Source organism: Chenopodium quinoa, unplaced genomic scaffold (genome assembly GCF_001683475.1).
Source record: "Chenopodium quinoa cultivar QQ74 unplaced genomic scaffold, ASM168347v1, whole genome shotgun sequence".
Taxonomy (NCBI): Eukaryota; Viridiplantae; Streptophyta; class Magnoliopsida; order Caryophyllales; family Amaranthaceae; genus Chenopodium; species Chenopodium quinoa.
In genome coordinates, this window is record NW_018744092.1 from 2,842,438 (window position 1) to 2,914,526 (window position 72,089).

General features: G+C 35.7%; 4 protein-coding genes across 4 annotated transcripts; 3 read left to right on the plus strand and 1 right to left on the minus strand.

Moving 5' to 3' along the window:
• The first annotated feature begins 27,932 nt into the window (after positions 1 to 27,932).
• Positions 27,933 to 29,198, plus strand: LOC110692015. Its single transcript, XM_021869008.1, has one exon. It carries the CDS (start codon positions 27,933 to 27,935, stop codon positions 29,196 to 29,198), a length of 1,266 nt encoding a protein of 421 aa, XP_021724700.1.
• Positions 29,199 to 29,222: 24 nt separating this feature from the next.
• On the plus strand, positions 29,223 to 29,738 carry LOC110692016. Its single transcript, XM_021869009.1, has one exon. It carries the CDS (start codon positions 29,223 to 29,225, stop codon positions 29,736 to 29,738), a length of 516 nt encoding a protein of 171 aa, XP_021724701.1.
• A 15,494-nt stretch (positions 29,739 to 45,232) lies between these two features.
• Positions 45,233 to 52,860, minus strand: LOC110692017 (putative B3 domain-containing protein Os03g0621600). Its single transcript, XM_021869010.1, has 4 exons — positions 52,798 to 52,860; positions 52,288 to 52,639; positions 51,578 to 51,711; positions 45,233 to 45,505 (listed from the first exon to the last, which is right to left on the minus strand). Exons 1-4 carry the CDS (start codon positions 52,858 to 52,860, stop codon positions 45,233 to 45,235), a joined length of 822 nt encoding a protein of 273 aa, XP_021724702.1.
• Positions 52,861 to 61,104: 8,244 nt separating this feature from the next.
• Positions 61,105 to 65,160, plus strand: LOC110692018 (B3 domain-containing transcription factor VRN1-like). The gene is made up of 5 exons (XM_021869011.1): positions 61,105 to 61,272; positions 62,239 to 62,289; positions 62,427 to 62,790; positions 63,820 to 64,121; positions 64,293 to 65,160. The coding sequence occupies exons 1-5, from the start codon at positions 61,105 to 61,107 to the stop codon at positions 64,557 to 64,559; spliced, it is 1,152 nt and encodes a 383-aa protein (XP_021724703.1). The 3' UTR covers positions 64,560 to 65,160.
• The last annotated feature ends 6,929 nt before the right edge of the window (positions 65,161 to 72,089 follow it).

Below are 72,089 nucleotides of genomic sequence, written 5' to 3' on the forward strand. Positions count from 1 at the left end.
TGACTTTGGTTTGACTTTAATTTCGTTGCATTGGGTTGACTTTTTGAGTTGACTTGTTTTGAATGGTTTTTAAAGTAAGTCTTCCGCTGTGTGTCTTTGATAATTGCCTTAGCCATTTTCACAGTGGCGTTAATGTCTTAGGATTTTTTATTTCGTATTTTAAAAAGAGCAAAACAGGTATTTTAAAGGAAATGAATTTCTAGGGTGTTACAGATTCATTGGATGAGATGGGAAAAAATGTGTACCCCCAAATGTTTGGGTGGTATGGGATTTAGGGACCTTGCGGTCTTTAATGAGGCTCTACTATGACGCCAAGCTTGGCGTCTCACTCGTGTCCCAGGGTCGCTTTTGGGTAAGTTTATGAAGGCAAAGTATTACCCTAGGTGTTCATTTCTTGATGCTTCTTTAGGACCTAATTGTAGCTTTTCTTGGAGAGGCATTTGAGGATCCAAATCCTTGCTTAAAGAGGGGATGCTATGGAGGGTGGGGAATGGTACAAAAATCAACATATAGCGTGATCCGTGGATTGTGGGAGATGCTGGTCGGTTCATTACTAGTAACGAAGTTGAAGGGATTTTAATGGTTCATTAATTAATTTCGAGAGCAAAGAATGAGATGTTGAAGCTATTAAGGCTATCTTTAATGAGAATGACAAGAAGAGTATTCTTGCTATTCCTCTTTGTGTTCATGAGCAAAGTGATGAACCCACGTGGGCTTTCTCAAATGATAACATGTACTCAGTGAAAACCGCGTATATATGCTAGGCAAAGGATGTGACTTAGATGGGTTTCATCATATTTTGTTGAGATTTGGGGTCTTGATGTCACTCCAAAGGTACGACACTTCTTGTGGTGCTTGTGTACCAATACACTTCCGGTGCGTGAACTTCTCCAGCGGAGACATATCTCGGACTTTGCCGAGTGTCCTTGGGGCCTTGTTGAGGCTGAATCTGCTAGACACGCACTTTTTGAGTGCTCCCGAGTACAAGACCTCTAGATTGAGTGTGGTTGTGAGATGATGACAGGGTGGAAGAACTTCGACTCAATGAGTGAGCTGGTGGATAGCTAGAGCAAGCTTGATTCAATGGTTAAACAGAAGGGTGCTTTTCTTGCATGGAGCATATGGGGGTGAGCGTAACCGAAAGGTTTTTAAGGACAAGAGCACTCCTAATTCAATTTTGGTAGCTAGAGTCTTGAATATGGTTGAAGAGCAGGGGAAATACACGTCAAAGATTTATAAAAGGCCTGCGGTTTTGCCAAGATCAAGCTCGAATACATGGCATGCTCCTCCTGCTGGATTCATTAAGCTGAACGCAGACGCTTCACTTTCTGATGAAGGTTGGCTAGGCCTTGGAGTTGTTGCCAGGGATAATGAGGGTCTTGTGGTGTTCGCAGCTACGAGGAGAACAAGAGCTTATTGACCCCCTGTGGTTGCCGAAGCCAAAGCCATTGCCATGGCTGCCAGACTGGGTCGCAAATTCCTGATGCAAGATGTTGTGCTTGAGTCCGATTGCCAGACACTTATGAATCGTCTATCCAATGGTGCAATCTTCCTCTCTGACTTAGATACTATTCTTAATGATATTATGTCATTTTGTACTTCTTTTAGATCTATCTCTTGGTCTCATGTGAAAAGAGATGGCAATTTTGTTGCGCACCATTTAGCTAAGCTAGTTTCTTTCGGGGTTGAGCAAGTGTGGGAAAACTTTTGTCCACAAGAAGTAGCTCTGTATGTACTTTTGGATAGCTTATCTAATTAATACTAGCTTGCTTGTTTGGTTTCAAAAAAATTAAAAAAAAGTTACAACTTTAATTCATCTCAACAAAAAATACACTTTTATTTTTGAACTACTTTGTAAATAATAATAATAACAATAATAATAATAATAATAATAAATAAATAAATAAATAAATAAATAAACTAATAAATAAATTAATAAATAAATAAATAATTATATAATTTGAGAAAAACGATAAAGGAAATTGTTTAAACTACTTTGTAACGTAGGAAGTTTCCCGTGAAATGTTTTACTAAATAAAGGTATTGCCCCGTAACTTCAATATAGTTAATCAATATACATATGACTAGGGTTGTTCAGAGTGCGGTGATAAGTCGTGTATTGTGCGTGTTTTTTAGAGTCCATTTAGGTAGTTTTCGAGTTTAAATTAGTTATTCATAGCTTATTTTAGCTTGGTTTGGTTTGGTTGTGATCATATTATGCTTTTATGGGTAGTTTCGTTGTTTTTGATGTATTTCAGGATGAACGATCGAGACTAATTTGGATGGTCACGAGAGTTTATTACGATGAAGGAGTGGTTTCCCATATTCGCCCCGGCAGGACAACATTGCTCTGGCAGCTAGAGCGAAGGAAGGTGAAAAGATTATCAAAGTATTACTATGAAGTATCCTACTCCCATCGCCCTAGCAGGGCAGCCAGGGCGAAGAGGACTTGTGTTGTTATAAGCTTCGAGGGCCAGCAATCGTGGAGTATGTCTAGCGCGCCCGACTGGCAGCATTACCCTGGCAGACCGGGCAGACAAAGTACGATGATTAAAGACTTTAGAAGAGGCGCGAGATATGAGAATGCTATGCGCGCCCGACTAGGCAACATTGCCCTGGCTGCCTGGGCAATGAGTCGCCGACCTATATTTCCTACTTTTTTTGGGATTTATTATTTCAAGGGATATAAATACCTCTTGTAAACCCCAATTAAGGGAGTTAGATATTATTTTCCAGCTTTGAAACCTTCATTAGAACCCTAATATTCTCTCTAGATCTAGATTAATATGCATTTTGAAGTTTTGATCTTTGTTCATCAACAATTGGTACTTTTCCTTATTAGCATTTAGTATTCATCTTTTCTTCCTCTTTTACTTTTATTTGCTTATTAATCATGTTTTCTTCATTGAATATTGTTTTTGCTTCCGTTAATATGTGTGAGTAGTCTCTTACTCCGGAATCTTGCGGAACACGAATATGATTGATGCATGAATTAAATCTTTAAATTCTCCAATAATAATCCCAATTGACATGCTTAATTGATTGTGATTATGCCAATACTAGATTAGAGATAATTAGTATTGTTAATATTCCCTTGTTTTAATCGCAACGAGAGTTGGGTTTTAACGGAATTGAATAAATTAATTAAGGGTTTGAAGTTCATAATGAGAATAGTTGAATGAATGATTAGGAATTTAGAGTAATGTTCTTAATGTCTCTAATTTGCATGAGAGTAGGCTTGATTGTGATTAGGGAAGCCATTGATAACTTGAGAAAGATCTTTGGTACTTTCTAAGGATTGCTTTTCGTCTTGTTAATTGATTTATATATTAGAGGTAGAATTATTATTGCATTGATTGTATTCGCGGTAATGCTTGATCTTGGATGTCTTTAGTATTTGACTTACCATATTATTTAGTTTAATCGTCTTACTTTGATATTTAGTCATTAATTCTCATTTATTGGATTTGGTTACTTGCTTAGTAGTACTTGAGTCTATTTAATTAGTTGAACCATAGTCTTTGGGATCCGACCTTTACTTGCCCGTCTACATAGTAGTGGTCTAATTAGGTTTATTTTTGTTAGGTACGCGACACGCCTATCATGCGGTTTAGACCGCATTAAACCGCAAATCAAACATTGCGGTTTGGTGCGGTTTAAAAATTGCGGTGTGGTTTTTGAATATGACCAAATCGCGGTTTGCGGTTTGGTGCGGTTTCTAAAAAAATTTAGACCAAACCGCACTTTAATGTATTTTGCGGATTTTATACTATATTTTTATTAAAAAAAAATATAAAAGAAGGAAAATATATGAGCTAATCTTTGACTGTTAGCTAATTAAAGGTTAAAATAAGAGTTTAAAATTAAAATTATAAATTAATAATCTTAAAATAAAATAAAAGTTTTGTTTTACAAAAAAATAATTATAAATTTTAAAAAATACGGTTAAACCGCAAACCGCACCGCACCAAACTGCATTTTGCGGTGCGGTTTGGTTAGAAGTGCGGCTTGAAAAAAATATAAACCGCAATTTTGCGATTTGTTGCGGTTTAGGATCCAAACCGCACCACGAACACCCCTACATATGACCTCATTACAAAAGAAATTAGAGAATAGAACTCAATATTTTAAAGAAAAAAAAATTATTTGGCGTGGTCTCGAGCTATGACACTCTCTTTGAAGTCTCGCTGCAAATTTGTGTTTATCGATGGCACAATTACCAAACCAATTGAGAAGAAGAAGCTTCTTGATTGGGAAACCGTTGAATCGATGCTTGTATCATGGATGTTGCGTAGCATGGAGCGCAAACTTGCTGCCTCTATTCCCTTCCATGACAATGCTAAGAAATTGTGGGATTATTTAGAGAAAAATACTGCATTGCTAATGGTCCTCGCTTGCAGCAACTTCGTGATGAGGCCTATCTTGCGTTCGTTCAGGAGGAACGCTCCAAGGGTATCGCTCGTGGTAAAGCTGATGACGTAAAATTTAGAAATAGGATTCTTAAATTTTTATATTCGTATCTTTTTTCTATTGAGTTCCACGCACTTGCATAGTCTTTCAAGCTCTAAATAAAAATAACCGTATGTCTCCTAATTGCTTCCCCTAATTTTTTGTCGTTTGACTCTAATCGCAAGTCCCAAGCCCGAATCCACCACAACCAATGGTGATGACAGACGGCAATGGTAACCGGCAACAACAGCCGGCAGTGGTCAACGACTCAACGTGGATGGTATGTAAATGACTAACTTGGTAGGTTTGTGGGCTACTTAATCAATTATAGAAGTATGCTTTTATGATGAAAACTCACTTCACTTATATGTGAGTCATTTTAGTTCCTATAGTGGGCCATGACCTGAGACCCAGCAATCAATATTACAAGTAGGCTAAAATTAGATTGCCTAAATTGATCTAACGTTGTAGAGTGTAAGTCACTACTCACAAGTGTAGCAACTAGCAAGTGAGGAATTCATAGACGTAGCAAGTGATCAGGCCGAATCAAGGGAGTGGTGATTGCGCATTTGGAGATTGCGATCTTGTGTGATCATACATGTTAAGGAGTGTATGGAAATTTAACGAAGCCATTAACCCTAGAGAGATTTGGGATAGCAAATACAATCTCGGGTCTCATTGTGGCTTAGCTTGCTTGTGCTTGAACACAATCCAACTCACGGGTGTACTAGAGTGGTGTGCTTGATGGCATGGGTGTAAGCCTTTAGAGGTGACATTGTATGGTACGATGTTCTTGAAATATGAGTGGACCATACTTCATGTACACAAATATGTAGTAGAAAAGTTGAACATGCCTATAGTACGAAAGGAACATGTTGGTTACTTGGTGTGGCTCAACCGCACTATGCACTACGTATATGAAAGGGTCGGGGAGATTGTTGAGAGAGTTTTTCATGTCAATGTGAATAACAATTGTGTCCCATTAAAGGAGTGGTAAATGCATGTTAGACAACAATTATCAAGCTAAGGATATTATTTCAATATTGTATATATTGATATTTTATAATTAAAATCTCCCCCTGCTTCCAATATGTCATTTAAGGTTTGCCGTTATATTTTAGACGACGATAAACACATGTTTTTTCTTTTTTTTTGGTTCTAATATTCTCGATCTTTTCCTTGATGGATGAAAACATAATTATGAACTCTGTTTAGGAAGCACATTCTGACAATTAATTACTCCGATCCCCCTGTCCAAAATTGTTTGTCTCAAACTAAAAATTATAGTTTATTAACTTTTGGCTTAGTGGAATTGATGAGACATAAAAATAGTGAAACCAAAATTAATTTTTGACAGAATAATTAAAGAGGTGATTTCTATGTATATTTGTGTGGAGCAAACAAAAAGGGACGACAAAACTCTTACGTAGTATAACAACTTGTTCTCTTGACCTGTAATAAGGTGATTTGATTTTATTTTAATAAGGTTTAATTTAGTTTGGTTTGATCAGAATTTTCCTAGTCTAATATAGTCTGATTTAATGTATTAATTTGACTTAATTTTATTGCATGTTTACACTAATCTCTACGAAGGAAAATTAATTATCCAATTTGTTAAACTCATCACATTGTGTACGTTTAAAAATATGTATTTTTCATATTTTTTTATACGTAATTAAAAATATATAGTAATAAGTAAACAAGAATTATAAGTTATGGTTAGGGATGACAATTCAATCCAAGTTAAATTCAAATCAGATCCGATCCAAAGGAAAAAAAATCTGATCTGAATCCGTTTAAATTAGTTTGAATCCAAATCCGATAAAATAGATCTGAAACCGAATAGGAGGCAAATCAGACTTGGACGTTCCGCAGAGTCCGACCAAGTCCAGATATGATGTAAAAAATGAATTTATTAGAGACAATACAACAATTATAAGTATATCACACGTCAATATAAAAAGTACTCGCATCAATCGGATGTCCGAATAAACGGACCAGATTTGGATGCTAACTCAGACTTGGACCCAAATCATTCGGATTCAGATTTAGCCCCATCCGACCTGAATTCAACCCATTGTTATTCCAAGTTATGGTTTGGTCTAATATGAATATTTCTGGTCTGATCTGATTTTGACAAGAATAAGTAACAAGTATCTGAAAATAAGTTGAAGATCTAGAGATCATGAGCAAGTCCTTTGTCAAGAAGTAACTATTAAAAGATCACTTTTGAAAATAACTACTCCCTCCGTATTCATTACTTGCTCCGTTTCTCCATCTGCGGAGTTTTAGGAGAATAGTAGAAAGTAATAAAATATATGAAAGAAATGGGGTTGGTGGAAGAATAAAGTATGATAGTTGGGAAGAGAAAGTGATGCGTATTAAGTCGGGTTATTCGTAGTTGTTAATTTTAGAAGTTTGCCTACAAGTTTTTACTTCTCACTTGGGAAGGTTTTTCTTGTTTTAGGCTTACAATATTTTATTTGTGTGATTTTATTTTGGTAATTATTTTTAGGATATATTTTTGTTAGTTGTCATGAGTTTTATCTTTTATGTTGTTATCTTAAGATAGAGTTCTTTATAAGAGTTTTTACTAGGATAGAATTATACTTAAGCTAGAGTATCTTTTTATATTTTATTAGCTTATTTATAGTCTATGTTAGTATCCAGTTTATTCATTGGAGATTAATAAAATTTGATTTATTGAGAATTGTTGTTAGTCAAGAAAACGAGCAATCAAGCTGAGAAAGCAATCCTAGTTGAGTATTAATCCGAGAACGATTAATAGTCTTCATATCTTCTTTCACTTATAAAATAAACACACAACCACCAAAATTACAAGAAGGCCAAATAAACAAAACTCACGCAAGAAAATACTACTCCATCACTTTCCCTTCTTTAAAGAATTCTCGTTTCTTGTTTTAAGAAACACACCATATGGATATATTAAAGTATGATAAATTGGAACCACTAAGAGAGAAAAATTTAGTTAATTATTGGGAAAGGTTTCTAAAAAAAGGAAATGAAGCAAGTATTAAAATACGACCACAAAAGAAAAGTGGCGCAAATAATAAAATATGGAGAAAGTACCTTTTAAAACCTTTTTTTTAACATAAAAAAGCCCAAAGAGTTTGGGTAACACTACTCACTAACAGTTTTTGTCAGAAAATTATGTTTGTAACCTCAATTTATTGATTTCCATCCAATTGCTTTGTTTCATCCTCATTTTAATAATTATTAATCCCTATTCTTGGTAATCCAAAGACAAATAAATCTATAAGCTATAAGACCATCTCCAATGGTGAGACTTGAGAAAGTTTTTTAGGAGAGAGAGAGAGTATTTTTTACAAAGTATACCAAAAAGTTGGTATCTAATCTTAGCTAGCAACTCCAAAAGAAAGTTGCTAAGTTTAGATACCCAACTTTGAGTCTCATTTGACAGAAAGCGTGGGCCCTTATCAATATTATAATATATTTTGTAATTTATTTAAGTTTTGATTTTATTTTATTTTGTTTTATTTATTTTTTTTTTGAAAAACTTACAATTATACTTTAGAGAGTCTCACCATTGGGAAATTATATTTCACATGAGTTGCTAAATTGAGAAGTGGGTTGGGTATCACCATTGGAGGTAAAAAACAACTCATTTTGTATTTCAATACTCAAAGTTGAGTCTCACCAATGGAGATGGTCTAAATACAATAGATTAAAATTGAAAATCTCAAATTTATTAATTAATGAAACTGGGTCTTTATATTGTTTGGGGTTCAGGGTTCTTGAATCAAACTAGGCGTTTAGGTTTCATTACTTAATTTAGGGGCTTAGGTTTACAAATTTAAGGAACTAGGGTCTAGTAATTAGCGAAATTAGGGTTAATGAATTTGAGGATTAGGGGAGTGAATTACAATTTATCAGTATAGGATAAATAGAGTTCATAAAGTTTGGGTGATTTGGTTTGTAGATTTGGGGACTAGGGTTTATAAATTTGTGAAATAATTAATGGTTTAATTATTCAAATTAGGGTATTACACTGCATTTTTAACATATTATATATATGTAATTTTTATATTTTATTTTATAAATCGAAATGATGCATTTTATATTTTCTGAAATTAATTATTAATTTATTTCAAATTAGGGTATGTACTCAGCTTTTCTTAAGTTGTAATTTGTTGTTTGTGTTTGGCTTTTCTTTGGATTGGTCATACAATTACCTATTTTAATGGCAAGTAGTGAGGTTGAAATAAAGCGAAAGCGACAGGTACTTGAAGTATGAAAGCATGATGGGACAAATTGAGAGTTACTTGTTATGTTTTCATAGATTTATTTATTTTTTAGTTTATTATGATTTATTATTATCGGACTAACGTTGTTTGATTACTTACGAATATTATTTTCAAGTGTTTTATTTTGGTTTTAAGACTTCCAATGTGTGACTTTGAAAAGCCTTAGCCGTTATCACGACGGTTAATATTTTGGTTATTTTCTAAGTGTATGTTAATAAGGGTAAAAAGGGTATTTTAAAAGGTGAAAATTTTCAGGGTATTACAAGGTATAACTCACCTTTTGTAGGTAGAAATCGGATGGAAAACGAAAAAATAGAGACCACAAACGAAATTTTTGGATAGAAACGGTTAGTGGGTAGTGCTATTCAAATTTATCGGGTTTTTAGGTAGTTTATTGTTAAAAATTAAAAAAAAAAGTTATATCATATAATTTAGTTATTTCCAAAAGTGACATTTTAAAATCTAATTTTTGACAAAATTTCCTAAAGCAGATGTTGAAAATTTAACAAATAAAACAACTTGTGTCCATTGGGTGCACTCTATTTGTGCTAAGTCTTAGTACATACCTATTCTGTACCAAGAAACAAATACCATGACAATTTTTGTATATAATATGAACTTTTTATGATATAATAAAAATACCATAATTAAGTGAATGAATAATACCATTAGATGTTTTCAAAAAAAATAAAAAATAAAAAATAAAAAAATAATACCATTACACTATGTAATAAAAAAAAATAATACAGATACTATGTAATAAAAAATAAAAAAATAATACCATTACACTATGTAATAAAAATAATACCATTAAAATAATACCTATTCTGCTAATATTTTAATGTTATGGAGTGTTTTAAAAAAAAAAAACATTAATCCTTATAAAAGGTTTGTGTTTTTGAATCGAATCAGACGAAAGGTTTGTGTTTTTGAATCGAATCAGTATATGACAGTTTGTAAGTAAAAGAACAAATTAACCCCTATACACTAAGTAACTCTTGTAATATTGACTTGTAATCCTTATAACATTGATCGAAGTAATCTTTGTAACACTGATCGAGGAACTCCTATAATATTGATGAAGTAACCCCTATGCTGAATAGCCACATAGTGTAGTAAGCCACATATAAAAGTTGGTGTGAAACATCACACTACATATACATATTTCTATAAGTCGACTTATTATTTTTTTTTTTATGGTTTATACTTGATTTTAGGAAAAATCATAGTTGATAGAATTAAGGAAAAATTGATAGGAAAAATCCCACTTTTAAGGGATCTTCTCAAAATAGTCTAACCTTTTGATTAACTCAATATAATCCAACTTTTAATTATAGTCTACTAAAAATGGTCCCGTTAACTTGTTATCTGCATTATAGGTAATAATTTTTAATTTAATTTTTTTTAGATAATTAAGTTATTTTTAATTTGTTGTTTTTCTCCAAACTGCTTAGCAGATTTACAACCCATGATTTTGTTATGCTCACGAGGTCCTAGTCCACAGTGCAAGATTTTCACTGTAAAGCATTCAGGTCATATTTTTCAAAATCCACTTTTTCAAATTCAGACAGTGGTTTAGGGATTACCTTATTTTTCTCATTGGTTTTTGTTACCTCGAAGTCGCCTAATTCAATGACCCTCCATACCTGGAAATTTTCAGCCTTGATGAATATTTCCATCCTGTTCTTCCAGTATAAATAAAACTTGCCATTGAACATCAGTGGTCTTTGGGTCGAGTACCCTTCTTCAAGTTTCTCGTGTGTATTCATCTCTCTAGGAACTTACTCTACAAGGTTGCTTGTATTTGGTGAGAACCTGCTCTAGCTGATACCAATTGTCAGTTTAGATAAACTACTTCGAGAGGGGGGTGAATTGTAGTAGATTCCAGTTAGGTCAATCTTTTGCGGAATATAAAAGCAAAACTTAAAAGGAACTTAAAGCACACAACAATTTTTTACGAGGAAACCTTCCAGGGTCCAATTGGAAATAAAACCTTGACCCATCTTGGGATTTGCACGCCAAAACTTCACTATTATAGGGCAACTCCTAGTTACAACCTATTACACATAGACCTTTCTCACAAGTTCCTCCACGGCAACTTGCTACACTCACAAGTTTCTCCCCGGACACTTGCTACCTGATAGGAATCTATCCTACCCAACCTAACTCCCACACTTAGGTTCACTGCACTCTAGTTCACACTAGAAGCTTCGCACTGTGCACTCACAGCTACACACGAATTAGAGAGAATTCACACTCACCCCAAAACCAATTACAACACAAAGTATCACTCTAATATATAAATGGAAAGCTACACATGAAACCCGAAATCCAAATGATAAAGCTTAAACCTTTGGCAAACTTACTCTTAAGCACGTAGTGGTTTTCACGCTTAAACTCTCACTTTACTTCGAATAAATTCCTCCTTATTTATAGAAGATGTCAACTTAGTAAAGTAGGGTTTTGATAAAATAATAAGTTAAAGATCAAACCGAATTTCAACCTTATCACATTAAAACAGAAATCAAGTAAACTTAATTCCGTTTTTAAAGAAAACCTTTCCTTAGATAAATCCGTTTTATAAAAGATAGAGTTTTACATGAAAAAGATAAACCAAGTAAACCAGATTTTAAGAGATAAAATCAATTAAATTCTTTTTCATAAAATTAAGATAATCTTTTACGAATTAGTTCGTTTGCCAAGCTTTATCTGATTTCTAATAAGTTCCATGCATATCAACCAATCATATATTTACATTAACCCTAAAGAACAAACTTATCTTTAATACAACCTAAGATATGAAGTTCATCTTTCTGGTTGATATCTCGAGCTCGGCATTGGTTATTGATTCTTGAAGTCTCGTTCCAGCATTACACAGGAACTCGCAGATCAAGTCATTACAACCTGCTGTCATTCATCTCCAACATTACACTGGAACTTGCTTCTGCTAGGAATCCCTTGGTATGTTCCTGTTAGGGAACACCTTGTAGTTCCATCCAGCTTAATTGATGACTAAAATCTTTATTATATGTTTCTTCTATCACATTTGGTTTAGAATTAGCTAGACAAGTACTTTATTTAGAAGCAATCCAATCAAAGACAAAATTACATGTGTACATGCTTAAAATCATTCGAGTACGTATTTCATATCAATTAATCAAATATATATAGTTGTAATTTAGTCGTCTCTTGCTTATGCTTTGCATGAAATTGTGTCTTTTAATTAAATATATAGTTGTAATTAACTATCATTATTAGACATGCATGTGATTTAAAGTGAGAATACATACATACTAATCAATATCTTTAAATTTTTTTTTCCTTGTATAAAGAGGATGATGATGTTGCAGTACACGAGCCCATGGATCCAACAGATGTTAAAAGTAGGCTCGATGCTTACAAAACTAAAAAGCCTCATTTCAAAGTTATTATGCGACCTAGTTATGTCTCTAATGGATTTCGATATGTAAGCTCATACTTCTTCGATTAATTACTTGCTCTTTATTTCATTATTGTTAAAAAAAAAACATACTTTTTAATGTATAATTTATTGAAGATGATAAAAAAAAAATGATAATATTAGGGATCTCTAATTAATTTTCATATGGTGTAGTCATTACCAATTCGTCACGTGAGAATACATTTGAAGCTTTTGGAAGTTCAACAAATTCACTTGAAGGCAACAGATCATGAGAAGAGCTACCCCGTACGGTTAAATTTGTGCAATAAGAATAGTCAGGCGGCCCTCGGCTTTGGATGGAAAAAATTTGTACTTAACAATGATTTGCAAGCAGGCGACGGTTGTGTATTTAAGTTGGTCTGCCCTCAAAGCAATTCCTACCAGGTTACCATCTTTCGTGTAACCCGATCCTATATTAACTAGCTACATCGGTTAATAAGTGGTTTCTAAGTTTAGATGAATGTTAATTAGTTTATTTGGATGGATCGAACTTAGAGTATGAGGTATGACCAATGACGTGAAACCTTTGTACTTGGCTGCTTACTCTGTATTTTATTAAGAGAAGGTATTGTGTGAGGCTTGACTCACCAAAAGCCTCACCAATAGTTTGGTGAGTCAGGCCTTAAAACAACAATCCCGGTTTGTAAAAACATATTTCGATATGTAAGATCATATTTCTTGGATTGTTTAATTACTCTTTATTTCATTCTTGTTACGTAAAAACATACTTTATAATATACTTGTATAATTTAGTGATAATGATAAAAAAAATAAAATAAATGATGATATTAGGGATCTCTTATTAATTTTCATATGGTGTAGTCATTTCCAATTCGTCACGTAAGAAGCCATTTGAAGCTTTTGGAATATCAACAAATTCAGTCGAAGGCAACAGATCATGAGAAGAGCTACCCCGTAAGGTTGAATTTGTACAACAAGAATAGTCAAGCGGCCGTCGGGTTAGGATGGAAAAACTTTGTGCTTAATAATGATTTGCACGCAGGTGACGGTTGTGTTTTTGAGCTGGTCTGCCCTCAGACCCATGCGTACAAGGTTACCATCTTTCGTGTTGCGGCAACTGCATGATCGAAGTAACATACCTATCTGATTCTATCTTAATTCACTAGCTACTTTCATTATTAAGTTTATGTGAAAGTTAGTTTAATACTCCGTAGTTTATTTGGATTGGATGAACTTAGAGTATGATTTTGCGACACCTTAATTTCGCTTGTATTTATTACTATTGACATGATCAGTATATGTAAGATTGTGAGAAAAAATGGTGAATTAATTCCTTTAATCTCGTATTGTTAATTATTGGCTTGTCCTTTCTTACTCTTCCCTAAAATATTAAACTGTAGGAATTTTAATTTGTATTGAAAGTATAAGAAAATCTGGACTTGTAATAATGGTTATGTATTTTACGAGTAATTGACATTCGCATTTAATTAATTAGGAGTATTTTATTCGGTGTTAAGTTTGCAAATAATAGGGGTGATAATGGCCCAACAATCTTAACTTCAAGCTCAAGATACAACATATGATTTAGCTTAGGACACTGGTGTTAATTATATTTATCTTCTATGATCTACCTGGTCATTTGTCATTGATACAGTAATGGTATATTGGAGAATTTTATAAGACAATTAAGTGTACAATAAATATTGTACATTAGGTATTTAAGTTCCCCTTAAATAAATAAAACCTATGTATTTTTATTGATAAAGTTGTTTTCGATCTAAAAATTTACCTCATAAACTAAATAACACTCCTAATGTGTAGAGGAATCATTTTACCTTTAATAAACCAAATTCATTAAATAAAAATCACCCCCCCCCCCTTTTTTTTAGTTAAAGGGTAGAATAATTAGAAAACATAGAGTTCAAGGTTACATCACAAAGTTCAGGTTCCTTTTGATCTAGGGACGTAGGAAAAGCAGTAGGAAAACTTAGTTTTTCATAATCGATCATAGCATACAACATAAAATGTTAATCCAAATAAGGTTCGAATTGTAATTTTTTCCAAATTTAGCTAAAAGTTAATATAAATTGGATGGCCTGTAGTAAAATTACAAAAAAAATAATTAAAATAAATAAATAAATAAATAAAATAAAAAACCAGTACACCCATAGAGAATTTGTAGAAAATTCCATCACAAATAATTACATACTTTCTTTGTTTCATAAAAATATGATATGCTACGTAGACACGTAGTACTAAATATTGCTTAGGACATGCTTGGATTGAGGGTAATATATTAAGGGGGTAATAAAAGTCAAACTTGAAAAAACAAAAGTAATTAGAGGTGGTGTTGTAGGAGGTATGATGTTTACAAATGAAAAAAGGTATTTGTTCCATGAGGAAAAGAAAGAGATGGAGGAATTATTACTCTCATAATGAGGGTAGTAGTTACACACCCTCCCCCTAGTGTAACTATTACCCCCAAAATGAGACTCTTTCTTCACCTCATACCTCACCATCAATACGTAATTTTTCTTACAAGCACACCATCACTATCTCCTCATTCTTTATTTACTTTCACTTTACTTAGTTTGACTGTTACTACCCTAGTAATACATTTCATGCAATCCAAGCATGCCCTTAAGCCGAAATGTAAGCTTTGTTGTGGGTCGTGACAATAATTAAACTGTAGTATATATACATACAATTGTAAGTAATATGCTTGACTATCAATTATCAAATCTAGCTAGTTTAGCATTAATTATGATGAACTACTAGCTAATATTACTAGTACTAGTATTAATTTTTCCCACTGACTTATCTTTAAATGAGTAGTACGTACTATTACATACAATATTACTATATTTATCTCTTTGCAGTTATACTTAGCTTCTCAAGAAATAATTGAGTAGCCATATATGGCTAGTAAAATGAAGGTACGTGAAGCAAGTAAGTTACAAACATTTAAATCATGTTTCTGCAAAATCATGGTGGCTCCTTCTACTAAAAACCACAAGCTAGTAACTTTAGTTTGTTTTGTCCTTACGCATACGTATGTAATTTAATACTTTGTTCGGAATTAGTTGATAAGTTAATAATGTAATTTTTTTTGACAAACGTTAGTTAATAATGCAACTTGAACTAATCATTTTACAGAGAATTCCCGAAACATACGTGAAGAACTACGAAGAGCAATTAGTAAATGATTATGTGAAGCTTAGAGTTTGCTGATGGTAGAGTTTGGAGAGAGGAGTTATTTAAAGAAAGTGGAGAAGTGTGGCTTACCAAAGGCTGGGAAAAAGTTGTGAAGTGTTATTCTCTGAAATATGGTAACTTACTCTTATTAAAGTATGATGAAAGTGATTCAAAGCACAATGTTACTATTTTTGGCATGAATAGTTGTGAAATTGAGTATGATCAAGTGTACCATAATTACATCAAAGCTCAAGAAATCATTGAAATTTCGTCTCATGATGACGAGATGATTGGTCATCAAGATGATAATGACACTGCTATTTCACCAGGTATTCATAATTATATTATGGTACCTTTTATTTAATAGAATTTCGCCTATTATAAACTTAATTATCCGATCTTGTACGAGATCGAATATTTAAATTTTTTGGACTTATCTGATATTATAATATCTTATTGTAGTTGTAAAATTGAACTTTGTTGGTCATATTTGAATTGGGTCATGTTAGATTTATTGAAGTGTTATTATAGAAAACCTTAATAAACATATAGGAATAGATTGAAAAGTGTTATAAATAAGCTATTAATACATTTCCTTGCTTTTTTTTTAATCATTATATGAAGAGGAATTCGTTCCGGGTGGTGATAAGACAAGTGCTATGGAAAGGCTTGAAGCCTTCAAATCTCAAAACCCTCGTTTTAAAGTTATCATGCGTCCTAGCTATGTCTCCAACTTATATCGAATGGTAAGAAAATCATACCTATATTTTAACTTTATGATCCCTTTTTATAAGCCATGAGATTGATTGGTTGATTATATATATATATATATATATATATATATATATATATATATATATATATATATATATATATATATATATATATTATTTGTTCAAGGATCTCTATAATCAAGTAATAATAATATTACCGAAATCTAATTTTTGTTGATCTCATCCAACATGTACATACGTCTAGTCAATATTAATGAGCTACCTCAGAAAACATTTAAAGGGTATGAATGAGGAGTTATTCCTCCTAGGACCAGATGAGAAGAGCTACAACGTAAGATTACATGCATATAAGAAAAAGAGTCCAAAGAAAATACAATGGATGCAAAACTCCGGTTTGGATGGCAAAGTTTCGTGCACGGCAATAAGTTGAATCTAGGAGATGCTTGTGTTTTCGAGCTGGTGGACCGTCTTAGCAATATGTACAAGGTGACCGTCTTTCGAGCTGATTAGTAAGTAGCTAAGCTAGCTAGCTTAGCTCAGCTTAACTAAATCCATTATCAAAAGAAATAGGTATTTGTATAATGTATGGTATGAACGTGAAAATTTTACAACTGTCGTTTGAAATATGACTATCATAATATTCGTATTTTAAAGATTATGTAGTTCATAATTGACATAATATCGAATGGAGAGATGATGTTTTCTAACCTTTAAAGTTTTTTGGTGCAATGGTGTACTCAATACTCATTCCCATTAACTACGGAGTACTTGTTTTTTTAAATTAAAATTCTCTATCATATTGATCTGTATGATTTAATTAATTAACCTCTTTCTATGAAGCATTTTGAATGTAAATTTCTTCTCCTCAATGATCATCATCTCCAATCCTTAATTTATCAACTTAGGTGTCATTTGTTGTTCTTAGAGACCTTCTTTAATTTACGTACCTTAAATCTATAAGCAACATAAAATGAAGTTGGGTCAACTTACTCTTAATGGGTCAAAGAAAATTGGAATAATTGACTTCAGAGAATTGGAGAATAAGCTAATTATATTGCTAATTTGTGTGGCATTTTCATGGCCCATATATAAAATACGAGTCAAATAAAAAACGACTTGCTTGATGTAGGAAACAAATTTCTAAGAGAAAATCCAAATTTCTATATGAATAAACATGTAAATATATCAAACGTAATTAATTAAACAAAAAAGAACGTACTATAATAGTCATATTTCAAACGACATCATCTCTCCGTTCGATATTATGTCAATTAATTTCCAATACGAGTCCGTGACTTAATTATTCCAATATAACAATATGACATGAATAATTTCTAGTACGAGTATGTGACTGAAGCAAGTTTTTTTTATTACTTTTAAAAAAAAAAAAAAAAAAAAAATTCTTGGAGTAGTAACTATCTGCTCAATTCAATTAGCATTTACTAGCATCATTTATCAATAACTTTATTTAATTTTTCATCAACTACCCTACAATTTAATTCAATTTCCAACCTTATAACTGTGATATTGTTTGGAGTTTGGACTTTTGAGTACTGTAGTATATTTATTTGCTAGCTTGATTAGTAATTTCTCTGTTAATATTAATAGAGGTGAGAAAAGTGAATCAATTATATTTCCATTAACAACCCCTATCATTTTGTTTACTATGGGTACACATTTCTACAAAATTATGGTCTCCCCCTCAACTCAATCTCACACTCTTGTAAGTTTCTATTTTCATTTTATGTACTCATACTAATTCTACTCGTGCTCATTTAAATCATACTAGATTTTACTCGTGCTAATGTGAATCGTTAATGTGCTATCCTAAATTTTTCGAGTTGTTTGTACAATTCTTTTACTAGTCTAAAGAATTTCCTCACGTACTTATTGTTGATCTGTGACTTAATTATGTATCTACAAATTTTGCTACTCCGTATTGTATGTTTTACGAAAATTCCTAATAACGAACTCGTCTTCATATAATTTATGTACTGTTTATACTATTAATTGATCAATTTTTATAATTCGTTTTTATTTTTATTGGGTGGCAGCGAATACCAGAAAAATATGTGAACAAATATAAAAAGGTGAAATTAGCAAAAGATATGTGAATGTCAGAGTAGACGATGGTAGAATTTGGAGAGTAGAGCTATTAAAACAATGTGACAAAGTATGGTTTAAGAAAGGTTGGGAAGTGTTTGTGAAGAGTTATTCTCTTAAATTTGGTGATTTTCTCCTATTTAGATATGATGAAGCCAATTTTGAGTTTTGTGTCACCATATTTGATATGTCTGGTTATGAAATTGACTATGATCAAGTGTTCCAAAATCGTATTGACCTAGCTCAACAAGTCCTAGAAAATTCGACTTGTGATGATGATGACGACGACATTACACATGGTATGATATTTCTAACCTGATTAATTACACCGAATTATGTCTATACATTATTTTATAACATAAATGAATTTTAATTAATTTCCTAAACTATGTTGTCTTATACTCTTATGAAATCATTTGATTTTTTTTTTTCTATGAAGAGGCCAAGGAAATTCATACTATTGATGAGACGACAAGTGTTATGCATAGCATTGAAGCCTTCAAATCTCAAAAGCCTCATTTCAAACTTGTCATGCATTGTAATAATGTCTCTAACCAATATCGACTGGTAAGTGTAGCCTCATTTTTAAAGAGTACGTAGATTGGCTAGCTAGATAGAGAACTGGTTCACTAGTGAACTAAGAGATTGAATTAGGGGCACACACGTACTCTTTCTTCTCTTTGTCTTACTAGTGAAATAGTTCACTATTTAGTCTTTCAACATTTAATTTAAAATGCTCATAATTTTTTTTTCCCTAGTTAATAAACATAAATGAAATTAAGTGAAATCATGAGAAAACTAAAATTTAATTATTTTACACAAATACATGGTGTATGTAGTCATTTCCAATCAACCACGTTAGAGAGCATTTGACGATTGTGAGCAAGAAGTTGAAGCTAATCTTGAAGAGATCAGTAGACGAGAAGTGCTACAATTTTAGGTTAAATGTGTATGCCAAAAATAATCTCGCACAAGTCGGCTTTGCTGGATGGCGGAATTTTGTACAGGACAATGAGTTGCTCGTAGGAGATGCTTGCATATTTGAGCTGGTCGACCCTGGGACCGTTATATTCAAGGTTACAACCATTCGTAAGTGATGTACGTGTTACATAGTATAATTAAGCGGATCATCAACTAGCTAGAGACCACCATGGCTCATAAATAATCGATCCACAATAATTTAAGTAGGCCTTGACATGGTTAAATGTACGGTCCAATTTACTGGCTTGGGACGGGTTAGAGCTTTTGACGGCCAGGCTCGCTTTGCTTAGTAATGGCTCTAGTACTTTATCTATTGAAGTTCTCGTACATTATAGTTGCTTGTTACAAGTATATAATTATATTGGTTAATGATGTTTCAATGTTTTTTACAACTTGTGTTGGTTTTTATGTATGGATTAATTAACTATGGAGTATTCTTTAAGTTTTGTATGTACTTTTGGATGAATATATTTATTGATAGAGTATAAAATATAATTTGGGCCTCAACCATTAACTTAACCTTTTGGTTGAGATGCTAATTTAACATGGTATCGGAGTCAGCATGACACAAAAGTCACAGATTCAAATCTCATCCACCCTCCACATGAGGAGGGCCCATGCCGCATCCACACTTCAAGCCCAACATGCTCTCGTGTTAGGGGGTGTGATAGAGTATAAAATATTAATTTGGAGCTTAATTAACCATCAGTTTAAACTTTTGGTTGAGATGATCTTTTAACATTTATGTCCCTATAAAAATATGATAATAATTGGATCCTTATATCGTTATACACCAGCCCCGTCCTAAATGGTGTAATCCTCCTATTATTCAATGTTGCTAAATACAACTGTGTGAATATTATGAGTTTCACATTGAAAGATAATGTAAAAAAAAATATCACTAAATAAGCCAACTAGCCAAGTAGCTAGATTACTCTTCTATAGCTTTTAGCTTATAGCTATCTTCAAGGCGTGTCTAGCTCCCATGGCTTTTGCAATATCAATATCATAGGACCCATGAAGGAAGTCACAAGTTGCTGCCATAACATCTCCCACCAAGTCTCGCACCACTCTACCTAGACTGACACCACCCCCTTTAAAAATCTTATAAACACAAGCAGAGGGGGGGCTCCACCGCTCTGGCGAAGTGCTAACAGCCTGCCTATTCCCTCTCTTTGCAGAAACGCTTTCATATTCCTTCGCCCAACCCAAAGCCTTGTCAACAACCTCCATAACACCCATCTGTTTTTTTCTCAAATAACCATAAGTTTCGACGTTTCCAGATCATCCAGCGCAAACACCAGAAGGTGTTCCACCAAAACTCAGCTTTCGTACTTCCAGCAAATGTGTTGATCCAGTCAGCCAAATTGACATGCTTCACTAGCCTGGTATCAATTCGCAGTGGCAAGTAATACTGTTAAGCCTTATGTTTGTGTATAGCTAATTGGCCAATGCTATAAGCCCTAATCTCTTTTTAGGTTGTATACTTGTATATATATTCTTGCTCATACAGTAATACAATTAAGGAAAATCAATTCCTGACATGATATCGGAGCCTTTAAATTTTTTATTTTTTTTTATTCTTCTAAACCCTAATTTTCTACATTTTTTTTTCCTATCATTCTACTAATCAACAATGGTGAACGACAACAATATTGTTTCTTCTTCTACTCTATTTAATCAATAGGATAATTTTCTATCTAATCGACATCGTAAGTCGAATCTATATTGTACTCATTGTAGTTGTACGGGGCATGATTATGCCGATTGTTTTCTTGTTCATGGGTTACCTAAATGGTGGCTCGATACATATGGACATAAGGAGCGCCCTTCTTCTCCGGCTACTACTATTCCGATCGCTGCTACCTCTTCAACTCCAACTACTAATGCCACGGACCCCTCTACTCTGCCTCCTATTTCCGCCCCTACTCCTATTTTGGGTGGTGTGTTCGACCTTCCTACTAATCGTATTAATGGTGATTATTTATCATTGTCGTGGATTATTGACACTAGTGCATCCCATCATGTTACTGGCAATGAGTACTCTCTACAAGATGTTCACTCAATTATTTCTTGTCATGTTGGTCTTCCTGATAAGGCCATGACTACTAAGGAGCTGAGGGTCGTGTTGTCTTGGCGGATGGCATTATTCTTGAACATGTTCTATTCGTTCTGCAATTGAATTGTAATTTTATATCAGTGTCTAAGTTGGATTGATGATTCTAATTGTTTTGTCTGATTCACTAATTCTCTTTTTAGGCTGTATACTTGTATATATATTCTTGCTCATACAATAATACAATCAATGAAAATCAATACAATCAAGGAAAATCAATTCTGACAAATACCAAATAGTTGTGTTTTCTTCACAATGTAGAAGCATATGCTCTAAACTCTCCCCATCCTCCCCACATAACGGACATAAATCATCCACCTGCATACCCTTCTTGATCTAATTCTTTTTGACAGGAAGACCATTGTGTACAACCCTCCAACCAAACAATTTCACCTTAGGTGGAACACAAGATTTCCAGACCTTTCCCCACACCTTTTCCATATGATTAGCTGAACATGAAGCCTTAGTTAACTTACTATCATGCAATTCAAGATAGTACGCGGACTTTACAGAGAAAAAAACCATGTTTTGAATGATGCCAAGTCCAAATATCCTCACTGCAGTGAAAAGGGAAAGGGATGTTAAGCACGGCTTTAGCCTCCCACACCGAGAGAAGAGCTTTCACAACATCCCCATTCCACTCCCCATTCTCAATTAATTCATGTAGTGACTGTGGGCAATCTTCCATATTCACATCTTCTCTAGGACTTACTCGAAAGTTAGGAATTCCCGACACCCAAGTGTCGGGAATTTTTCAAACTCAACCTTTTGAGCCCCAATGTGATCATGCTTTTAGGCATGGTGGCGTCCAAAGGGAAGGAAGCTAGAGATTAAAGAGTCGCCAACAAGTTTTAGGAACTTGTAAACCGTTCACGGGTGTGAAGGTTACGCCCCATTCATGATCACGGAGATCGCTAACTCCATAATGGTTCGGAACCATAACTGGATATTTGGGGATGATGGTACGAATCCAACCTAAAAGAGATCGAACCCACCCTAAATCGGCCTCTACTTAATTCTTATGATATTCATGTGCGCTTTCCGATCAACATACATCCATCAAATTAATCCTAAACATATATAATCTACGTTAGATGATTACTAATGCACAAATAAACCTATTATTGGTGATCACTTGAATTAAAATCATATTAGCCTACAACAAATTTTTAATTATCTTATTAGGCGTGATTTCTATTACAAATTCCCTTTAAACCTGCAAAAGGGGCGATCAAGTAATAACAATAAATCACGGATAATCAAGCAACATAATAGTTAACACAACAATCATCATCATAATAAAAATCATCAAAACATCAACAAAATATTATTAGAACATGATTAGTAAGATCCTAGGCATGATACTAAATGGATTAATAATAAACCCTAACATGTCACTAATAAAAACCATAATCAAAGCATCTTAAACATGATACTAGAAACCAACATGATATTAGGATTATTAATTAACACCCTAAACATGATACTAGGAATCAAAATCAACATCCTAACATGATTTCTAGGAATCAAAATCAACATCCTATGGTACTAGGAATTAAAAGAATAATTAAGTAATCGAATAACTTACTTTGATGCCTCGTATTTCTTTCTATCAAAACAATACACGCGTTAGTAACTTCAAAAAAGATTAAATCAAATACATCAAATAAGAATTGAAATATATATTTGGGACCAAACCCTCAGAACTATCAACATTTCACGTCGAGGTCAAAGGCAACTTCGAGATTGGTTAGGAATATTCAAAGCTCGTGAAAGAGGTATGGTGTTTGATTAGGGAGAAGTATCAAGGATGTTTATTAGGACGTGTTTAGGCTAAGGCTAGAAATCAAGAAAGGGGAGAGAGAGAAAAGCTTTAGCTTAGAGAGAGGATTAGATGATGATTGTTGGTGATCAAGCCTGTTGATGATTGAAAATGGGGTGATACGACCTCTATTTATAAGGAAAAAAGAGGGTCGAAGGATCAGAAAAGAGTCATAAATTAAATCAAAGTAAAATAGGTTCCATCGCAGCGCGACATCTTTGTCGCGGCGCGATAGTCTTGCAATTTTGCGGTTTTTTTTTTATCTTAACTTTTTATCCAAAAATTGGAATAAGATAAATAATATATCATTGGAAAGATATGAAAGTCCACTTTCCAACCCAATTAGAATCAAATTTATATCTTTTGTAGAATAAAAGATATGATCGAAATAGTGGAACAATGTTAGATTTGGATAGAGTTTGGTATTTCGTTCATATCTTTTCCGTTTCTAATTGGAATAAGGATTATGATATATCATTGGAAAGATAATTTCAAGATCTATCTAACCATCCAATATTTGGATAAAATCATGAGATACGAAATTCAGTTTTGACCGGGATTAGGATTATCAAAGAAGAGATGTTTTATTCAATATCAAATTCAATAATCTTTATCTTTCAGGAACATGATAAATTAGAACCTTCTAGAGGATTCTAAAAGACCCTAATGAATACTAATGGGCTTGGGATTAAGGTATTGGACTCTCCTCATGATCTTTGGGTCGTAGGTAAGGTGGACCTAAGTCCGGTTTGGGCTTGATTTAGTATTTTGGCCATAACTTCTTCGTTATAAGTCGGATTTAGGCTTATAATATATCGTTGGAAAGCTCTTTTCAATCTCCATCCAACTACGCAATAATTGGACCAGAATTATGGACCAAAATAGACTGGTTTGGACTTTTTATAAAGAGGACATGAAATGAATGGTTTTCAAAGACACGAAATGAATGATTTTGGTTTAAAACATTTAAGGAATGGCTAGAGACGGTCAAGGCTAAAGGGAATTTCCACGAGACTCTTCAAATATTCACCAAACTCGATAATCAAAGACGTGAAAGATACTCATCAATGGGTTTGGTTTTTGGGGAGACACAATCAGGTGTCTACACCGTTGTAGTGGTGGAAGCTCCTGACTCCCCTGAGGTGCTAAATGAAGCTTTCCCTGAGTCCCATAAGGCTGTCGCCACCACTGGGCCCTCCATTAGGAAGAAACGCGTCAGATTTGTATCTAATGATGACTTTAGCGACTGGGATCCTACTTACCTTGCCTACCTAAGGGACAAATACCCTGATGACTTCCCTCCCACAAACTGATCTTGTAGCGTAACTAATGCTAAAACCTACTTGTTTACTTTGAATTAATGTTGAGTTGGTTACTTTGAATAATTTCTGCTGGTTGTCCTAGTACTATGTGATTTTTGTTTATGATTGTTGTAAAGCATGTCCAATGTGTTTATGTGAGTCCCTCCATGTGTTCGATGCTTGATTATGCTGCTGGATTGTGGTGGATGGTTGTTATGCTGCTGGATTGTGGTGGATGGTCGTTAATGAAGCCTACTGGATTGTGTTTATGTATGATTGTGTTTATGCTGTTGGATTGTGGTGGATGGTTGTTTATGTAGCCTACTGGACTGTGCTGGATTATGTTTATGCCTTTAGTTTTCTGACTATTTTTAAATTCTATTGGTTAATTTTTTTTAATACTTGGTCAAACCTCTTTTTTATTCTTTTCTATTTTTAATTCTTTATCTTTTTTCCAAAAAAAAAATTCTGATTTTTTGAAAATCTTTTTTTAATTTTCATAAGTATTTTATTAAAATCATTTTTAAATAAAGTAGAAGAAAAGATTAAATTAAGAAAATTAAAATCAAAAATCTAAATATCAACGAACAACGACCTATGAATTATTCATTTAATCTGGCACTAGCGTGATATTTGAGAATTTTAAAAATAATACTATAATATTTTTTTTTTCCAAAAATTAGCTAACCAACAATTATATATACAGGTAACTTAACAATTGAAGTCTAAATGCCTTTTAAATATATAACATAAGATACAATCTTACAATACGCCAATTTAAAAAATCACACCTGAATAAATCTAGTTATAAAAGTTAATTACTAATCATCATAAATTGTATTCCATATATTGATAATATCCTAATAAAGTGGTAGAATGGAATGTTTAGTGATCCTAAATTAGGTTCATATAAAAGGGATATCAATTATTATGTTTCTAAAAATAAAATAAAAAATCTTAAACTTAAAGCAACTATTTAAAATTAAAATTTAGATTAATAATGGCAGGTGTTCAATTTAAGATCAATATATACAAAATTCTCTTTATGAGGATAATTCAATAAGTGGTGATTGCTTATTTTTTTTGGTAAAATGAAAGTATTTGTTACTATAAGATATGTAAAGTGATCATCTCATATAATTTTGTTATTTCAACCATATCTATTATAATATTCCACTATAAAATCTACTGCCTTGTTTAGAAGATAAATCTTCTAAATTGGTTTAAGCATACAGAAGTATATGCGGGACAACTATCTGTCATAAGATTTTTTTTTTTTTTAATTAAAACATTTAATCAAACTTTATTCTGACAACTCATAACAAATAAACCACCCTAAAACATTGATAAATTCCAAAGTAAAATAATACAACAATATTCAATGACTTTAATATTAAGGAGAAATTATATAATGGTAATTTGATAATTATTCCACCTGTTATTTTATAAATACAATATATACATACCTTAGACAATAATGCTTTTAGACTTAATCAAGGTTGTTGAGTTTGTTTTTTTAGCTTTAGCTTAATTATAACATTCTGTTTTAATTTTTTTTTGTAAATAGTTTTTTTTTTTTTTTTTTTTTGGAAACATATTAATTGATATCCCATTTATATGAACCTAATTTAGGATGACTAAGTATTCTATTCTACTCATTTATTAGGATAGTATCAATATATATGGAATACAATTTATGATGATAAGTAATTAATTATTATAACTCGATTTATTTAAGGCGTGTTTGACATATTGTAAGATTTGTATGTAGCATAAGTTAGGCCTAACAATCTTTTGTCAAGTATTAAAAGACATTTAGACCTCAATTGTTAAGTTACCTGATAAGTCGTGTTTTGTGTATATTATTTGGTTGGTTTTTAGTTAGTTTTGTTAGTTTAGTTGAGTATTTGAGTCCATTTTGGCGTATTTTGCTCTACTTTGGATAATCCGATGCTTTTATGGGTAGTTTTGTTGTTTTTGATGATTTTCAGGAATAATGGAGCTAATTTGGATGAATTATAGATCCACGAAGTAAGTCAAAGCCCATGGAGTTTGGAGATTAAAGAAAAGTCAAGAAAATGGCAATTTAGAGGTAGGCACGGCCGTGCCTCCCCATTAGGCACGTCCGTGCCTCTATGCCAGAAGCTGCGCCAAAGGAAGACCCTAGGCACGTCCGTGCCTAGCAGAAGAGGCACGTCCGTGCCTAGGTAAAGAAGCAGGCACGTCCGTGCCCAGCACCAGGCACGTCCATGCTTGGAAGACAGACTCAGCAGCGTTTTTGTTTTTAGAGAGGCACGTCCGTGCCTCCTGGGATTCTTGTGCGCCAAGGCTTAGCCGTTTTTATTATCTTTTTAGGCTCATATAAATACTTTTTAGCCTTGTTTTTTTTCTTGATTATTCATTAAGCCTTATATTATTTTTATTCTCTCATTAAGAACTAGTTCTCCATCTATTTTTCTAAGTTTTGTAATTCAAGATTCAAGATTCAAGCTTTCTACTTTCAACTTTATTCAAGATTTGGTATTTATTTTTCATCCTTTGTTATTTAATTATGTTTTCATTATTTATTATTGTTTTTGTTTCTTTAATCATGTGTGAGTAGATTCTTTAATTCAAGATCTAGTGTAGCCCTATTATTATTGATGCATGAATTAAATCTTTAAATTCTTTGACAACTTTAACAATTGAATTGCTAAAATTATTGTGATTATGCCAATGCTAGGTTAGATGTAACTATAGTATTGCGATTATTCCATTGTTTTTATCACAGCGAAAGTTGGGTATAAACGGATTTGAGTAAATCAATTTAGGGTTTGATTCTCAACACGAGAGTAGTTGGGTTTGATAATTGGGAAGTGAGAGTAATGTGTTTAATGTCTCTAATATGCATGATACCATGAGAATAGGATTGATTGTATGTTAGGGAAGCCATTGATACTCGAGAGAGATCCTTGGTATTTATTAGGGTTTACTTTTCCCCGTTCAATTGAAATCGTATGTTAAGGGTAGAATTACAATTGCATCGATAATAGTTGTGGTGAAGCTAGATCTTGGATGTTTTTAATTGCTTGATTTAATCATCTTAATTAGTTTATTTTCGAATTTTTCCTAAATTTTAGATCTTTAGTTATTGATTATAATTGATTCTTGCTTAGTAGAAATTCGAGTCTATTTAATTATTTTTGAACCTTAGTCTCTTGGGATCCGACCCTTACTTGCCAGTCTACATTAGTATTGGTCTGTTAGGTTATTTTTGATAGGTACGTGACACGCCTACCAAATTTTGGCGCCGTTTCCGGGGACTAACGGTTTCATTAGATTAATTGTGATTCATTTTTGCTAGGCTTATTTCGTTGCTTCGGCTATTTTCTCTTGTGTTTTTGATACTTTTTCTCTAGTTTTCTTGTTGCATGCCCACACAAAGCTCAGGTTCAGAAGGTCTAGCACCTTTTGATTCTAAAATCGAAGCAACCGCAAGAAGACGGGCAGGTAGAAGAAGAAGGAGAAATCAAGCCAATTGAAACATGGTAGACCAACCAACGAAATCCCTTTTGGAGTACGGTATTCCTGATACGACTACCGGAGTCCTTTCAAGCATCATAAGACCACCAGTCACGGCTCAGCATTTCGAGCTCAAGCCACAATTCATACAGTTCATCTCCAATGATTCATTTGCAGGGCTACCACACGATTGCCCCGTAAGCCATATAGATAGTTTTTTGGAGAAATGTGACACTATGAAGTTGAATGGTGTTACAGATGATGCAATCAGACTACGCCTTTTCCCCTCCTCACTTCGAGACAGGGCAAAGGAGTGGTTAAGAGATGAAGGTACTGGCTCGTTCGATACATGGGACAAGTTAGTGAAAGCCTTCCTAATGAAGTTTTTAGGGAATGAGAAGACTGCAAGATTGAGGAATGAGCTACAAACTTTTAAGCAGTCAGATGATGAGTCTCTCTATGAGGCTTGGAGGAGATTTAAAAGATTGCAGAGACAATGCCCTCACCATGGCATTCCAGATTGGATTTTGATGCAAACCTTTTACAATGGCATGACTCATGAATTCCGTATTTACATAGATGCTGCGTCAGGAGGTTCTCTCTTGACAAAGAACCCCACCGAAGCTAGGGAGCTCATAGAGAAGATGGCGGCTAATGATAACTATCATCCTGGAGGCCGAAACACTGTGAAAAAGGGAGGTAAACTTGATGTTGATGCTTTAACTATGTTAACTAGTTCTGTTCAAGCACTAATAAGCAGGTTTGATAAGTTCCAAGCAGGAACTTCTAACACCCCACAGGAGTTGTGTCAGTTATGTCATGTGCAGGGTCATGTTGCTCCAGATTGCCCACAGATTTTGCAGAATACAGAAGAGATGTCAATCGAGCAAGCCAATGCTTTCTACTCCTCTAACCCAAAGAGACCTTATGACCATTATTCCAACACCTACAATGAAGGATGGAAACACCATCCTAACTTCTCATACAAAAATTCCCAAGCACAACAAAACCCTCCACCACCACCTCCATCCAACACCTACAACCAACCACCTCCTGGTTTCCAACAGAAAACAACCAATGCCCAACAACCAATGCAACAACAACCTCAGAAATCAAGCCTAGAGGTGACATTAGAGAGCTTTATAACCGCAACAAACAGTGCCATCCAACATCAAAATAGCTCTATCCAACAGTTGCAGGCTCAAGGTAAACTTATGGAGAATCAGATAAGCCAATTGGCCAACCAATTTAGCCAAGCCCTAAAGACTCCAGGAACCTTCCCGGGCTAGACTGAACAATCTCAAAAAGGCCAAATGAATGTTGTTACCCTGAGGAGTGGAAAGCAATTGGAAGATCCTCCTACCATGGAGCCATCAAGGGAGGTTGTTGACGAAGCAGGTGCAAGAGAGAAGGAAGTTGACAACTCTAGGGTCGAAGATGATTCAAAGGGAGCACCACCAAAGCCACTTGCTCCGTATGTGCCTAAGGTTCCTTTTCCTCAAAGGTTAGCACAAGCTAAACTTGAGAAAAATTTCAGTAAGTTCCTCGATGTACTTAAAAAGCTTCATATTAATATTCCATTTCTAGATGCCATATCTGAAATGCCTTCCTATGCAAAATTTTTGAAAGATATGCTATCTAATAAGAGGAAATTAGCAGAGAATACTACAGTTGCTTTGAATACAGAGTGCAGTGCTATTTTGCAGAACACTCTCCCTAAGAAATTAGGAGATCCAGGTAGCTACTCAATTCCAGTGAAGCTTGGAGATATTGAGATCAACAGGGCGCTATGTGACCTAGGTGCAAGTGTGAGCCTCATGCCACTGTGAATATGCAATAAGTTGCAGATGGGTGAACTCAAACCCACACGCATATCTCTGCAACTTGCAGACAGGTTAGTGAAGTTTCCTTTGGGTGTACTTGAGGATGTACCCCTCCGAGTAGGTAAGTTTTTCATTCCCTGTGATTTTGTTGTAATGGAGATGGATGAAGATGTGAATGTTCCAATTATACTTGGTAGACCTTTCTTAGCTACTGCAGGTGCAATTATTGATATGAAGAAAGGTAAGATTACTTTTGAAGTAGGTGATGAGAAATTGGAATACTCACTTTTGAATGTTATGGGTGCCCCTTCTATGGGAGACACTGTTTGTCAGGTTGATGTGCTCGATGAGCTGCAGAACGAGCAACTTCCCTTGAATCGGAATGATGATGCCCTCGAACAAGTGCTTTTAGGGAAGGAAGATGATAATGGATATTGGCAGTCTAAGGAGTATACCAGGTTACTTAATGAAGCAAAGGCCAATCCAAATCGGAACCCGATCAGAGAGACATTGGAAGCAATGAGTATTGGGGAGAGTTCTAAGCCTCCCGAGGTAGAGTTGAAACCCCTCCCCTCTAACTTAAAATATGCATATCTTGGTCCAAATAATTCATATCCCGTTATTGTCAATGCTGAACTCAAGGACACAGAATTGGAGCAATTGCTCAACGTTTTGAAAACATATAAATGTGTCATTGGGTACACCATTGATGATATCAAGGGCATTAATCCTTCTTTTTGTATGCATAAGATCATTCTTGAGAACGATCATGCCTCTTTTGTAGAACCTCAACGAAGACTTAATCCTAACATGATGGAGGTAGTTAAAAAAGAGGTTCTGAAATTGCTTGCTGCAAGTATAATCTACCCTATCTCTGATAGTAAGTGGGTTAGCCCTGTACAAGTAGTACCAAAGAAGGGAGGTATGACCGTTGTTAAGAATGACAAGGGTGAGCCAGTCTCCACTAGAACTGTCACAGGATTGCGAATGTGTATAGATTATAGGAAGTTGAATAAGGCCACCTTGAAGGATCACTTCCCCTTACCCTTTATCGACCAGATGCTTGAAAGGTTGGCAAAACATTCCTTTTTCTGTTACTTGGATGGATATTCAGGTTTCTTTCAAATTCCCATCCGTCCTTGTGACCAGGAAAAGACTACTTTCACATGTCCATATGGCACCTTTGCATATCGCAGGATGCCATTTGGATTATGTAATGCTCCTGCCACTTTTCAGCGATGTATGATGGCAATTTTCTTAGGACTCATAGAAAACTCTATGGAAGTATTTATGGACGATTTCTCTGTCTATGGAACAACCTTTGATGTATGTCTTGAAAATCTAAAAAAGGTACTCCAAAGATGTAAAGAAGTTCATCTAATCTTAAACTGGGAGAAATGCCATTTTATGGTTCAACAGGGAATTGTTTTAGGTCATGTTGTGTCTAATAAAGGGATTGAGGTTGATAAGGCCAAAATAGAGGTTATAGAGCGCTTACCACCCCCTAACTCTGTAAAAGGAGTTCGAAGCTTCCTTGGTCACGCGGGTTTTTATCGGCGTTTTATTAAGGATTTTTCGAAAATTGCTAGACTTTTAACTGAGCTATTGGCTAAGGATGTCCCTTTTGTCTTTTCTGATTCTTGTCTTGAAGCTTTTAACAGGTTGAAGGAAGCTTTAATCACTGCTCCAGTCATGCAACCCCCAGATTGGAGTCTGCCGTTTGAGATCATGTGCGATGCTAGTGATTATGCGGTGGGAGCCGTATTGGGGCAAAGTAAGGAGAAGAAGCTTTATTCCATATACTATGATAGCAAGACTTTAAGCTCTGCTCAAATGAATTATGCCACAACTGAAAAAGAGATGTTAGCAGTTATATATGCTATTGACAAGTTTCATTCTTATTTGGTAGGTTCCAAGGTCATCATTCATACAGATCATGCAGCATTGTAGTACTTGATGACCAAGACACATGCCAAACCAAGGTTGATTCGATGGATTCTCCAGCTACAGGATTACAACATCGAAATCAGGGATACCAAAGGAACATAGAATGTCGTTGCAGACCATCTTTCCCATCTTCTCCTTGACCCTGAAGATGGAGATGATATCCCTTTTGATGATTCTTTTCCTGCTGAACATTTATTAGCTTTATTACAGACTAAATCCCCTTGGTTTGCTGACTTAGCTAATTTTCTCTCCACAGGTACAATGCCTCATGGCTATTCTTCTCAACAAAAGAAGAAATTCTTTTCTGAAGCAAGGATATACCACTGGGACGACCCCTTCCTCTACAAGGAATGCGCAGATACCATGATCCGTAGATGCGTTCCAGAAACCGAGATTAGTAATATTATTTCACATTTCCATGACCTACCTTGTGGTGGACATGCAGGCCCCTCGAGAACAGTTGCTAAGGTTTTGCATTGTGGATTTTACTGGCCTACGATGTTCAAAGATATTTATGCTTATGTCAAGGCATGTGATAGATGCCAACGGACAGGCACGATTTCCAAGAAGAACGAGATGCCACTTAATAACATACTCGAGGTCGAGTTGTTTGATGTGTGGGGGATAGATTTCATGGGTCCGTTTCCCTCCTCCCATGGCAACCGTTACATATTGCTAGCTGTCGATTACGTTTCAAAGTGGGTGGAAGCAATAGCTACTCCAACCAATGATGCTCGTGTGGTAAGCAAGTTTTTCAAGAAAGTTATTTTCCCTCGTTTTGGTTTACCACGTGTTTTGATCAGTGACAGGGGAACACACTTTTTGGAGCATCGATTTGAGGCGATGTTGAAAAAATATGGAGTGCACCACAAGCTTGGAATTGGTTATCACCCACAGACAAGTGGCCAGGTAGAAGTGTCTAACCGAGAGATCAAGTCCATCATAGAGAAAACTGTTGCGCGAACAAGAAAGGACTGGTCTGTGAAGCTAGACGATGCACTATGGGCGTACCGAACGGCCTTCAAAACACCAATTGGTATGACCCCATACAGGCTTGTCTATGGTAAAGCATGTCATCTCCCCGTTGAGCTAGAACACAGGGCATTCTGGGCCATAAAAAGCTTGAACTTTGATGCCAAAGCAGCGGGAGAGAATAGGTTGTTGCAACTCAACGAATTGGATGAGCTTCGCCTTGATGCTTACGAGAGTTCGAAGCTGTATAAAGAGAAGACAAAAAGGTGGCATGACAAGAATCTTGTGAGAAGGGAGTTCAAAGAAGGGGATCAAGTCCTTCTTTTCAACTCTAGGTTGAAATTATTCCCTGGAAAGCTTCGGTCTAGATGGTCGGAACCATTCAAGATTAGAAAAGTTTTCCCCTATGGCACGATTGAGTTAGAAAACACAAGAGGGGAACCCTTCAAAGTCAATGGACAACGAGTGAAGCACTACCGAGTCGGTGATCCCATCGATGAGGGGGTGGATATCACACTCTCGTCCCCATCACCAAGCCCATGAGAAGCCATACGGTCGAGCTAAATACCTCATAAACAAGCGCTAAATGGGAGGCAACCCATTCTCTAGTTTTCACTTTTAGTTCGTTATTTTTCTTTTTTTTATTTTTATTTTCTTTGTTTTGTTTTGATTTCTTTGGTTTGATCCTTGTGTTTTAGTTTTTGAGTTGTTTGTGGTTTTTATTTAGCTGAAAAGTGAGCAAAAAGAAGAAGAAACAAGGAGGAAAAGCGTCAAAAGGAAGGAAAAAGAGAAAAACAAATTTCTGCAGAGGCACGTCCGTGCCCCTGAAGAGGCACGTCCGTGCCTCTGAGGCAGAAAGTTTTGGGGGATGAAGGTTTAGAGAGGCACGTCCGTGCCTCAGTTTTCCGTACTTATTTTTTTTTATTATTTTAAAAATAAAAAAAAATGCATAAGAGGCACGTCCGTGCCTGCTCAGAGGCACGTCCGTGCCCCTGAGGCAGATTGTTTTTGAAACTCGATTTCTGAAGAGGCACGTCCATGCCTCTCAGAAGGCACGTCCGTGCCCCCCCCCCCCCCCGAAACATAGGCACGGGCCCCATTCTTCATCCACAATTCCCCCACTTTCAAACTCAAGAGCTTCTCTCTCCTCTCCTTTCACTCAAGACTTTCGGCCTTCCCCTCTTCAATCCATCACCCAAACTCACAAATTTTTACATAATCTTCAACTTTCTCATCTTTATACTTAATTCTCACACTCCATTATCAACAAAAATCATCCCAAACACAATTTTGCCCAATTTTTCAAGAACCCTAGATTCAAAAAAATCAATTTGGGGCTTTTTGATTTAAAGTTCTTTGGAGCAATTGGAAGGCAAGGAAGGGATTCAAGGGTTCTATATACGTCAATTTTGGATCATTCGTGGGCATCCAACACCCACCATACCTTGGGTAACCCTTTTTCTCACACTCTCTCTCTAGGTTTTCATGAATAAATTGTTATAAATTGTTCATAAAAAATTGTTAGAGATTGTTAATCGTGTTTGGTTGGTTCTTTTTGTTTGGATATTTGTGATTATATTTTGGTGTAGTGTGACTGAAAAACCACTATTAATCTTGAAGCATTGTTGGAGTATTGTTGAATTATTGTGAACCTTTGTGAAATTGTGGTTGATTGATTGCTTGTTTGTGTGCTTGAGTTGTTATACATTGATTGTTAACTGAACTCATGGCATCCTCGTCTCACCGAAGAAGAAATAGGCCTAGGAACACCTCTACCAAAGGCCTTAGAACCCCAACCGTTCCACAACCTTCTCCTACACCACTTGCCCATATCCCACCCATCGAGACTTTTGGGATTGATTTTAAGGGTAATGAAGAACACTTAAACAATTTTCTTCGCATTAGATCACGACCCTTAGTGCCTACGCGGTTTTTTGACCAAGAGGCCATGGAAAGCTTGGGTATGGGAGGTGAGGTTCAACGCATTCTTAACCGACTAGGTTGGGACGGTTTCTTAGCCAAACATGCCAACACCTACTCCAATATCACCTATGAGTTCCTTTCTACCTTAGAGGTCCGCCGTAGACCGGACGGCCACACTCCTAGGGACGTTTCTTTCAACTTGTTTGGTGAACGTCACACCCTTACGGTGAGGGAGGTTAATGTCTTGTTAGGCTTCTCCACCTTCGGCCAAATAGGTAGGCCAAACTACAGTAGGTTGACTGGCTACAGTGACCTTAACATGTGGCGGGATTTGACTGGGCTAGATGACTACGACCCTAGCCATTCTAAGACCTCATGTATAATCCACCCGGCCATGAGACTTATTTGCCGACTCTTTTCCTGGACCCTTTTTGCTAGATGTAACACAGGAGGAGTTTGCTCGGCCAAGGGACTCTATTTTCTATGGCATTTGCTTTGCCACCCCGACCCCACTGAGGCAGAAGACATGATTAACCCTGGGGCATGGTTTTTAGACCACCTATATAATGTAGCCATGGGATCTGGGGAGATTGCTTTAGGTGGTATGCTTTCTTTGTTGGTTGTTGGCTATGTGCAGGATTGGGCAGGTATCGACCAGTACAGGGTTGGAGGCCCCACCACGATGAGCTTTCAGAGCTTCCAGCAGATGTGCTGGGTGAAGAGGCGCCGAAACGCCCAAGGTTTTGTGTGGTTGGTCGGCCTCCCCACTCTGCCCCGACCGGTCCCTTATGCTTACCTCCCGAAGTTCGGGATCCCTCAGGTGACCGAGAGGGATACATGGATTATCCCTCCTGATTTCATGTGGCCACCACAGACTGGGTAGGGAGTCCCGATGCCTATGGGGGAAGGAGTCCAGTTGCCTTGTGGTGAGGGGAATGCTTATGGAGGACAAGGGCGTGCATATGGTGGTGAGGGACATGCACACATGGAGCAAGATGCTCCACATCAGGAGACCCACGCCCCACCTACTTTGGAGGAGCAAATAGCCTCCATGAGGGCCGATCTCAACCATGTCGTGCTAGGCATGGGTGACTTGAGAAGGGACTTCAATGAGACCCAGAGAGCGGTCACAAATTTGTCGATGTCCCATGATAGCATGGCGACCACCTTCGGCGACCTGCGAGATCAACTTGCCGCCTTCCAGTCTGAGTTCTATGATATAGGGGGCATGATGAGACAGCACTTCCAGGGCGGTCCTAGTACCGACCCGAGGTATGGTTTCCCCCCCCCCCCCCACCCCTCCTGATCAGTAGTTTGTCTTTCCCTTCCCCTTGTTTATTTGCCTTGATTTATGCATACATTGAGGACAATGTATAGTTTAGCTTGGGGGAGGATTTGCTTTTCACCATGTATATATTAGTTTTATTTCAGTTTTTGGGTAGTTTATTTCTTCCTAGTGTCGAATAATATGCCATTGCATGACTATGCTTCTATGATTATAATCACATATGTGTGCTTTTTGAAAAAAAAAAGAGTTTTCGAAAACCTATTCATTGATGTGCTTGGAATTGAGCTAGGTAGTGGCCAGGATGGTCTCCCCGCTCTACTTATGTGAATAGTTTGTGTACCCGGTGAGAGTCTTGAGCCTTATTTGACTGATTTCACTCTACCTCAGTCATGTTTCTTCTTGTGTGATTAGATTATCCTTCATATAATCGAATTCTTGGTCTTGCTTTTTGACTATTTGAGACTTTATGATGCATGTCGCGAAAAGATGATTGAAATTCCCTTGTAGAATTTAGAGCCTCCACATTCTAGGCCTTCATGTTTTTTCTTTTTGTTTTTATTTATTTTTTTTTTATTTTACATTCACCCGTAGGTTGAACCAATTTGAGCCAATTAACCCCTTCTTGATACCCTACATTTAAAGCTTTAGAGCTATTTTTCTAGGTTTATTTTGAAGGTGTTTTACATTTGTTAAGCCCTATGAGTAGGGGTGAAAGTAGTTTGGATAAAAACCGAAAACCGAACCAAACCGAACCGAATAAGCAATTCGGTTCGGTTTTGTTCGGTTTTCGGTTTGGATCGGTTTGAGAAAATGAAAACCGAATTATATCGGTTTGGATTCGGTTTTGGGATTTTAAAAACCGAAAACCGAACACCGAACCGAAATAAGCCCCATTTCTCAGCCCATTTTCCTACGTATATATACTCAAACCCTAAATTTATAAGCCCATTTCTCAGAATCTCAGCCGTTTCCCTCACTAAAAGTAAAACCCTAGATTTTCCCTCATCTCTCCCTCTCACCACCTCACTCAGTCACTCCGTTCGTCCACCACCACCAATCCACCACCTCACTACTTCCTGCTTTCCTACTTACCACCTGTGGCTGTGTTCCGTTCGAGTGTTCCAACGCCGGCCGCCGCTGACCACCTGTTCGAGTGTTCCGGTATGGCGGTATGCTTTAATTTCAATATTTCATATTTCACTTCTCTTTCGTTTCTGATCTCTTTCCCTCACTAAAACCCTAGATTTTCCCTCATCTCTCCCTCTCACCACCTGTGTTCCGTTCGAGTGTTCCAACGCCGGCCGCCGCTGACCACCTGTTCGAGTGTTCCGGTATGCTTTAATTTCAATATTTCATATTTCACTTCTCTTTTCCTGCTCGAATTGCATGTTTTCTTTGTTATTTTGAATTTCAGATTTCACTTGCACTTCTCTTTTCCTGCTCGAATTGCATGTTTGTTATTTTTGAATTTCAGATTTCACTTGCACTTCTCTTTTCCTGCTCGAATTGCATGTTTTCTTTGTTATTTTCGAACTGGTGATAGATTGTTTTCTTTGAATAGTTATTATGCTCGAATTGTATTATGCTCGAATTGATGATATTCCTTCAGAGTTCAGAATATATGTTGTTCTATTATAGTATTATGCTCGAATTGCATGTTTTCTTTGTCATTTTCGAACTGGTGATAGATTGTTTTCTTTGAATAGTTATTATGCTCGAATTGTATTATGCTCGAATTGATGATATTCCTTCAGAGTTCAGAATATATGTTGTTCTATTATAGTATTATGCTCGAATTGCATGTTTTCTTTGTTATTTTCGAACTGGTGATAGATTGTTTTCTTTGAATAGTTATTATGCTCGAATTGTATTATGCTCGAAATTGTATTATGCTCGAATTGTATTATGCTCGAACTGGTGATAGATTGATTGTTTTTCATAGATTTGCATAAAAATTGTTGGTTATTGAGTGAGTTCTTTTTTCTGTTTTAAATCAGATTATCAGAATGTCCACAAATATGGATAATGTTGAAGGGAATGTCCCTATTGAGGAGCATGAATCTGACAATGAAAAATCCAAACCCAAGAGGAAGAGAATGAAGGATCGTTCCGAGGTTTGGGAGCACTTTATCAAGGAAGAAACACACACTGGAATGGAAGCACGTTGCAAGTACTGTGGTATGAGATACAAGTGTGGTACAAAGAGAAATGGCACTAGTCCATTGTGGGCTCATATAAATAGATGTCGTAAGTACCCCTATAATACTCCTAAAGAATCAAAACAAAGTTTGTTGTCTTTCAAAAGCAATAAAATTGAAAGTGGTTGTACTAGTGGATTGTCTTATGTGAAATATGATCCAACTGTAATTAGAAAAGCTTTATCTGAGATGGTTATAGTTGATGAATTGCCTTTTAAGTTTGTTGAGGGAGTAGGCTTTAAAAAATTTTGTAATGTAATGGAGCCTAGATTTCATGTCCCTTCCAGAATTACTGTGGCTAAAGATTGTTATGAAACTTTTTTAACTCAAAAAAGAAAGCTGAAATTGGTATTAAAAAATTGTAACTCAAGGGTTTCATTAACAACCGATACATGGACATCTATTCAGCAAATTAATTACATGTGCTTGACTGTTCACTTTGTTGATAATGACTGGAATTTGCAAAAACGTATTCTGAATTTTTGTCCTATATCAAGTCATAAGGGGGAGGAAATTGGGAAAGAAATTGAGAAATGTTTGCTTGATTGGGAACTTGAGAAAGTATTTTGCATAACTGTTGATAATGCTAGCTCAAATGATACCGCAATAGGATATATGAGAAGGAAAATAAATGGTTGGAAAGCTGGGGTTCTTAAGGGTCGGTTCCTTCATATGCGTTGTGTTGCTCATATTGTGAATTTGGTTGTGTCTGATGGCTTGAAAATTGTTAATGAGTCTATTACTCGTGTGAGACAAGCTGTAAGATTCATCAAACAATCCCCTTCTAGGTTGGTAAGGTTTAAAAAATGTGTTGTGGAAGAAAAAATCAACTCTAAAAAGTTGTTGTGCCTTGATGTGCCTACTAGGTGGAATTCCACCTTTTTAATGTTGGATGCTGCTTTGGTGTTTGAGTATGCTTTTGAGAGGTACTCTGAGGAGGACCCTCATTATGTGATTGAGTTAAATGAGAGGGAGGGGAAGGGCTGCCCTACTTCTGAGGATTGGGAAACAGTCAGAAGGTTTTCTGAATTTTTACAAGTCTTTTATGATCTTACGTTGCGTGTCTCTGGGTCTTTGCATGTGACTTCCAATTTATTTTTCCATGAATTGGTGAGTGTTGCTGTCCTTTTGAAAGATTTGATGACAAATGATGATGTGGAGATGTGTCTTATGGCTACTAAAATGAAGGAGAAATATGACAAATATTGGGGTGATCCGGAGAAAATAAACATGCTGATTTTTATTGCTGTTGTGCTTGATCCTCGTTATAAGTTAGATTATGTTGAGTGGATGTTAATTGAAATTTATGATTCTAAGCATGCATTTGTTTTGGTGAATAATTTGAAAGAGTCTTTGAATGCATTGTATGAGGAGTATCGTGGTTCTTCTGGTGATGTGATTAGGGAGGAAGTGTCCTCAAGTATGGACAGTTCCCAATTTTCTCCCAAACAAAAGAAGCTTCAGGTATTGAAAAGTAAGTATAAGAAACATAAGTGTGAGAAAGATGGAGAAGCAAAAATTGAGTTAGACAAATATTTAGAAGAGGAAACGGAGGAGGAATGTGAAAATTTTGATATTTTGGGGTGGTGGAAGTTTAATAGTGCTAGGTTTCCAACAATTGGAAGAATGGCCCGTGATATACTTGCTGTCTCTATCTCAACAGTAGCCTCTGAGAGTGCATTCAGCACTGGTGGTAGGGTTCTAGACCCATTTAGGAGCTCCTTAACTCCAAGGGTCGTTGAAGGACTTGTTTGTGCTCAAAATTGGCTACGTTCTTCTCCCTTTCCTAATATAGAAGAGTGTTTACAAGAAGTTGAAGATCTTGAAGAAGGTAACATAAAACAACAATTATCATGTTATTTTTTTTCATTATTTCATATATATTATGTAACTTGTTTATTTTTTTTTAATGTTATTAGACTTGAGGAATATGACAATTGGTGGTCAAAACCCGGACTTGGTTGAGCTTGATTGAGAGTTAGCTGCCAAGAATGAAGCTGCCCTATTGATTGAAGACTTGAAGTTTCTGCCAAGAGCCTAAGAATGAAGCTGCCCTGTTGGTTGAACTAGTTCATTTGTGGACTGTTTGTCTGTTTTATTATCAATTCATCATGTGGACTGTTTTGATAGTTTTAAGACTTGTTAAGTTCTTATGTCTCAATGTGGACAATGTGTAAGTGTATTTAATTACTATGGTCTATGGCAGTATGGCTGGACAATTTAGTTACTATGGCAGTATGGCATATGGTTGTGACTTGTGAAAGTTGTATGTTAAAATTTATGCTTTAATTTTGTTCAGGAACAGGTACAAAATTTAGGCCTTAAAAGGCCCAAAATTATATGCCCAATAAAAAGCCCAGATTTTAAGGCCTAATACAGCAGCCCATAAAAATTCGGTTTGGATTGGATTTAATTCTCAAAACCGAATTATTTCGGTTTGGATTGGATTTAATTCTCAAAACCGAATTATTTCGGTTTGGATTGGATTGGATTGAATCCAAATTCGGTTTGGATTCGGTTTCAAAAATCCGAAACCGAAATAATTCGGTTTGGATTCGGTTTGGGGTGTAATCCAAACCGAATACCGAACTTTCACCCCTACCTATGAGTGTGAATGATGTTGAAAAAAAAAGAAGCGAAATGAAAAAAAAAAAGAAAGAAAACAAGAGAAAGAGGGGATATTAGAAAAGGGAAGAAAGGAAAGAAAAGAAAAGTGGTCTTAAAGGCTTTTGAAAAATTGAGAGTTCTTCCATTTGTTTTTATTTATTAATTCCCTCCTCTTTGTAAAAAAAAAAAAAAGAAAAAAAAAAGGAAAGAAAGAATAAAAGGGCTATGTTTATATTGTATGAAGTTGGAGGAAATAAGGTTGGCTTGAACCCGACATTTGAATGTGTAGTGGGATTAGGATTTGTTTTATTTTGAGCACCACATTCCCAAATTACGTCGTCCAACCCTTATCTACCGAGCTTACTTAATATGGATTTCATGATTTCCGTGTTTGCATCAATCACTAAAAGTGGAGAAAGTTGCATTGCAAGCCTAAAGAGGCCGGTTGTGTGAAGTTGATATGCATGCTATGCTTAGGTTGAGTGGCTTCATATTTCACCCCGAAAACACATGAGCGTTATTGTTTTTTATTTTTCACAACTAAAGTGAGAACTATTCATGTTTGTGTGAGTAGGTATGGGGAGATGTGTGGTAAGATTGGTTGTCAAGTCTAAGTATATGAGATGAATGGCGGTTTTTGTACATGTTGATTCTTGATTTCGTTTTTATCGTGGTTTTGAACTTGATGACACATTGTGATTGTTTGAGGAGTTATCATTCTCTTCCCTTGTGATTCATGGTTAAATGCTTGAGGACAAGCATTAGTTTAGCTTGGGGGAGTTTGATAAGTCGTGTTTTGTGTATATTATTTGGTTGGTTTTTAGTTAGTTTTGTTAGTTTAGTTGAGTATTTGAGTCCGTTTTGGCGTATTTTGCTCTACTTTGGATAATCCGATGCTTTTATGGGTAGTTTTGTTGTTTTTGATGATTTTCAGGAATAATGGAGCTAATTTGGATGAATTATAGATCCACAAAGTAAGTCAAAGCCCATGGAGTTTGGAGATTAAAGAAAAGTCAAGAAAATGGCAATTTAGAGGTAGGCACGGCCGTGCCTCCCCATTAGGCACGTCCGTGCCTCTATGCCAGAAGCTGCGCCAAAGGAAGACCCTAGGCACGTCCGTGCCTAGAAGAAGAGGCACGTCCGTGCCTTGGTAAAGAAGCAGGCACGTTCGTGCCCAGCACCAGGCACGTTCGTGCCTGGAAGACAGACTCAGCAGCGTTTTTGTTTTTAGAGAGGCACGTCCGTGCCTCACACTAGGCACGTCCGTGCCTCCTGGGATTCTTGTGCGCCAAGGCTTAGCCGTTTTTCTTATCTTTTTAGGCTCATATAAATACTTTTTAGCCTTGTTTTTTTTTCTTGATTATTCATTAAGCCTTATATTATTTTTATTCTCTCATTAAGAACTAGTTCTCCATCTATTTTTCTAAGTTTTGTAATTCAAGATTCAAGATTCAAGCTTTCTACTTTCAATTTTATTCAAGATTTGGTATTTATTTTTCATCCTTTGTTATTTAATTATGTTTTCATTATTTATTATTGTTTTTGTTTCTTTAATCATGTGTGAGTAGATTCTTTAATTCAAGATCTAGTGTAGCCCTATTATTATTGATGCATGAATTAAATCTTTAAATTCTTTGACAACTTTAACAATTGAATTGCTAAATTGATTGTGATTATGCCAATGCTAGGTTATACGTAACTATAGTATTGCGATTATTCCATTGTTTTTATCACAGCGAGAGTTGGGTATAAACGGATTTGAGTAAATCAATTTAGGGTTTGATTCTCAACACGAGAGTAGTTGGGTTTGATAATTGGGAATTGAGAGTAATGTGTTTAATGTCTCTAATATGCATGATACCATGAGAATAGGATTGATTGTATGTTAGGGAAGCCATTGATACTCGAGAGAGATCCTTGGTATTTATTAGGGTTTACTTTTCCCCGTTCAATTGAAATCGTATGTTAAGGGTAGAATTACAATTGCATCGATAATAGTTGTGGTGAAGCTAGATCTTGGATGTTTTTAATTGCTTGATTTAATCATCTTAATTAGTTTATTTTCGAATTTTTCCTAAATTTTAGATCTTTAGTTATTGATTATAATTGATTCTTGCTTAGTAGAAATTCGAGTCTATTTAATTATTTTTGAACCTTAGTCTCTTGGGATCCGACCCTTACTTGCCAGTCTACATTAGTATTGGTCTGTTAGGTTATTTTTGATAGGTACGCGACACGCCTACCATTACCCATATATATTATTGTTGATTAGTTATCTTTTTGGAAAATAATATTATAGTATTTTTTTTAATTCTCAAAAACCACACTAGTGCCAGATTATATAAATAATTCATAGGTCATTGTTCGGTGGTATTTAATTAGTTGAATTACAAATCTAAATAAATACTTTATGACTTAAGCTTGGCATATATCGTTTCATAATGTAATGACATGTAATGTATATGCACTAACCTTCTGTTGATAATAAATGTGTTAAAGTCTTCATTGTAATTTAGATTAATTATTAATAGTTAAATTGAATTTGCATTGATAATCTAATAAAAATTGTTTGATGATAACATAAATATAATCACAAAAGTCATGATCATAGCATTCAATATTATTACAAAACTTTTTATGGTCTTAGACGAATAAACAATAAAATTGTTTGTAATAGGTAATGTCCTATTAGCATATTCGTGAATACCTATTACGAAAATAAGATTTAAAATTTCGTCTTCGTTTTTTTGGATCAAACAAGGTTTTGAAGAAAATATTTTACGTTTGCTTCCGAGATTTGCTCCACGAACCCAGATCATCGAAAAAGTGAAAATTTAAGATTTACGAATACATATAATCACATATTTCGCATTCCTTGATTAAGATTGTCCATTTAAATTTATTATGTAGGATTAAGAAACAACCCAAATTCGTGCGAACCCCGATTTTCGAAAACAATTTTTTTTTTGCAAATAGTGTGTAGATCGGTGCATGTGTTTATTCTCCGTCAACGCGTGAGTGAATTTAAGGGACAAAGATCATGAATTAGTGGTTAATTTCATCCATGGATGAAGAACCTTGAAGAAGATTGGATAACCTTGAAGAACAATGATGTACAATTTTTTGATTTTAATTTTTTTGATTTAATCTTATTTTTGGACTTTATTTAATAGTGATTTTAAATAAAATAATTATGAAAAAAAAAGATTTATGAAAAATCAGAAATTAATTTCCAAAAAAAAATGAATTAAAAAAGAGGTTTGACCAAGTATTTAGTGTTTTTTTGGTTTAACATGGAAAATAAATTCCCATGTAAAATCATATACCATGGAAAATAATTGCATAAAAATTCTATAAAAGTGTTTGGTTGACATCATGGGAATTAATATTTCCTAGAAAATAACTTCCTATGCATTTTAGGAATTCACTCACCTAGGGGGGCTTGGTGAGTTATTTCCTATGCTATGTGGGAATTTACTTTTCCATTGAAAATTTTATTTCCTAGGAAATTTCTAATCAAACACAGCATATATTAGCTATTGCCTAGGAATTTCCATTTCCAAGGGAAATATCTTCCAACCAAACAAGCACTTAAAATAAAGGAAAATTCAACCAATAGAATTTAAGAATAGTAATGGTCATTTTAAGCATGACCATAATAAAATTCCCAAGAATGTACTCTAAGTTCAACCAAATCCAAGTAAACTAATTAATTTCACATAAACTTAATAATGAAAATAGCTAGTTAATTAAGCTACAATCAGAGTATGTACTTCGATCATGCAGTTGCCGCAACACGAAAGTTGGTAACCTTGTAGGCGTTGCTCTGAGGGCAAACCAGCTCAAAAACACAACCGTCACCTGCTTGCAAATCAATACTAAGCACAAATTTTTTCCATCCAAAGCCCGCGGAAGCCTGACTGTTGTGATTGTACAAATTTAACCTGACGGGGTAGCTCTTCTCATGATCTGCTGCCTTCAAGTAAATTTGTTGAAATTCCAAAGGCGCCAAATATCTTCTCACGTGACGAATTGGAAATGACTACACCATATGAAAATTAATTAGTGATCCCTAATATTATAATATTTTTTATCATCAATCTTCACTAAATTATAGTACGTATATAATAATTAAAGTACGTTTTTTTCTTAACAATAAATGAAATAAAGAGTAATTAAATAATCGAAGAAGTGTGATCTTACTTATCGAAATCCATTAGAGGCAAAGCTAGGTTGCATAATAACTTTGAAATGAGGGTTTTTTGTTTTGTAAGCCTCGAGTCTACTTTCAACATCTGTCTGCTCCATGGGCTCGTCGACTGCAACATCATCATCCTCTTTATACAATGAAAAAAATTATAAATAAAGATTAGTATTTAATCTCACTTTAAATCACATGCATGTAGTGAATTATTAGTGATAATGACATTGACTAAACCCATATTGACCTTAACCGAATTCAAGTTGACCTTTATCCAAATATAATACGTACTACGTATTTCCTTATAAAGATATAAAGTATTAAATTTACTAAATAATGTGATAAATTAATGACTCCATATTGATTAGGATTTAACAGCTTCATTATCATAATCACGGTTATCGAATATAAGGACATGGAAATGTGATTGTAAACCCCCGTCAAATCTGAATGCTAAGAAATGCCCATATTCTAAGGCATAGAACTCCATGAAAACTTGCCAACCTTTCCCTAAGGACATAACATTGTTTTCTTTATGTAATTCCACTTTCCATGGTTGTTCAGAATTTGGTACGTTTAGGTATATTTCATCAGATAATTCTTCTCCATATTTCTTCACAAACTTCGCCGGAATCCTCTGCCAGAAGGGTGAAACAATGACCATATATGTTCAGAAAAAATCAAACTTGTATAATTAAAAAAAAGTCGATCTACAAACTACAATAATTATTTTTAATTTTATATGTATATATACACATATTTATTCGATTTAAAGGTCCACTATATATACAGAAAAATAAAACTCCAAGGCAAAATAATGTAGTAAACTGGTAACCCATATAGATCAATTTCAGTACATCATATAATAATTCAACCAAATGGCAAAAGAAACCATATAATATCCGCATATTATAACAGCACTTTATGCTTTAATCTTGATTACACAGCAATAATCTATCTTTTTAACCCCGAAAGAAAATATCACTTTATACATTCAATTTATCAATTGTACAAGTACTAACAAAAATTAATACTGTATGTAATAATAAGAATATGACTCCGTACAAGAAATGGATATAAATAATACTTACAAGATTAGATTTTTGAGCAAGGGAAGAAACAATGATCTTGTAGAAATAATAGTGGTTTGGTTTCTCTGAATTACACCCAGCGTTACTTTCTTCTATCACTCACCTTTTCTTAATCATCATTATTAGACTACTATTTGGTGCGTGGGAAGAATGGAGTTTGATGGTTGTTATGTGTTGCGTGGGCAGTGGGCTGGTGCGAGGGAGAGTTGGTGTTGTGGTGTGAAGGAAGCAGGGAAGGTGTGGTGTAGGATATCGGAAGGTGTGGTGTAGGATAAACGGGCAGCAATAGGTGATATTTTTAAGAGATTTCCTTACAATTTTTTTTGGGAATCTGATTGAAAATTTTATACAGGGAGATACAACATACATATCAACATATGCATTTTGTTAGCCCACTTCACTCACTCTCATCTGACCTTGTATGATAGATCATAAATTATTTATCCGATGCGATTCATTGGACTTTACGAGTATTATTTTTACCAAAATCATGTACTACGATCCATTTTGGCAGAGTTCGTTGCCTTAATTCAGTACAAGTTGTAGATAATGTAGTAGTTAGGTTATTAATGCATGCATACGTACATTCCTATTTTGAGTACCTCTATATGTCCTAGAACATCTATCTAGCTTGTACTCTTTGCATGTATAGCATTGTTGCACTGTTAATGCAGAAGATCTGATGACGTATATATGCTGCCCAAATATTATTCACATGCATCACATAGTAAGATAAAATGCAACCCAATTATGCTTCGGATAAGGTAATGTCCCGGGTCGTTAAATGCATTTTGATATTGTTTTTTTTATTTCTACAAAAAAAAATCATGTCATCATGTAGTTTGAGAATAAAAATTAGTAGACTTAATTTTTTGAGTAGTTACTTGATTTTTAAAACATTATTTTTGTATTTTAGCTTTTAAGAAATGTATGAAAATTACAAATGTATATCAAGTTTTAATGCTAACATCCATTAGCAGTTACAAGTGGAAAAAAAAAAAAAAAAAAAAAAAAAAATCATAATGTCTATATCATATTGTCCTAAATCATACGAGAGTGTTTCACATGTGAAACATTACAAGCACTAAAGTGCAAACTATCCTTTCTAATATCATCCAAAACCAAATGAATAGGGGTTAAACCATCAACACCCTTACTGACAGCTTGAACCACGCTAGCCGAGTCTGATTCTACCCAAATATGGAATATATTACTCCGTACCATTGCTTGTGAAATTAATCCTCAAACTTAATAAGTAAAAACTTTTATAAATACCATTAGCAAAGGGATTACTTCATCATATATAGTGGAGAAAAATTTTAGGCTTTTAGCTTTCATCATTCATCATAATAAATAAGCCAAATTAGAAAATAACACCTGCAAAAACACCCAATTTTGATTATAACACCAAAACATTTCGAAATTTTATTATAACACCACTTAAAAAACAAAAAATTTGGTTTCACCACCTAAATGGTGACGCCGTTAGAGGAACCGTTAGTGGGCCCCAATTATACAAGTGTCAAATATTTATTGAATAAAAAACACGTGTCACTACACTATTGGTTTTAAAAAAAAAAATAATAAACAAAAAAAAAAGAAAAAAAATCCTAAACAACCTAACCCAGCCCACCCCACCACCGGCACCACCTGTCCCCCACCGCCAACTGCCTAACCCAAGCCGCCAGAACTCATGTCCCACCAAAACCGGCAAAACCCTCCCTTCCCCCTCCCCGAAAACCACCCTAACCCAGCCTTATCACCCCAAATCACAACCACAACATAAGAATCACTCGGCGGTTTGGGGTGGTTTTAGGGGTTGGGTCTAGGTGGTTCGGCGACGGTTTTCGGTCGGGAAAACAGCGACGGGGGTTGGGTTGGGGTGACGGCCGTGGTAGGGCGTATTTTAGGGTGGGCGAAATGGAGAGGCGGGGCTTTGGGGGTGGTTTGTGGTTGTAATGAGGTAGGTGAGGTGGGTTATTTTAGGTGGCTGTGGGGTGGGTTTCGGGGGCTCTAGGGTGGATTTTGAGGGCCCCTTGGTGGTTTCAAGGGCTGCAGGCTGAGTTTCGGTGGAATTGGGGGCGGGGCGGGGAGGGGGGCTGGTGGTTTTTGGTTGGGGGGGGGGGGGAGGTCGTCCGGTGGGCGGTGGGCTGGGCATGGTTTTTTTTTAATAAGTTTTTTTTTTTATTTTATGGTTTTTGTTTTTTAATCTAATAGTTGATTGACACGTGTATATTGTGGGGCCCAATTAATGGTTTCTCTAACGGCGTCACCATTTAGGTTGTGAAACCAAAATTTTTGTTTTTTAAGAGGTGTTATAATAAAATTTCGAAATGTTTTGGTGTTATAATCAAAATTGGGTGTTTTTACAGGTGTTATTTTCTAATTTGGCCTAATAAATATAACGCTAAATTAAAGTGATAATTTAACTAGAAAGGAAAAGGAAAAGGGAAAAAAAAAACAAAAAAAAAAAAACCCACAACATACAGGATTAAAGAGATCAATTCACCATTTCTTTAATTCCTTGCATATACGTACATGTACTAATTAATAATGTCGATACTAAATTACTAATTAATAAAACACAAAGTATTGAGTGAGGCAAGTCTCACCCAAACATTGGTCAGTCCACCTTAACCCTTCCGCAAACACTCTCTCATCTTCTTCCTCATTTTCTCTCTCCTCTTTCTATTTTCAGCACACTTGATAATCAAACCTTAACAATGGTGAGATTGGTATCGTCAACGGCGAAAAACTTATCGGGATCAAAGATGTCATCCATGGAGGAAGAGAGAGAAAGTTTAAGAGAATTGAAGATAATGGAGAGGAGAGAGAAAATAAAGATTGTTGAATATTTGTCCATGATTTATGCATGAATTGGCTTGATAATTGCTTGAGATTCTCGGATTTTTCGAAAAATGCCCAAAAAAAAATCAATTTGGGCTTTCTTGTGTTGTGTATAATTGTTAAGATTAATTATCCTATGTGATTGTATGTTGAATTGTGAGCGTTTTGATAACAAATGCATGTATTTTGGTTGAGAAATGAGCATGTTATATTATACCCATGAGTTTAGTATGGGACCTTCAATAGTGGTTCCTCCATTGTTGACCTTTTAATTATTTTTATAAAATAAATTATATTGTCTAGATTATATCATCTATAATAAGTTGGATGATATCATCTATTGCCTAGATGATATCCTCTATAAGTTGGATGATATCATCCATTGCCTAGATTATATCCCGTATTAGTTCCATGATATCCTCTATTAGTTCAATGATATCCTCTATTATATAGGTTTCATGATATTATCTAATGGTTCTATGATATCATCTATAAGCTGGATGATATCATCCACTGCCTAAATGATATCATCCATTGCTTAGATGCTATCATTTACAGGCTAGATGATATTATTTATAGGCTAGATGATATATATCCTCTAATGGTTATATGATATTATTTGTAGACTGGATGATATCCTCTATTAGTTTGTTGGATGCATGGTATCCTTTATTAGTTATATGAGAATTAAGTATAAGATTGGGGCCTATGTTTTTAGGTTTTTCACCTTTTTGGGACCTCACTTATTTTTTTTCACCGTTTGAAACCTCATGTGTACTTTCTGGCCAACTTATAATTGGGTTGAGTTAAAAAGATAGTCCCTTAGGGTTAAAAAAAACTTAATCCCCTAAAGAGTAGCAAAAAAAAATAGTCCTCTACTAATTCAATCCCAAACCTAGGTTAGTTATAATCTTTTTATGCAATCAACTATTCTTTTTTTTCAAATAATAATACATTTATACACCATGAATATATATATTTGTATTATTCTTTCAAAAAAAAATTGTATTAATCCTATTCATTTTGGATTACCCACTAATTAATGTTTGGTGATTATAATTAGAGCTGACAGAAGCAGACAACAAGAGACAAACTGGACACGAAAAAAATCAAGTTAGTGTTAAGAGTTTTAAACATGTTTAATTAACGAGTCAACATGGTACGACACATTTAATTAAACTTAACCCATTTAATAAAAACAAGTCGGGTTAGTGTTGAGATTCCGAACACGAAATTAACACGACTTAATCCATCTAAGAAAAAATCCCAATGCTTTATGGAATTATTGATTAATATATTGCATGTGACTAATAATTTTTCATATAACACGACGTGAGCTGAACACGAAAAATACAAGTTAATGTCAAAGATTTCTAACAAGGTTAATTAAACGGGTCAACACGACACATATATTAAATGGGTTGGGTTAGTGTTGAGGTTCCCCAACTTATTTAGTTTCCGACACAAATATGAAGAAAAACACAACATGATTGTTAGTTCTAATTAAAATAGAACAATCAATTTGATCATAAAACAATTATTTTTAGAGTAGAAGTATTACAAATATTAGTCTATTTTTAAAAAATATGGCTAGTTTTTGGATATGTATCAGTTTAAAAAAATTGTGGTTAATTTCCTTCAGTAATTTTGGATGAGATTAGATATAAGGACCTATGTTTTTTAGAATTGACAGAATTAAAGGAAGGGACTAAGTTTTTTTTTTTTTTTGCCAAAAATTAATTGAAGGAACTAAGTTTTTTTTTTTTTTTTTTTCAGGTGAGTTAAAGGTGGGTTAACTAACCAGATTGTTAACTACATGTCCCAGAAGGTGAAAAAAAACATTAAGGTCCTAAAAGGTGAAAAATGTAAAAACATAGACCCCAATCTTGTATTTAACTCAGTTATATGATATAATCTATTATATCTATGATAATCCTCTATTGATTCGATGATATCCTCTATTGGTTCCATGATATCATCCTAGATAATATCATCTACTGTGTACATATATGATATCATCTCACCTATAGATGATATCATCTGTTTGTTCAATGATATCCTCTATTGGTTCCATGATATCATGTATAGGCTTGATGATATCCTCTCTTGGTTATATGATATCATCTATAAACCGAGATTATTGTTTTAAGGCTTGACCCACCAAACTATTGGTGAGGCTTTTGGTGAGTCAAGCCTCACGCAATACCTTCTCTTAATAAAATACAGAGTAAACAGTCAAGTACAAAGGTTTCACGTCATTGGTCATACCTCATATTCTAAATTCGATCTATCCAAATAAACTAATTAATATTCATCTAAACTTAAAAACCACTTATTAACGAATGTAGCTAGTTAATATAGGATCGGGTTACACGAAAGATGGTAACCTGGTAGGAATTGCTTTGAGGGCAGACCAACTTAAATACACAACCGTCGCCTGCTTGCAAATCATTGTTAAGTACAAATTTTTTCCATCCAAAGCCGAGGGCCGCCTGACTATTCTTATTGCACAAATTTAACCGTACGGGGTAGCTCTTCTCATGATCTGTTGCCTTCAAGTGAATTTGTTGAACTTCCAAAAGCTTCAAATGTATTCTCACGTGACGAATTGGTAATGACTACACCATATGAAAATTAATTAAAGATCCCTAATATTATCAATTTTTTTTTTTTTTTATCATCTTCAATAAATTATACATTATAAAGTATGTGTTTTTTTTAACAATAATGAAATAAAGAGCAAGTAATTAATCGAAGAAGTATGAGCTTACATATCGAAATCCATTAGAGACATAACTAGGTCGCATAATAACTTTGAAATGAGGCTTTTTAGTTTTGTAAGCATCGAGCCTACTTTTAACATCTGTCGGATCCATGGGCTCGTGTACTGCAACATCATCATCCTCTTTATACAAGGAAAAAAATAAATTAAAGTTAGTGATTAGTATGTATATAATCTCACTTTAAATCACATGCATGTCTAATAATGTTAGTTAATTACAAGTTTAATTACAACTATATATTTAATTAAAGGACACAATTTCATGCAAAGCATAAGCAAGAGACGACTATATATATATATATATATATATATATATATATATATATTTGATTAATTAATATGAAATACGTACTCGAATGATTTTAAGCATGTACACATGTAATTTTGTCTTTGATTGGATTGCTTCTAAATAAAGTACTTGTCTAGCTAATTCTAAACCAAATGTGATAGCAGAAACATATAATAAAGATTTTAGTCATCAATTAAGCTATCTACTTTAATTCAAAGATACCAATCAATAAGCTTACACATTTTATTTTATTATTTTTGTATTTTAACTTCCTAGTTTAATTTATTTTTCTCTCTCATTAATAAAATCTCTAATCATTTACCAAAATATAAGCAAAAACTCAAGTAGTACGTAGCCAAATAAACAACAAAGTAACTCCATCATATGTTTAATTAGCTAGATAGATATACCTGAAAAAGAAAGGTCGTCGTCATCATCATCATCTAGATCCATCTCTTCCTCTTCGGATGCCGACGAAATTTGTTCCACTTGTTGATGATCATACTCGATTTCAAAACCGGTCGTGTCAAAAATTTTGAGTTGAAACATAGAATCGCGTTCATCATACTTGAACAAGAGAAAATCGCCGCGTTTGATTGAGTAGTTCATCACTACCCTTTCCCAACCTTGTGTTAGCCAAATTTGATCATTTTCCTTATAAACCTCCACTCTCCAAACCCTACCATCTTTGCCAACTCTTAGCCTCACATGATCAAACGCAAATTGTTGTCCATTTTTATTCACATATTCTTCGGGTATTCTCTGCCCATCAAACAAGAATATAAGTAAATTAATTAAACTACACGATCAATATAAATTAAAAAAAAAAAATTATGACGAGATTACAATATCTTTTCTTATAAAAAGAATACGGTGCAATTATGTATACATGACTAAGAAAAATGCATGAAAGAACTTACTAGTTTGTTTGTTTGACTTGAAGGAGAAATCATAATTTTGTAGAAGTACGTTTTATTTTCCATTGTTGATGAATTTGCACCGTTAGCAATCGACGACGAGTATACCGTGGTTGTATATATGGTGTAAGTATTCGTTCGACCGCTGTCAAGTCATGGTTTGATGTATTTATATATACAACTTGTGAATATGATACCACTTTTCATTGATTAGCATGTTTTACTACACCTGTACTCTCCAAAAAAAAAAAACAACGAAGAAGGGGGCTAGCATTGCATGCGCATACGTGAATATATACGTCATAAGATCTTTAGTCTTAAAGAGTTCAATAATATTGCAATAATGCTTCATATACATGCAAAGAGTTATCTTGCATGCTTAAAAGATGTACAATGAAATCAATGGTATGATCGACTAAAAATAGCAATGTATCAGAGACTAACAAATTAAGGTGACGGTACATCTATAACTCCATGCAATGTTGGGTGATCAAGGGATGTGATCGAAACAAATAAATATTTTAAGTACGTGAAACTATAAATGTCGGATGGATCGAATAAGTTTGTTCTACAAGATTAGATGAGATGGAAAAAATGGATTATCATATTTCCAAATACAAGAAAATTACAAAATCTTATACTCGGGTGCATATAAATTATAAAATTTATAAATGAACAAATTTAAATTTATATATATAATGAATTGGACAAAAAAAAACGGGTGCACCTAAGTATGGTTCGAATTTTTAATTTTTTTTGGCACAAATATTTGCATGGTTCTTCTAGACATAGAAAGGTTTAGTTGTTAAGTTAATTCGATTTAGGTATAGTACAAATTTATTACCTAAAGTGGTATTAATTTGGTATAGTATAAATTTATAACAAAATCTTGCTAACGAACACCCCCGAGGCATTGGATAAGCATTTAAAATATTACCTAAAGTGGTATTAATATGGGAAAGCATGACAAAATCACGCGTCAATTGGTGTAATTAATGTTTATTTTAATTTAATCTTTCTACTTTTAACCAGCTTATCCAACGCCCCCAGAATGATCGTTAGCTTTTGCCTTTTATTAATAAAAAAGAAATATAATACAAGTAATAATAAATGGTTTGTTATAAAAATTCTACTATGATCATTCTTAAAATGACCATTACTATTCTTAAATTCTTAAAAAGAAAAAGAATTAAAAACAGAAAAAATTAAAAAAGAGGTTTAACCAAGTATTTTAAAAACAAAAAATAAAAACAACCAATAGAATTAAGAATAGTCATGGTCATTTTAAGGATGACCATAGTAGAAACAACATTCTTGTGACACCTTAATTTCTCTTGTATTTATTACTATTGACCTGATAAGTATATGTAAGATTGTGAGAAAAAATGGTGAATTAATTTCTTTAATTTAATCCCGTATGTGTTAATTATTGGCTTGTCCTTTCTTACTATTCCCTAAATATATTAAACTGTAGGATTTTTGTATTGAAAGTATAAGAGAATCTGGACTGGTACTAATGGTTATATATATTACGAGTAATTAACATTCGCAAGTATTTAATTTTATCACTTCGGCTAATTGGCTTTTAACTCCTTCAGGTTGTTCATAACCACACTCTAGCTGTGGAAATGAACGAGGAGCTGAAGTTCAAGCTAGACAAGGCCGAATGCCGAGCTAATCTTGCTTGGCTCCGTGCCACAGCTGATGAAGAAGAGACTGCCGCAGCCAGGAATGCCTCAAAGACTGTCTTTAAGAATCCGGAGAATCATATATTCCCCGTCTTGGAGGAGGGATCCAAGTTGCTGAAGAAGTACGGGGTTGAGGATATTCTTGGCCTCGAGTCTCAGATCCAAGAGATGCAGCTGCAGCAGGAGGACATTCAGCGGATGATGGCTGAAGAATTCAGACAGAGGTATGTTGCTACTTAGGGGGAGTCGCCTAGAAGGCAAACTGATCTTCAAAATGAAGTTCAACAACTCCAAAACGAGCTGAATGCCAAACAGGTGGAGTCCTCCCGGTTTCAGAGCTCAAGGAGGCTCGGGATCTGCTAAAGGCTCAAAAGGAAGAGGCTGCCAAGACTCAAACTGAGCTCGAGGAGGCTCAGAAGCTCCTGCAGGTCCGGATCTATACCCAAGCCTAGTATGACGAGGGTTTCAAGAATGGATTCAATGTAGCTCGGTGTTTGGCATTCCACGCCGATCCTAACATTGACTGGGATCAGGTGGAAGTCTGGGCTTCTAATGGGCAGGACGTTCTTTTGGCCACTGCTAGCCAGACTGAGATTGATTTTTTGACTCGCCAGGGTGAGGTTGAGGCTCGAGAAGAGGAAGAATCTACGAAGAAAAAGAAAGATGCAGCTCAGAAAAAAGAGTCTGAGAAGGCCCTTGCTCAACCTACCTCGTCCTCAGCTGGAGCTGAAACTTTAGCTGGTCAAGATGCAGCTGCCTCATCCTACGAATGCTGAAGCATATGAACTCGGTTGGGGCAGTCGTCTACGAAGTCTTGCGGATCAACTTGCTCTTAATTTCAGAATATGTCAAATTTGTTTTTGCCTCTAGTCCCTTTTTGCTTCAGCTTGCTTTTATGTACAAACTCTTTACTTGCTTTTGAATTTCAAGTAGTTGTACTTAATTCAGCAGCTGCTTTTATCCGTCTTGTGGACAACTGCAAATTAGTATTTGGTTTCTTTGAGTTTACTGAACTAGATTTTATGTAGCTCGGTGACCCGAGCATAATCTGTTTGCTTGAAATGCATTGTTTTCTTTTCCAATTGCCTTGCTCTTTTGCTTAATTCTTTGCTTGATTTTGTAAATTTTTGCAAAAATTTTCTAAGTGTCGATCTACGGCTTGGACTTATTCAGTCCCCACTTGCTGGAAAAGCGAGACAAGGTTGCGTGCTTCTTGCCCCCCAAAAATCTGAAGTGTTAGTCTTCGGATTTCTAAAGTGTTTGCTTGGTTTTACTGGCAGAGACGAGGTCTTGCTTCGTTTTGCCCTGAACTACTTAGTAAAATTTTTTAATTTTCTGCCTTTTTCTTTTCTCTTCTCTTTTTTTTGAAGAATCTATGAGTTCGCTGCTTAGAATTCTTAGGCTCCAAGAGCAGTATTCTCTCGATCCTTGAAATTTTTCGAGGGAATGACTATCCAAAGCACAATGCCAATGATTGGCTATGCTTCAGATTTGTCCACGTCCTTTTTTCCCCAATAAACTGACTTGTGCAAAGTATCGTGCCTTCATATGGCTATACTTTGGTTGTGAATTCATTGTTCCCTGTTGGGCAGGTTTGGCGGAAATCTGAAGTATAGCGCCATTGTTGGGCTATACTCCGGACAGTGCCAAAGGAAAACCTTTTTTCAAAAATATAGAAAACAAAAAATAGAAACTTGAAAAATTGATAAGGATGGTGGCTCGATAGCCTTTAATTAATTTCAAAAGATGTACTTAACTACTTACATAAATTGTTCTTCCCCGAAGGCCTTATACATGATATTTTTTCAGTATGTCCCTCCCAAGTGGCTGAGAGATTCCCATGAATGCGGCTATTCTGAACTGCTGCAGCATTCTGAAGCACCAAGTCCCCAATCTTGAGTGGTCTTGCATTGACCCTTCGATTGTAGAACTTGCTGATTCTTTGTTTGTATGCAGCCATTCTGTCTCGAGCCGAATCTCTTACCTCATCCAAAAAATCGAGGGATTCTTTCATGAGTTGTTCATTTTCTTCGGCGGAGAAGTGGTGCACCCGCAGACTTTCTGTGCCAATTTCCACTTGAAGAACGACTTCGGATCCATACACCAGCTCAAATGGCGGATGTCCCGTAGCCTCTTTTTTAGTTGTCCGACATGACCATAGGGTTCCCGGGAGTTCCTCTATCCACTTGGAATTTTGATCTACTACTCTCTTCTTGAGTACGTTGAGAATCTACTTATTTGCTGCTTCGGCCTGACCGTTACTCTGCGGATGGCATACTGCAAAATAAGCCAACTTTATGCCGAATTGATCAGTGTACCGCCTTAGTGGTAAGTTGTCAAATTGCCTCCCATGATCGAAGACAAATACCTTCGGAATTCCGAAGCGAGTGATTATATTATGCTAGATAAATTTCCGGATAGTTTGCTCTATGATGTTCGAGGCTGCCTCGGCCTCGATCCATTTGCTGAAATAGTCGATGCTGACTATCACCAATTTATTTGGTATGGAGCATCAGGATCCAGACCCCATTGAGCAAATGGAAGAGGATTCAAAATCGGTTAGAGATCTCAGGCAGGCTGATGGATAACTGGTGCGAATTCTTGACACTTTTCGCATTTTCTGATCAGCTCCTTAGCATCTAGGATCATGGTGGGCTAGTAATATCCTGCCCTTAATGCCTTGTGGTCCAATGTTCTCCCCTCGATGTGGTTTTCGCAGATGCCGAGGTGAATTTCCCGGAGGATGTAATCAGCATCCGTTGGTCCCACACATTTCAGCAGTGCGGCTGAGAAGGATTTTTTCAACAGCTCTCCTCTGAAGACGATGAACCTTGAGTTGATTCGCTTTACATTGGAGACTAAGTTTTTGTCTTCGAGAATTTCTCCCCGAAGTTCGTAAGCTAGAATGGGATCCATCTAGCACGGTTCATGTACGACGTAGCAGACTTCAGGTGCTTCATCAACACTTCTTTCTCGCAGCACCTCCACATAAACAGATTGGTTCAGCTCAATTAGAGTTGAACTTGCAAGTTTGGAGACTGCATCGGGCTTGTGCGTTCTGATCCCTTGGGATCACCTCGACTTCAAAAGTTCTCAGCCTCACTATTATCGTTTTGATTTTTGCGAGGTAAGCGATCATCGAGAGCTCTTTCGCCTCGTACTTGCCTCATATCTGATTTGCAAAGAGCTGAGAGTCTGTGTTCAGGCAGACATGCTCGGCTTCCAACGATATGCATAACTCTAGGCCAGCAATCGCTGCCTCATATTTTGCTTCGTTGGTTCGAAGCTCGGAACGAAAATTTGAGTGCATACTCGAAGGACTTGCCTTCAGGCGAGGTAAGTATTATCCCCTCCCTTGAACCATTTACGGTGGAGGATCCATCCGTAAAAATAGTCCAGGTCTTCTTTTCTTCGTCCAGCGTTTCTTGGTACGAGCATTCGGCCAGAAAGTCCGCTAGAGCTTGCGCCTTAATGGTTGTCCTCGGCTTGTAGCTGATGCCGAACTCAGTGAGCTTGAAGGCCCACTTTGCCAACCTACCAAATTTTTCCACTTTGCCGAGGACTTTGTCCAGCGGCGTATCAGTTAAGACCACTATCTGATGGCAATCGAAATAGGGTCTCAGCTTCCGAGCGACTACCACTACTGCACATGCAACTTTTACGAGCAGGGCGTAGCGGGTCTCGACATCCGTCAGAGTGTGGTTGACGAAGTAGATCGGCTTTTGGATTTTGTCTTCTTCGTTCAGCAGAACCGCGCTTATGGTGGCAAGACTAATTGTTACGTATAGGTATAAAGTTTCTCCTTCAGCTAGGCGAGCCAGCGTTGGGAGTTGAGCCAGGTGCTCGCGAAGCTGCTTGAAGGCTTTTTTTTGCTCATCTTCCCAGATGAACTATTTTGTTTTTGGGAATTTTAACGCTTTGAAGAAGGGTAACCCCTTGTCTGAGGCATTAGAGATGAACCTGGACAGGGCTGCTATTCTCCTAGTGAGGCTCTGGACATCCCTCTTTGTTTTTGGCTCGGCAAGATTGAGTGATGCTTGTACTTTGGCGGGATTGGCATCAATCCCCCTTTTGCTAACCATAAAGCCTAGGAACTTGCCTGACTTCACGTTGAAGACACACTTCTTCGGATTCAGCTTCATTTGGTGTTTCCTAAAGGCGGCGAAGGTTTCGGCCAGGTGCGCGACATGGTCTTTGTCCTCTTTGCTTTTGACGATGAAATCGTCAACATAGACTTCCATGTTGCGGCCTTTTTGCTCGACAAAGACCTGATCAACCAGCCTTTGATATGTTGCCCCGACATTTTTCAATCCGAAGGGCATCATTTTGTAGTTGTACACCCCGGCATTCATAACGAATGTCGTTTTTACTCGGTCGTCGGGGTGCATAAAGATTTGATGATGCCCGGAGAATGCATCCATGAAACTAAGTAGAGCATGGCCACTTGTCGAATCGACTAGCTGATCGATCCTCAGCAAGGGATAGAAGTCCTTCGGATAAGCCCTATTTAGGCCCGTGAAGTCAACGCACATTCTCCGGGTGTCATTTGCCTTATGAACCATTACCACATTGGCCAACCATTCTGGATATTAACAGGGTTCAATGAAACCTGCATCAAGAAGTTTTTTGACTTAGGCTGCGATGTCTCGATTCTTATTAGCGGAGTAATTCCACTTCTTTTTCTTAATCGGTCGACAGGTGGGGTCAACGTTCATCTTGTGGGAGATAAGTTTCGGATCAATCCCAGGCATGTCTGCTGCTGAGAAAGCGAACACATCTCGATTATCCCAAAGGAGCTAAATAAATTCAACTCGGATGGAGTCCGAACCCGATGCTGACACATTTTTCTAGGTCTCCTTCGGTCAACACAATTGACTCAGTCTGCTGGTCCAGCTCCATTGCTTTGGAACCAGACTCTTCACAATCCGGCCTGCTATCGATGTCGGTAGGCGTCCCAGACTTCGGTTGGCTTTTCGAATCCTTTGGTTCGGATGAGGAGCCAGCCTTTCCTTTCCCCTTAGATTTTTCTTGGGTGGGGGTCCCCTAGGCCAAAGCACTTAAGCTTTTCTGCTTCTTGGTGCTTCGGTATTTCTTTTTCTCTTTTTCCTCATCATCCTTTTCTTCACGACGCTCTTTGGATGGCTTGAGGTAACTGCATTTTCGGGCAGCCTCTTAGCTTCCCTGAATTCTTTCGGAGTAGTCTTCGTCAGAAACATATATCATCATTTGATGGTACGTTGAGACCACTCCTTGAATCTGATGTATCATGGGTCTCCCCATGATCACGTTATAAATAGATGGAACGTCCATGACCAAAAATTTGGTCATCACGTTCCGAGCTACTCGATCTCTGCCGATGGTGACGAGAAGTGTGATTTTCCCATCCGGATATGTCGCTGAACCGTTAAATCCAAATACCGAGTAAGGTACTAGACTTAGGTCCTTAGACTGCAGCTTCAGTTGGTCGAAAGCATCCCGAAACAGGATGTTTGCTCCGCTACCACCGCTGACGAGGGTTCTCCAGACGTTGTGGTTAGAAATTCCCGTGATGATTACCAGCGGATCATCATGGGGGTATGTTACCCCCCAGCAGTCTTCAGCTGTGAACGTAATGTTCGGCACCAGAGACTAGGGACCTCGGATGGAGGCATGGTTGACTTGATGGGTCAGACCCCTCAAGTGGCGCTTTCGAGCATTTCGGGAGCTCGTCCCCAGAAATGACAAGGATGTCAAGATGCACTTTATCATGCGGCTTGTCTTTTTTTCGGTTGAAATCCAGTTGTAGCCGAGAGTCTTGCTCAGCTTTTTTCTCTTCGCGGAGATCTGAGAGATATTTTTTCATGTAACCCTTTCGGACCATATATCCTCAATCTGATCCCTCAGCTGGATACAGTCCTCGGTGTGATGTCCAAGAGACCCATGGAACTCACACCATCGGTCTTTATTTTTATTTTGATCCCACGATGGGAGTGGCCTCGGCTTCTTCCAATTCTCCTCGTTCTTTGTTATGCTGTAAATTTTAGCATGCGGAAAGCGAGAGGAGTGTAGGATTCGTATTGACGAATGGGGATTTTTCTTTTTTTGGCTCAGCTACCGAGGGCGGTTCTGAGGCTTTTGCCTTCCCTTTCCTCTGGCCCTGGCCTTCGGACTGTTGTCCTTTTGCCTTACCAGTCCTAGTTTGAGATTGGGACTTGGTCTTGTTCCACTCTTCAACTCGGATGTACTTATCCGAAGCATCAAGAGCTTCCTCCAGGGTGTGCATGACCATTAAGTCGAGGAACTTTCCATTCTGTAGCACGTTCTGCAGCGCGTAAATGGCTAGCCCTTGGTCCAGACTTGTATTTTGGACGACTCATTGCTGAAGCGAGTCAGATAGTCTCGGAGGCTTTCATCCTCCCCTTGCTGCAGACTCATCATCTCTGCAGTTGTTTTTTCTCGGTGGTTTTCCATAGAAAACTTGCTCTTGAACTTGTTGGAAAGGTCTTTCCAACCAGTTATCGAACCCTCCTTCACTCCTTTGGTGATCCACGCTTGTACAACACCCTTTAGAGTGGTCGTAAAGTATTTTCACCAGGTCGCTTTGGACTTGAGGTTCAGGTACATGTGCCCCTCATAAGAGGCAATGTGGTCCATCGAATCCGAAGTACCATCATATGTGATGTGTGCCGGAATTTTCACCGTCGGCATATGCTCTTCCAAAATCCAACTCTGGAATGGAGAACTGGAGGGAACCATCACTGCCTTCCCCTTGTTCCTAGTCGTTGGGACCTCGCTTCCCCCTCTTAGAGAGGTAGAAGTGATTTTCGTCCTCGGCTGGGACGGTGCAGGGTAAGGTGCGGTACCTTCAGGGTAGGTGAGGCGACTGTGTACGCTCCCCTCCCTAGGGTCAATACGTCGGTGAACGTTTCGGTGAGTAGACTCTTGCCGCGTGGATGCGGTGTTGCTACTTTTGAAGCTTCGGGGTTCGAACCCTTTGAAGAACTGTGGGTTTCTTTTTCTTTCTCGTTCAGTTCTCCAAGTATCTTCGTCCCAATGCTCAAGCTCCTTGAAAGATGGAATCCCTCTCCCTCTTCCTGTCTTGTTCCCCTCCTTAGGTACCTTGGCTGCTCTATGGAGCCAGCATGTACCTAGGGAGGAGGAGGTGGGAGACGCTGATTCGCTTGAGCCTTCATGAAGTCCATGAAGGTAGCGAGGCTCTTGTCATTTCCTCCGAAGTGGGACCCGTTTGATTAATAATTTTGTTAAAGGGTAGCATAGATTAATCAGCTAGAAAACATAGAGTAGTTCAAGCTTACATCACAAAGTGCAGGTCCCTTTTGATCTAGGAACGAAGGAAAAGCAGTAGGAAAACAAAATTGGTGAATGTTCCAAGACCACTCTGGCCAGGAAAGCAAGGAGGATTCTAACTCCATCTAGCACCACTCAACACCCGGATTTGCCTTGGCTGCTAAACTTTAACTTTCTGATGTATTCAGCAAACTTTTTGGCTAATAATGAGGAACTTGATATAAACTCTAGTGTTTCTTTTGGCCCCTGTGTGGCACCCTAACTAATGGTGGCTTGTCACCTAACTTGCTACTGTCTATGCTTTTGTACTGAAACCTTGATCTTATTTTAATGTAGTTCTCTTTCACCAAAAAAAACATAAAATGTTAATCCAAGTAATGTTCGAATTGTAATTTTTTCCAAATTTAGTTAAAAGTTACCATAAATTGGATGGTATGTGGTAAAATTACAAAAACCCGTAACATTTAAGTCATATTTCTACAAAATCATGGTGGCTCCTTCTACTCAAAACCACAAGCTAGTAAGTTACTTTAATTTGTTTTGTCCTTGCGCATACGTACGTAATTTAATACTTTGTTCAGAATTAGTTGATACGTTAATAATGTAAATTATTTTTGACAAATGTTAATAATGAAATTTGAACAAATTATTTTACAGAGAATTCCCGAAACATACGTGAAGAAGTACGAAGAGCAATTAGTAAATGATTATGTGAAGCTTAGAGTTGCTGATGGTAGAGTTTGGAGAGTGGAGTTATTTAAAGAAAGGGGAGAAGTGTGGCTTACCAAAGGTTGGGAAAAGGTTGTGAAGTGTTATTCGCTGAAATATGGTAACTTACTCTTATTTAAGTATGATGAAAGTGATTCAACGTTCCATATTACTATTTTTGGCATGAATGGTTGTGAAATTGAGTATGATCAAGTGTACCATAATTATATCAAAGCTCAAGAAATCATTGAAATTTCGTCTCATGATGACGAGATGATTGCTCAAGATGATCAGGACACTGCGATTTCACCGGGTATTCATAATTATGGTCCGTTTTATTTACTAAATTTTTGCTTATATGAACTTAATTATCTGATCTTATAGGAAATTATTTTTTAAACTTATCTGGACTTAACTAATAATATTATACGGAGTACCTTATTGTAGTTGTAAAATTGAACTTGGGTATCTCTCGTGAACTTATTCAAATTGATTTTTGAACTCATTTTTCTAAAGACATGTGGAATAAGGTAAATAGAACGGTGCTTATTGTACATGGTGTTGTTATATTATATTATTTGGTGATATTGATTTGTCTTTAAACTTAACGTCCACGAAAATAAAATTTAACTTGGACGGTGTGAGGAGTTAATAGCAAAATTTTAATTTAATTTATGTCAAGTTCCTGCCAAAGAAAAAAAAAATGTCAAGTTAAATTACGGTCAATTCAAGTAATGTCGAGTACATTATCCTTTCGGAATTTGTAAAGTGTGGAAAAAGTCAAATTTGGTTTGGTTCAATTCGGATTCAGGCGTCGTCACTTTGTGTTCAGAATAAGTTTGTGCTGATGAGCGTTTTCAAACTCAAATCAAAATAAATCTAGTCATATCATCTTTATAATTTTGTAACTAGTTAGATATTGGTGGATCAAGTTATTTTGAGTAAAATCAAGGTTTGAATAGGTCATACACTCATACTTGGTCTTGTTTGGTTGACATTATAAAATGGGGAAATTAGAAATTTATGGGTATTGATAAAATAGGTAGTTGTTTGGTTGATATAAAACAGCAAAAATAGGAAAATTCGGAATTCATGGGAATTTCAATTTCTCACAAAACATGGGAAGTAAATTTCCAAGTCCCCCTTAGGTAAACCAAAATTCATGGGAATTTCAATATCCCTTATTGCTAACCAAACACATTTAACAAATTCGTAGGAATTTCATTAAGTAATTAACTTTCCATGAATTATAAATTCCTATGGGAATTAAATTCCCAGACCAAACAACAGTACATAATGTCACTAATGTGCAATTTCATTGGGGTTAGATAGAGTTCGGATTGAATGTGGGATTGGTTCATTCACTCTATTACTTTGCTGTTGGTCATGTTTGAATTGGATCAAGTTATATGTTTATTGAAGATAAGCCTTAATAAACATATAGGAAAAGACCGAATGAAAAATGTTATAAACAGGCTTTTAATACATCTCCTTACCTTTTTTCTTTCTTTTTTTTTTCATTTAGTCGTTGTGGCTGGTGATAAGACAAGTGTTATGGAAAGGCTTGAAGCCTTCAATTCTCAAAACCCTCATTTTAAAGTTATCATGCGTCGTAGCTATATCTCCAATAAGTTATATCGAATGGTAAGCAAAATCTTACATACAGTATAATTTTCCAATCTGTTTTTATTTGTCATGAGATTGATTGGTTGGTTATATTTATCCTAGAATATGTCTATAATCGAGTAAAAATATTATTACTGTAACCTCAGTTGTGTTGATCTAATCCAACATGTACATATGTGATACGTTTAGGCAATTCCAATGAGCTACCTCAGAAAACATTTAAAGGGTATGGATGAGAAGGAGATAATCCTCCTAGGACCAGATGAGAAGAGCTACAACGTACGATTAAATGTGTATAAGAGAAAGACTCCAAAGAAAATTATGTTAGCAGAACTCCGGTTTGGGTGGCGAAATTTCGTGCATGGCAATAAGTTGAAGCTAGGAGATGCTTGTGTTTTCGAGCTGGTGGACCGTCGTAGCAATATGTACAAGGTGACCGTCTTTCGAGCCGATTAGTAAGTTAGTCTAGCTCAGCTTAACTAAATCCATAATCAAAATAGGTATGTAATCTATGTATAATGGTATAAACGTTGATTTGTATTTTGTTTATGTAAAGTATTGAACGGAGAGATGGTGATTTCTAACCTTTAATTTATTTTTTTTTGGTGCAATGGTGTACTCATTCCCATTAACTATGGAGTACTTTTTTTTTGTAAATTAATATAAGTATTCTCTATCATATTGATCTATATGATTTAACTAATTATCCTCATGAAGTATATTTTGAATGTAAATTTCTTCTCCTCAATGATTACTATCATCTCCAATCCTTAATTTATTATTACGTGTCATTTGTTGTTCTTATAGAGACCTCCTTTAATTTACGTACCTTAAATCCATAAGCAACATAAAATGAAGTTGGGTACATATGAAGTTATTTGATTTTGTGTGTGTGTGTGTTTTTTTTTTTTTTTTTTGAATGAAAAGAAGAAAAAGTATTTCTTCAATTTTTGTGTTCTTTTTAGAAAAATTTGTGAACAACTACCTTTTAAATTACCATTTTTGCGAATAACTACCTTTTACTTTAAAGTTTGCGAAAACTGAAATTTTGATGGAATCCGTCAAATGGTAGTGGTACCAACACAAAAACTCAATATAAGATAGTTGTTCGCAAACTTTAAAGTAAACGGTAGTTGTTCGCAAAAATGGTAACTTAAAAGGCATATACTTGAGAATTTTGTACAACAATATATCAAAATTTTGGACAAACTTACTAAAAAGTTGTTATGTTAAAAATGTTTCTATTTTTTTCAAAAAAATTTGTGTCCAATTTTATTCTATTCACTGAAACTGTAATCAATATAACAAACATTTCAAGAGTTAAACAATACTTAATTCTTCTTGTTTCGATTAAAATGCTTAATTTTTTTTTTTTTATAGAAAAAAATTATTGAAAAACTTAAGAGAAGATTATTTCCATGTTTTTTTTTTAAAAAACGAAGTGAATAAATAATAGTACTAGTAAGTAGTAGAGCTGTCAATTCTGGTATACGGGTCGGGTTAGTGTGGGTCAGATCAACTCGGGTCGGGTCAATTCGGGTTAATGTCATAACCTATGCGGGTCGGGTTTGGGTCGGGTCATGCTTGAGTCGGGTCACGTCGGGTCATACATCTTATCGGGTTTGGGTCGGGTTTATGTCAGGTCAATAACAGGTCGGGTTACATTCAGGTCGGGTTTTATTTGGGTTTTAACGGGTTAAAACAAGTTAGGGTCATTCTCGAGTTCGAGTCGGGTTCGGTTCAAGTAAATAATTTGCGGGTTATAATCAGGTCGGGTCATTTACAAGTCGGGTCATTCTCGGGTTCGGGTCTCAAATATTGGGTTAATTTGGGTCTCGGGTTGATTTCAGCTCAGGTCGTATCGGGTTCGGGTACATTTTTTCGGGTCGGTTTGTTAACAGTTCATGTATTGACAAACAGAAAGCCAATAAATTTCAAGGCATTAACCTAGGTTATTATTTGATATAAATTATTATTTAGCTAGTAAAAATGATTTGATCCTGATTCTTGGATATCTCTTCCAAATCGAGCAAGGTCAAAATATTTAGAAAAAAATTAAGGAAATTGGTGAAGCAAAATAAGGGAGAGCAAATAATATTCTGAGTTATTATTAGAAGTAGACCCAAAAAGACTACATCTATGGCTATAATTGATTTTAGAATGATAATAAACAAGCTTATGCGGTTATGCCAATATAATCTAGCTCTTAATGAAAGATTGAGGGAAAATTTTCCTTGCTTATCATTAAGAGAATAACCGCATATATACAATGTACATGCATTCGTCAATCATCATAGGCTAAACTCTACCTAACTATATGATAATTATCTCCTTGGACTATATAACAATATATACGGCAATACACTAGGGAACTATAGCCTATAATTGAACTTCGGGTCATGCTTGAGTCGGGTCACGTCGGGTCATACATCTTATCAGGTTTGGGTCGGGTTTAGGTCGGGTTACATTCGGGTCAGGTGAATAATAGGTCGGGTTTAATTCGGGTTTTAACGGGTTAAAACGAGTTAGGGTCATTCTCGAGTTCAAGTCAGGTTTGGTTCAGGTCAATAATTTACTGGTTATATTCAATTTGGGTCATCTTCAGGTCAGTTCATGTTCGAGTTCGGGTCTCAAAATACTCGGGTTTAACTCGGGTCTAGGGTTGGTTTTCGGTCGGGTTATATCGGGTTCGGGTCACCATTTTTTCGAGTTCAAACAGGTCGGTTAATAATCGGGTTCAGGTAAATTTTTCGGGTCGGGTCAACTTTTGACAGCTCTAATAAGGAGTAACAAACTTGCCCTGGCCTGTCTATAACTAAGTATAATACTTGTACGTGAATACATGATATATCAAGCTTAAAGAACAAAAAGGAACGTTATGAGTCAATTAATAAGGAAAAAAAAATGACATTATTAATTTCTAGTCCGAAAAATAACAAAAAATAAATAAATAAATAAAAAGAACAAAAAAATTTCTAGTACGAGTTAGAGATCCTACATTACGAGTACGTGACTTAAGCAAGTTCTTGGGGCAGTGCAACCGGCAACAGTACGATTAATAGACAATTGCTATCTGCTCAATTAGCATTTACTAACACTAAATATCAATAAAGTATTGGCGCATTATTGCTATTTACATGCAAGTAAATAACAATTATAAGACAAGAGTGGTGAATTTGTTTTTTTTCTTCTAGTAATATAAATATTGTACTACTGTTACCTATAATGGCTATAAATAGTACTACTAAAACATGTTATAATCTAATAGTATAAAATACATGTATAATAGTATATTAAAAATACCACTATAAGTATAATAGTACATTAAAAATACCACTGTAGCAATAAAAAATCACAAAAATTAAGTGAATTTACCGATTAGCCCTCTTATATGCATCCCAAACAAATACTTCCTCCGTTCTAGTAATATTGCAACAACTGGAATTTTGCACTATTCATTACGCTTGTGTGACCACATATTATGATTTATACGTAAAGTAAAATATTGTCATGTGGGGTCTTGTTAGATTTGTCTCATAAAATACTTTCATAGTATCAATTTTTTATAATTTTTACTCTTATATGATTATAGATATTTAACATATAAAATGTACTTTGGGAAGCGTAATTTCATCCTTGTTGCAATATTTGTGAAATTGAGGAAGTAGCAGCTATACGCCTAGTTGGGCTCAACTTTATTTAATTTTTCTTCAACTACCCTAAAATTTTAATTCAATTTCCAACTTTATAATTGTGATATACTCCTTTTTTTTATTTGCATCACTTGGTAATACACGGAGTTTTTGGAGAATAATATAATATTGTGAGTGTGTAAATAATTTATTATAGTAAAAGTAAGATGGGGATCATGAAAGAGAAAAAATGTGAGTTAGAGTAAATATTTTTATTATATAAGTGGGGACCATGAAGGAAAGAGAAATGATAAAATAATTTAAGTGGGGTTTAAAGTAAGAGAGGAAAATAATAAAATATAGTATAAAGTTATCAAATAAGGAAGTAATGCATTTAATATAAATACCCATAAAAAAGTGATGTATTTAAAAAAAAATAGAGGGAGTAGTTTGGATTTTGGAGTACTGTAGTATATTTATTTGCTAGCTTGACTTTTCTGACAATAGTAATTTCTCTGTTAATATTAATAGAGGTGAGAAAAGTGAATCAACTATATTTCCAAAAACAACCCCTATCATTTTGTTGAGTATGGGAACACACTTCTACAAAATCTTGGTCTCCCCTTCAATTCAATCTCATACTCTAGTAAGTTTCTATTTTCATTTTATGTACTCATACTAGATTCTACTCGTGCTAATTTAAATTATATGTACTATATTAGATTCTACTCGTACTAATTTAAATCGTTAATGTCCTAAACTAAATTTTTTTTCGAGTTGTTTTTATAATTCCTTTACTTATCGAAAGAATGTCTTCGCGTACTCGTTGATCTGTGACTTATGTATCTACAAATTTTGCTATTGTATTATATGTTATACGAAAATTTCTAACTCGTCTTTATATAATTTATGTACTATTTATATACTCTTATTAATTAATCAATATTTATAATTCATTTTTATTTTATTGGATGGCAGCGAATACCCGAAAAATATGTGAACAAATACAAAGAGGTGCAATTAGCAAAACAATATGTGAACTTGAGAGTATAGCCAATGGTAGAGTTTGGAGAGTAGAGCTATTAAAACAATGTGACAAAGTATGGTTTAAGAAAGGTTGGGAAGAGTTTGTGAAGAATTATTCTCTTAAACTTGGTGATTTCCTCATATTTAGATATGATGAAGCCAATTTTGAGTTTTATGTCAACATTTTCAACAGGCTTAATTAGAAAATAACACCTAAAAAAGACCTCGATTTTGATAATAACACCATAAAAAATAAAAAAAATTATTGTAACACCACCAAAAATCCCAAAATTTTGGTTTCACCACCCACTAACGAATTTTTGGATGGAAACCGTTAGTGGACCCACTAGGGACACGTGTCAATAAGGTATTGGCTTAAAAAAAAGATAAAATTAAAAAAATAAAATAAAAAAATAAAAAAAATAAAAAAAAAACCCCTAAACCCTAACCCAGCCACCAGCCCCACCACCGGCGGCCGTCACTCCACTGCCGGAAGCCCCCACTGCTGCCGGAACTCCTTCCTTCACCGGCGAAATCACCAGCCATCACCCCCACCAACATCAGCCCCCCGCAGATCCCACCAATCAGTGGAAACCACCACCACAAACCGGCGAAAACAACCAATTATGTTCTCCTCCACCACTAAATCTGGGGCTTCTAACGTCGATTTTGGCCGGTTTGAAGGTGAAGGGTAATTCCAGGGGTGGTTTTCGGCGAGGGGGCGAAGGGGCTAGATGGTTTTCGCGGGGGGGGGGATGTGGGTGATTTTTCAGGGAGAGGGAAGGGGGATTTGCGAGGGGGCTAATGTCGATGGGGTGATGGCCGGTGAAGGAAGGGTTTCTGGCGGTAGTGGGGTTCTTCGGTGGTGGAGTCACGGCCGCCGGTGGTGGGGCTGGTGGCTGGGTTAGGGTTTAGGAGATGTTCTTTTTTAAAAAAAAAATCTTTTTTTTAAACCAATAAACAACAGACACGTGTCCCTAGTGGGTCCCACTAACGGTTTCCATCCAAAAATTCGTTAGTGGGTGGTGAAACCAAATTTTTGGTGGTGTTATAATATAACTTTTTTTTGTGGTGTTATTATCAAAATCGGGGTCTTTTTTAGGTGTTATATTTCTAATTAAGTCTTTTCAATATGTCTGGTTGTGAAATCGACTATGATCAAGTGTTCCAAAATCGCATTATTGACCTAGTTCAACAAGTCCAAGAAATTTCGTCTTGTGATGATGATGACGACGACGACATTTCACTATTGATGAGACAGAGATAGAGACGACTAGTGTTATGCATAGCATTGAAGCCTTCGAATCTCAAAAGCCTCATTTCAAACTTGTCATGCATCATAATAATGTCTCTAACCAATATTGACTAGTAAGTGTAGCCTCATTTTTAAAGATTACGTAGTTTGGCTAGATATAGAGAACTAGCTCACTAGTGAAATAGGGGCACACACTTACTCTTTCATCTCTTTGTCTTACTAGTGAAATAGTTCATCATTATTTAGTCTTTTCATCAATTCAATTGCTCATATTTTTTTTCCTAGTTAATAAACATAAATGAGATTAATTGAAATCATGAGAAACCTAAAATTTAATTATTTTTACACAAATGTAGTCATTTTCAATCAACCACGTTAGAGAGCATTTGACGCTTGTGAGCAAGTAGTTGAAGCTAATCTTGAAGAGATCAGTAGACAAGAAGTGCTACAATTTGAGGTTAAATGTGTATGCCAAAAATAATCTCGCACAAGTCGGCTTTGCTGGATGGGGGAATTTTGTATGTGACAATGAGTTGTGTGTAGGTTAGATGTGGCAATCCTGACTCAGACCCGTTGACCTGATCCGAATGACCCGATTTATGACCCAAAATTGACCCAAATGCAATGACTCGAAAATGACCCGAAACCCGAAATTAACCCGACCCGACCCATACCCGACCCAAAAATAGAGTTGAACCGATCCTGACCCGACTCCCGAATTGACTCGACCCGAAGTTGAGCTGACCCAAAATTGACCTGAATTGTTTAACCCGAACAAACCCGATACTCGAAATTGACCCGAACAGAGCCAATACTCGAAATGTTCCGACCTAAAAGTACCTTATAATTGAACTAAAAATGTTTGGTGCCAAAAATAATTTAAGTTGTTCATCTTCAACTGTAGCCACGTTCATAAACAGGATTGATAGTTCTTATTATAACAATAATAAAATATAAAATTATTGATTTGAGCTAGATCCACAAATTAAATAGAACAACCCGAACATGACCCGACTTGATTTTGACCCGACCCGAATATGACCCGAACATACTTGACCCGAAAATGACCCGACCCAAACTTGACCCGTTAACTGACCCGATCCATACCTAAAATCGGAAATGACCCGACCTGACCCAAATCGAATGTTAACTGACCCGAAATTGACCCAACTCGTACCCGAACCGAACGACCCATTTGCCAGATCTAGTGTAGGAGATGCTTGCGTATTTGAGCTGGTCGACCCTAGGACCGTTATGTACAAGGTTACAATCATTCGCAATTGATGCATTACATAGTCTCTAATCTCTCTACAAAGATGTGGTAGTAATTGGATTCTTATATCATTATAAACCAGGCCCGCCCTAAATGGTGTAAGTCTCCTATTATTTAATGTTGCTTAGTACAATTGTGTGAGTAATAGTATTATGTATTTCACATTGAAAGATAATGTAAAAAAAAAATTTTAAAAATACCATTATTAAATGTTGCCAAGTAGCTAGATTACTATTGCTTTTAGTTTTACGATAAACCTTCACTTTGGGTAGCTATTTGGAGGAGAATGATAAAAGGTACGGAGTACTCCGATCCGTTCAAAGCTTATATTATACGAGTATATATTGGTTGTGTTTGGTAACAGCTTATTTTAGCAAAATTAGCTTATTTGATCAATATTAGCTTAGTGACTATTAAATAAGCTAATTTAAAGTGTTTGGTGGGAAGCTTATTCAAAGAGTTTATTCCACTAAATAAGCTCTTTTTAAAAAAGTTTCTTTTAGGAGCTTTTCCAATTAGCTTATTCATTAATTTATGGTGAAATGACACTTATACCCCCATTTAATTTAAAATCCTACCTAAACTACCTACCCCACAATTAGCTTATTGGACATTTCACATACTCAAACAACTTTAAACTATCAGCTATTTACCAAACACTGTTATAATAAAATAAGTTAGTCAAATCAGTTAATACAATTAGCCAGTCAAAATTAGCTAACACAATCAGGTTCAGCTTTAAGCTATTTACCAAACACGACCATTATATTAACAAAACTAGTATTGGTAATTGTTAACTA

Bases quoted from the DNA above. Each gene is read 5' to 3' on its own strand.
- LOC110692015 (XM_021869008.1), top strand. From the start codon at position 27,933: ATGGTAGACCAACCAACGAAATCCCTTTTGGAGTACGGTATTCCTGAT.
- LOC110692016 (XM_021869009.1), top strand. From the start codon at position 29,223: ATGAATGTTGTTACCCTGAGGAGTGGAAAGCAATTGGAAGATCCTCCT.
- LOC110692017 (XM_021869010.1), bottom strand. From the start codon at position 52,860: ATGGAAAATAAAACGTACTTCTACAAAATTATGATTTCTCCTTCAAGT. The intron at 52,640-52,797 runs GTAAGTTCTTTC...TTTGATGGGCAG, and splicing joins CAAGTCAAACAAACAAACTA to AGAATACCCGAAGAATATGT. The intron at 45,506-51,577 runs GTAAGCTCATAC...CCCTTCTGGCAG, and splicing joins TCTCTAATGGATTTCGATAT to AGGATTCCGGCGAAGTTTGT.
- LOC110692018 (XM_021869011.1), top strand. From the start codon at position 61,105: ATGTGGTCCATCGAATCCGAAGTACCATCATATGTGATGTGTGCCGGA. The intron at 62,791-63,819 runs GTATTCATAATT...AGAGTTCGGATT, and splicing joins GGACACTGCGATTTCACCGG to GAATGTGGGATTGGTTCATT. The intron at 64,122-64,292 runs GTAAGCAAAATC...TGATACGTTTAG, and splicing joins CCAATAAGTTATATCGAATG to GCAATTCCAATGAGCTACCT.